Here is a 60,948-nt window from a genome sequence, read left to right as displayed (position 1 = left end):
ATATATGAATGGATAATAATATTCCATATATATAACATATATGATAATAATATATAATATTCCATATATACAAAATAATAATTGAGGCATCTGAGTGGCTCAGTTGTTAAGCATCTGCCTTCAACTCTGGTCAGGATCCCAGAGTTTTGAGATGGAACCTGCATCCAGCTCCCTGCTCAGCAAGGAGCCTGCTTCTCTCTCTCCCTCTGCTGTTCTCTTGCTTGCCCTGTCAAATAAATAAAATCTTAAAAAAAATTATAATGGATATATTCCATTACATTTATGAGTGAATAAAGATGATGTGATTGACATATATGCATCAATATACATATCAATTAACAATACTAATTCACAGACATGCTAAAGTTAGCCAATGAACCTCCTTCATGGATAACCCAAGTGCTTTTCAAACTGCTGCTTCTGTGCTGGGTCTCAGACAGGGTGATAGAGTGTGCTGGCCCTTTAAGAATCTCAATTTCCTATATCTCTCTGGCCCTACAGATTTTCAAAGCTCCTGGAGTTATGCCCTGCTGATTTTTTTTTTTAATTTTATTTATTTATTCATGAGATACACAGACAGAGGGAGAAGCAGGCTCCCTCCAGGGAGCCCAAGAAGGGACTGGATCCTCAGAACCTGGATTGCACCCAGAGCCAAAAGCAGAAGCTCAAGTTCTAAGCCACCCAGGAGTCCCTGCCCTGCTGATTTTTAAAGCCAGATGTTATTGTTGCCAGATTGCAGGGTTCTTATCTCATGGAGTTGAAGAATGAATCTCATGGACACCAAAGCGTGAAGTGAAGTGAAAGTTTAAGTGAAGATGAGAGCAGAAAAGAAAGGAAAAAGCTCTCTAGAGTGGGAGGGGATCTGAATGCTTTGCCATGGAGGGCTGTTAGTGGCAATCTTTTGTTGAAAACTGGGAGGCTCGTGGCCTTGAGGTTTTCCCCTTATCTCTTGTTTTGCTCCATCTCAGCGTCTCCACCTGCTATGTATTTTGGAGCCGGGTCAGCCTCCAGCCTCTCCTGCCTAGACATTAACCCCTTGCCTGCTCACAGGACAGAACCTGTGGGCAGAAGGAGCTGTATCGGGATTGTGTGAAGTGACTGTATTGTTTTTAATTAGTGGGGGTTAGGGATAGCTCAAGCCTCCAAAGAATCTGGAAGCAAGGCTTTCAGGACCTTGAGGGGCCATCTCCTGGCAAGATAAGGTTACTTTTAAATATTAAACCACTAAGGCACCCATGAGTTCCTGGAGGAAGGTCACACTGCATATTTCAGGGATCTATCAGTGGGCTGCAAAGTATAGGGAGATTCTAATTTAAGCTACAATTCTTTTTTTTTTTTTTTTAGATTTTATTTATTTATTCATGAGAGACATACAGAGAAAGAGGCAGAGACATAGGCAGAGGGAGAAGCAGGCTTCATGCAGGGAGCCCAACGTGGGACTCCATCCTGGGACTCTGGGATCACGCCCTGAGCCAAAGGCAGACGCTCAATCGCTGAGCCACCCAGGCGCCCCATGCTACAATTCTTTTGCCTTTGTTTCCCACATCATTATGAGGCTTCATCTTCCCTTCCCTGTATCATAGCCCGGGATGCCTGATTTGAGGCTTGGTCCCTTGCTCCTCGGGGACTACTCCCCACCTGTGATATCCTTTCCCGTGCTGGAAGTTTGGCTCCTGGCTGCATCTCTGCCCTTCCTACCCTTTTCAATGGGACTTCAGTTTATGTCTTTAGCTGTGAAAAATCTCTTCCACCAGAGGTCAAGTTATCTTTTATCACTAGCACTGATTAAGGTAAAGACATACTTGGGAACATGCCCTAAAAGAAATGAAAGCTACTTTTAGAAACTACTCATTAGGCCAGGTGATGTGGCTGTAAGTGAAAGAAGTACCATACACAGGCTCAGGACAATGAACCATCTGCAAGGGCTGGGGGGGCGGGGGGGGGGGGCACAAGCACTTCCAGTTTGAGTCAAAACCTTTAAGATTATGGAAATGAATCCTGAGAACAACCACAAGTCGTTGGCTACCTGGCAGGTACTTGCCCGTGGATCTGAGTAATCTTTCCTGTTCCATTGCTTGAATTCATACAAATAGGATACAGTCTTAGATTCATTAATAATAGTGAGAAACCAATATTTGCATGCTCGTGATGCATTTTTAGGCCCTTGAAGGGTTCCTGAAAAGATCCGCCCATTCTGTAGGCTGCCCTTTCAGTCTGTTGTTTCCTTTGCCTTGCAGTAGCTTTTTAGCTTGATATAGTTCCATTTGTCTGTTTGTGCCTTTGTTGTCTGTACTGTTTGTTGTTACAGCCATGAAATCATTGTCAAGACTAACCTCGTGAAACTTCTTCTCAATGTGTTCTTCTAGGAGTTTTATAGCTTCCGGTTTTATGTTTAAGTCTTTAATCTATTTTGAGTTAATTTTTCTGGTGTTGTAAAGGACGGGTCCAATTTCATGCTTTTGAATGTGGATATCTTGGTTTCTCCAAGATCATTTATTCAAGGGATGATGCTACCTCCATTATGTATTCTTGGCACCCTTGTAAAAATCAGTTGACCACATATGTGTGGATTTATTTATGAGCCCTCTAGTCTATTCCATAGATCCATAGGTCTGTCATTATGCCGGTTCTGCACTATTTTGATTACTGTAGCTTTGTACTGTATTCTGAAATCACAAAGTATGATGCCTCCAGCTTCATTATTCTTTTTCAAGATTGATTTAACTATTCATGTTTTTTTGTGTTCCATGGGAATTATATAGAATTGTAGTTTTTTTTTTTTTTATTTCTGTCAAAAATGCTATGGGAACTTTGATAGGCATTGCATAAGAAAACCCAACTCTATTCCTTAAGGAGCTAGGAAAAGAAGAAAAAAACTGATCTCAAAGATGGCAGAAGGAGATACCAAAGATTTGAGCAGTAACGAATGAATTAGGGAAAGGAAAGGTAGGAACGCCTGGGTGCCCAACGGTTGAGCACCTGCCGTTGGCTCAGGTCATGATCCTGGGGTTTGGGGATGGAGTCCCACATCGGGCTCCCCGCATGGAATCTGCTTCTCCCTCTACCTGTGTCTCTGCCTCTCTCTCTTCATCTCTGTGTGTGTCTCTCAGGAATAGATAAAACTTAAAAAAAAAAAAAAAAGTAGGATAGTGGGCAGAGCCAGGGGTGAGTGGCTGGTGGTGGTGGTGGTAGTGACAGGTTCTGGAGAGCTGGTAATGTGCAGCTTTTAATGTGCTTCTGGCTACGTAAGTATGTTTACTCAATGACACTTCAAGCTGTATACTTGTGATGTTTGCATACTCCTCTACAAATGATACATTTGATTAAAAAATTAAATATACTCATGTAGCAATGTTTATAAAAGTGGAAGTTATTTTTCTTCAATATGAAAATTAACGTATTGCGTCTTACACCTGGCGATGTCTTATGACAGTTAATGTCACTTTGATCCTCCTTCCTTTGTGTCTCTCTTCATTTTTGAAGTTTTTAGAATTTTCTCCTTGATTTTCTTAATTTGATCTTCTTAATGTCACTATACTATGTCTGTAAATCGATTTATGTTTATGCATCCTGTTGGGCAATCTGTAAGTCATTTAATCTTTTGATTAAATCTTCCTGATTACTTGTGTAGTCATGTTGATGACATTTTGGAACATAGGTGAGGTCCAGAGCCAATGACCAAGAAAAATTGTTTGGCAGTCTTTGGTGCAAAATGGTGGTTTTATTAAAGTATGGTGACAGGACCCGTGGGCAGGAAGAGCTGCTGCCCCCGGGGGTTGGGATTGTGGGGTTGGGATTGTGAGGGGTGGCTGATTATATACCTGCAGAGTTGGGGGAGGTAAAGAGAAGGGAGATTTCAAAAGGATTCTCACATGCTAAAGAGAACCTACAAGATACTGGAGGCCTTGCCATTGTCAAGTTAAAGATTGTTTTTCTCCCTAGCAAGGCATTAAGACAACTAGAAGCTTCCTGAGGAATGTCACACATATCCCATCCTGGGTGCGGGTTGTTTGTGGGCTATCAGCTGTGCTTTGTCCTCAGCTAGCCCTGTTCCCCCATCAGCTAGCCCTGTTCCCCCAACAGCTAGCCCTGTTCCCCCAGCTAGCCCTTTCTGTCTGGAAAGATCCAATCATTACACCATAATTTACAGCCCTCAGATTTATGGCTCCAAGGATGCCTAATTTAAAGCTCTTCCCCATCACCTTGTCCAAAGGTGGTGGTAGGAAAACAGAAAGACTTCAGGAGATGAACAATTCATATATCTGTTTCTTTTTTTCCTCTCTCTCTAAAAGCCAAAAATTCTGGAACTTGTTAAAATAAGAAGAATCATCTTCCTCAATGCAAGTGGAAGGAAACCCTTCCCAGCAAGGAAAAAATTCAAACCAAACCAGTCACCGTGAAATAAGAGATCGTTACAGAACCGATTGCTTGAGTACAAGAGTTGATTCTGGATAAGAATAAACGTACAGGGATCCCTGGGTGGCGCAGCGGTTTGGCGCCTGCCTTTGGCCCAGGGCGCGATCCTGGAGACCCGGGATCGAATCCCACGTCGGGCTCCCGGTGCATGGAGCCTGCTTCTCCCTCTGCCTGTGTCTCTGCCTCTCTCTCTCTCTCTCTCTCTGTGACTATCATAAATAAATTAAAAAAAAAAAAAAAAAAAGCCTCCGTTGGGTTTCAGCTCCTCCGGCCTAGACGCCCCCCGCCCTCGGCGCCCCCTGCCTCCCGGCGCAGGTGGCCCGACGGGGCGCTGATGCTCGGCCGCGCTCCCCCCGCCCGCGGCCCCCGCACCCCACCATTTCCTCCCTCAGTCCCGCCGAGTGGAAATGGAAAAACATGTATATATTTTCCTGCCAACGCGGTCTCAGTTTCTCTACGAGCTGCAGCTGTTTCGGGGTGCGAAAGTCAAGTGCGGAGCCCGCGGCCGGCTGCGGCGCGGCGGGGAGGCGGTCGGCGGGGCTGGGGCGGGGACAGGGGCCTCCTCCGCGCGCCCGGGCCGCCCCGTGAAATTCCCTCCGGCTCCCAGCCCCGGCCGCAGTGCGGCGCCGCCCGAGCCACCGCGGGGATGCGGGTGAGCGCGGCGCCGCGTGGACAGAGCGCGCGGGGGCGGGGGGGGCAACGGGGGTACAGGGGGCAGCGGGGGGCAGCGGGGGCTCAGGGAGGGCAGCGGGGGGCGCAGGGAGGGCAGACGGGGTACAGGGGGGACAGCGGGGGCGCAGGGAGGGCAGCGGGGGGCGCAGGGAGGGCAGACGGGGTGCAGGGGGGACAGCGGGGGCGCAGGGAGGGCTCAGGGAGTGCAGAGGGGGCGCAGGGAGGTCAGCGGGGGCGCAGGGGGGGCCGCAGGGAGGGCTCAGGGAGTGCAGAGGGGGCGCAGGGAGGTCAGCGGGGGCGCAGGGGGGGCCGCAGGGAGGGCTCAGGGAGTGCAGAGAGGGCGCAAGGGGGCGCAGGGGGGGCGCCGGGAGGCCGGCGGGGGGGCGGGGCGTGGTGGGAGCCGGCGGCGCGGGGCTCGCGGGGGTCCTGGGGCTGGGGGGGCGGGGGCGGGGGCGGCTGGCAGGTCCAGCGCCGGGTCCCCGCGGGCACCGCCGCGGAGGTGGGACCGCGGAATCCAGCGCTCCCTGGAGCCCGGAGAGCTCGCTCCGCCCGGGGGGCGCCGGCCTCCCCCATCCTCCGGGCCTTGGGCTCGGGGGGCCCAGAAAGGGACGAGAGGAGTCAGGGTTAAAGACCAGGGTATCCAGGCGACACAGGCACTTTGTGTGTTCGGGATCTGTTTACGCGCCGCGGACTGGACGAGGATCTGGGTCCACTGGGATGGTAGCAGGGAACGCTTAAGATCCAGATACGAGTAATACCTCGGGTTTGCTTTTGTTTTCTTTTTTCATATACGGTTTCTTGGCAAGACCGCTTGGCCAGTTATTTCAGTATCTTTCTTAACAAAGGAGAACGGTGGCCTCGGAGCTTGTGTTTACTCCGCGCCCTGGATGCTGCTAAATCTTGACAACCATCCTTCGGAGGAGGAATGCTTCTGTGATTTTACAAATAAGGAAAACAAGCAGAGAGGTTAATTTTTCCAAATCCATGCGACTACGCGCCATGGGATCAGGATTTGCTCCTAGAAACTCAGGGGAAGAGGCATGGATAGGAGCAGTTACCTGCCAGGGGGCCAGCCGCCAGGTAAGACCAGGCCTCTGGGAACTCTGGCCCTCTTGGCAAGGGGTAGAATTGGATTTCTCCATTTTCTCCATTTTGGACTCCCTATACGTGATTTGATTAATGGTATTTTTTTTTTTTTGAAAAATTTTTTTTTTTTTTAGGTTGCCTCACATATATCAATGTTCCTATATCTTAGGCACTGTATTAAGTGGGTTAAATGCTTGATTCTCATAGTAACCCAATGAAATAACAATAGTATTTATTTAGCGCTTACTTACATCACTCACTAGTCTTGGGTGCATATCATGTGCTGTCTTGTTTAGTCTTTTTTAACAGAAGGATTGGTGATTTTATTTTTGCCTGCATCTTGGAGAGGTGAAGTCGTTTGTCGGAGCCCACACATCTGGTATTTGTGCTAACTCCGGCTCATCAGCCACAATAATTATGTATATATTTAATAGCAAGGCTTTCCTTCTAATTCCCTTCCACCATCGTTGTGTTTTCCTTTTCTTTTTCTTTTTTTTTTTTTGGAACTGAGGGTATTTATTTTTTTATTTTTTTTGAGGTGCATATTTATTTTTTTAATTTATTTTTTATTGGTGTTCAATTTACTAACATACAGAATAACACCCAGTGCCCGTCACCCATTCACTCCCACCCCCCGCCCTCCTCCCCTTCTACCACCCCTAGTTCGTTTCCCAGAGTTAGCAGTCTTTACGTTCTGTCTCCCTTTCTGATATTTCCCACATATTTCTTCTCCCTTCCCTTATATTCCCTTTCACTATTATTTATATTCCCCAAATGAATGAGAACATATAATGTTTGTCCTTCTCCGACTGACTTACTTCACTCAGCATAATACCCTCAAAGATACAGATGCAATGAAACGCCGGGACACCTGCACCCCGATGTTTATAGCAGCAATGGCCACGATAGCCAAACTGTGGAAGGAGCCTCGGTGTTTTCCTTTTCTTTCTTAAAAATTCTTTGCTCCCAGCCTACCCAGCGTGTTTAGGTGTGCATCTGCTTTCTCTGTTATCCTAAAACACAGATTTTCACTATGAGAGCCAATCCGTTCTGCATTCCTCATCATCTTTGCTAGGATTTGGGTTTCCATGTGAGAGAGGGGCATATGGTTAAAAAAAAAAAATGGCATGGAGTTCGAGTGCCAAAGAAAGCTTTTTAGTTTCGGAAGCCAAGAGCCTGAGCACTTGAGCCTTAAAGCCTAAATGCTGGCAAACCCAAGGACATACATTATTCCAGAGGGGAAGAATGCAGGGAATGGAGAAACCAGCTTTCTTGATCCTAAGGGAAATAAGTATTTTCTAGGCTGGGAGAGCAAAGAGGGACTAAATAAAATCTGAATTCAGACACGATCTTGTGTTCTGAAAAGGCAGCCCTGTGCCCGGTCTCTGTGAATGGGGAGGGAGTTCAGGAGGCTGGTAAATAGAACGTACAAGGAGGTGTTGAAATCCAAGAAAACCAAGGGTTAGTAGCCCTGTGCCATGGCTTGGCAATGTGTGAGCCTCTAAGCCTGGAGATGCAGTGCCAGAGATTGGGACAATTATGAGGTGCTGAAGTGGTAGGGGCTCAACTGACAGAGATTATGAGATATTGGCTGAAATGAAGTCTCTACCTCTATAGCTGAAATGACAATATGAAATTCAGTTAAAGAAAAATACAGAGAAACCCACATTTCTTCCACATCTCTATCATAGAGAACTATAGGGAAAAGTTCTATTTCTTGCCTCTACCCTCATGAACACATGCACGAAGACCAAGTAAATGGATCCATGGGGGCCACTATAGAGAGAAGTTAATTTATCTGCTTCCCATCCTCTCATTTTGTAATAAATGATACCCAGAATAGCATTAAATGTTACCATGTGAGAATACCAAGGATTTCTGCCCAGACACGTGAAAATAAAGCAATGAAATAAATAAATAAATAAATAAATAAATAAATAAATAAATAAATAAATAAATGCTACTTTTTAAAAAGATTTATTTATTTACTTGAGAGAGAGAGAGAGAGAATGAATGAGCACAAGTGGGAGGGACAGAGGGAGAGGGAGAGAGAATCTCAAGCAGACTCTGTGCTAAGTGCGGAGCCTGAGACAGGGCTTGATCCCTGGACCTTGAGATCATGACCTGAGCTGAAAGCAAAGGTTGGATGCTTAACCAGCTGCGCCCCTGGACATTACTATTTTTTAAAAGGAGTGATTCACATAAAGTTTGCAGAACTTGCAGGAGAATCTACTTTGGCGAAGGTCAAGGCAGTCATTATCTTTCTGGAAAGTGGTTGCCCCTGAATTATGTCTTTAATGTTAACAGATGTGGATTATTTGGGAAGTGGGTGCTCTTTGGCATTTATAGCCTCTGTGTTTTCTCCGTGTTTTTAGGGCAATTTGTTCCCCCAGCCATCCCCCATCTTTGAGGCCTTGCCCTAGACAATAATGGCCCTAAATCAAGACCTCAAATTGCTAGGGATTGCCATTACAGAGGAGTCATGCTTTTCTCTTCCCACATCCTGAGCACACTCCTTTATTTCTTCCATTATAGTCTCTGGTTCTGCATCCACAAAACCAAAGTCATCTGGTGGTTAAAACGTCAGCTGCAGCATTTCCCTCAAGTAGCCCTGAGACCGAAGCTTCCTTAGCTTCTGATCCACATGCAAATGCCCATTTCTGTGCTTTGCTTTCTGTCTTCAGGTGTTCAGGAGGCTCTTCTGTCAACTGTCTACCTGTGGACTGATTTGGCTCTTGGCAAGAGTGATGCTATGCAGGGCGCAAGGTAAAAAGATACCAGTTCCCCTGCCTGGAGTCCAGAAAGCATAATTTCTGGAGAGGAGACAGACATCTGGCTACTGTTGTTTTGTGCTGTGCTAGTTCATTTGTCTGCGTGAATTATTTAAACATGTAATTTGCTTGGAGGAATGGGAGTGGTTCTTTCTGCTTTCCACATTTTTTGTTTTCAAAGTGGAAAAACACTTTGAATATTTAGAAACTGTTTCCATAGCTAAAACCAGACATGAAAAAATTCATTTCGATTAAGATATCTTTCTCGATTAAGATGTCTTTCACCTGTCAAATCAAATAAGTTTGAAATATTATTTAAGTTAAAAAAAAGAAATATTATCTAAATGTAATTCTCTATGTTTATAAAGATTTGGAAATGCTTGGGGAGGATGGATGAACATACCCTTCTTGGAAGATAAGCTGGCAGTAAACCTTTAAATTGGGTGTACCCCTCTTTTGCAGAAAACAATGGAAAATAATGAAATAGAGAGGTTACATAGGTTCACGGTCTATTATATAAAGCATATGCCTGTGCTGTCCACTTATCTGTTGAGTTTCCTAATTGTGCCAGGCCTTTCTCTGTTCCAGGGGAAGCCACCCCTCACTTTGCCACTGACCTTTTATCACCTTGCATGTGATGTTGCTCTCCGTCAGCCTTCACGGGTAGAGACAGGGCAGGCTTCACACCATCCACAGCAGAGCCTTTACCAACCGACTGGTGGGGAGCGAGGGGTGGGGGAGAATGGAATGGAATCTAAATGGAATTCCATAGAAGCATCCAAGAATTGTAAACTTTCCACTAAATTATTTCTTCCATTGTCAAGTAGGACAATCACCTAAGAAGTGAAAACCCTAGCTCTGGTTCCTTTTCTACTCTCCATTCTAAGAGCAGCAATTTCTTCAAATCTCTGCTCTGCAAAATCTCAACAAACCTTCAGAAAACCCCAACAACAGGTATAGACTCTAGAACTTTTCACATCTACCAAGAGTACACCTCCCGAAAACTATACTTCCGTGGCACTCGTGGCTTCAATTTGTATCTCTTGCTCTGCCTACCTTCTCATCCCTGACGTTGTGGAAGCGCCATTGAGAGGATATTGTTTATTTGTTTGTGCTTCTTTTTTTTTCTAATCACACTAGCTAACGTTTTCTCTATGTTATTCATTTAAAAAAAAAAACAGATTTTGGTATTTTTGATTAGGTCTACATGTTGTGTACCATTTCATTAATTTGTGCCTTTATCTATGTTAATTCACTCCTTTTATCTTTTGGGGGAGTGAGATGTTTGGATATATGTGTGCATTCATTTTTTCCATCATTCTTGCTTCCTTAGGATTGAATATTTTCCTCTGAAAATGGCTTTATTAATTTCTATGGATTTTAATACATTATATCTCCTTGTCTTTTATAGTAATTGATGGAATTGGTTATTCTTGCTATGGTATCTGGTATAGTTAGAGTTCAAAGAAGTATGCAAATTTTTTGTTGATTGCGTTGCGGACAGTGTTCAAGGTCATAGGGTAAGAGCTTTTCTTACACTATTTCAAGTTCAATCTAGGGGAATATTTATAAAGATTATATGTTCTCTTTGGGTAAAAGTTTATAAATACATTCCTATATACACACACATATATAAAACCTAAACATATATGTAATGATTTATGTATAAATCCTCACTTTTCAAATCTTCTCATTCTTATATTTGACTTTTTTGCTTTATATGTAGCATCTAATATACGGAATTGAAAATCCTGAGCAAACTATCGAAAAACTCTCCCATTATCATTGTGCATTTAAAATTTTTTCTTTGCAATTCTATGGCCTTTTATATTTTTCACTTAGGTTGTTAGACACATAAACCTTTGTTTGTTAGGGATTTATTTACTTATTTGAGAGAGAGAGTGAGAGAGAACATGGCAGGGAGAGGGAGAGGAAATCTCAAGCAGACTCCTCGCTGAGCCTGGAGCCCAACGTGGGGCTCAATCCCATGACCCTGAGGCCATGACTTGAGCTAAAATTAAGAGGTGGATGCTTAACTGACTGAGCCACCCAGGCTTCCCATCATAAAGGCTTATAATGAATATATCTTATTTTAGATTGCTCCTTTTATTATTTTGAAAAATACATTTTGTCCCTTACAGTGCTTTTGTCTCCCATTCTTCCTTTTGCCTTCTTGTAAGTCTCAACGGTCAGATGCCAGAACATCCCAGGTCTTTGAATTTTTCTTTAATTTTTTTTCCATATCTTTATCTCTTTGTGCTACATTCTGGAAGAATTCCATGACCTGCTTTTCCTACTTAGTTTACTCTTCAGTGACGTCCAGTCTACTAAGTCAGCCAAATCATTAAGATTTTATATTTGTCACTTTCTGCAACTCTACTTTCTACTATTTACAATGCTGGCTTCTTTTTACACTTGAGATATTGCATTTACTCGTATCAAAGTGTTTATCAATTTATGGTAACTTTATTCATTTGGTAGGAATTCTTGGGTTTGTAGAGGCTTTTTCTTCTTTCTTTGTGTCAGCTTTCTCAAATGTCTGCCTAATTATATTAAGATTTCCCACTGAATCATCTGTTGTATCAGTATGAACAGCCAGCATTGGAGGGGGAAGAAATTACGATCACGCCTTATATTCTTCACTGCATTAAGTAAAAATGTGGGAATGGGTAGACTGTTACTGGTTGTCAAAGCCATCTGGTCCTGTGCAAGGTTCCTAAAGCATATTATTTTCATATATATATATATATATATATATATATATATATATATTTAAAGATTTTATTTACTTATTCATGAGAGACACAGAGAGAGAGGCAGAGACACAGGCAGAGGGAGGAGCAGGCTCCATTCAGGGAGCCCGACATGGGACTCGATCCCAGGTCTCCAGACTCGATCCCAGGTCTCCAGGATCATGCCCTGAGCTGAAGGCAGATGCTCAACCGCTGAGCCACCTGGGTTGCCCATAGTTTTATATTTTATTGTTACATTTTTCTTCCTTATGTCCCTGTGTTCACCACTGCTCTCTGGAGGCAGACGCCCCCTCTGTAGAGTGTATGTGTAGAGTGTGAAGAGCTGCTACATCTGCACTTAAACTAATCACTCTGCCAATTGTCCATGGGCCCTTTCTTGCTTCTACCCCTCTGGGCATGAGCCCTCTTGGTGATGCTTCTGTTGTCTCTGGCAGTCTTCATCTCCAACCTCATTCTACCTACTTCCAGTTTACAGGGGTTCTTCACACAACTTCTAGTCACTGAGAGTTTACTTTCTTGTTTTTTTTCTTTGTTTGTTTTTGTTTTTTTACTTTGTTACTCTTAAAGACCGACTAAACATATTTGAACCTACATTTCTCTAGCAGCGTCAGGCATGTAGGTAAATGTTTTTTTTGCACTATCCACTATCTTTTCTATGTTGAACTTTGAACATGCATTTTTTTAATCAGAAAAGTACGTATTTCATGTATTAAATTTTAAAATATAAATGTTCTTTTATGATTCCATGTAAGTGGTGACCCAAGACGAAAAAAGGCTGCTGAATACACCCGCTTCCTTAAGATGCTCTCTGCAAAATCCCGAGGAAGTCTTGATAGTGACATGGCAAAAAGTCAAGCCTGTGAGCCTGGAAAACATGGTCACCTTCAGCAAGAACCATGGGGTCGTGGTCCAGCCTGCCTACAGGGACAAGATAAATGTCACCCAGCTGGAGCTCAAGAACTCAACCATTACCTTCTGGAATACCACCCTGGAGGATGAAGGGTGTTACAAGTGCCTCTTCAACACTTTTGGTTCTGGGAAGATCTCGGGAACAGCCTGCCTCACCCTCTCTGGTGAGGATCTCCGAGAATACATTGTCTCTGGCTAGACGTGTTATGCTCCACAATGTTCGGAACGTGGTGGTAGGCCTAGTTTTTCAGGATCCTAACCTCAGAAAGGTTCATGAGAAGATGCTTAGCCTTTCATGTCTGCTATGACCTTGCTTGTGGTTATTTTGGAAAGTCCACGGGGGCTACATTGAATCTCTGCGTGGAGGGACCTTTGCTCTGAGAAATCATGTTGTCAGCAAGAGTAAATTAAGTACCATGGTGAGGATGATGGGTTCTCCGTAAATGTGATGTGATTCAGACCTAGCGTTGCCATTAGCCATCACGTGGCCTTGGAAGAGTCCTGTCCGCTCTGAACCAGAGTTTATTTATCTGATAGATCATGTGTGGGATCTCTAACAGCTTCACCATTTTTGGATCTAACATGTTGGCCAGATTGGGCTCACCTGGAGCCAATTACAGTGGTCCCTCTCATTTTGTCTCACCAAAATTCTCTCGGGATTGATAAGGGGACATATGGCAGAGGCTCTTCATAACCTGATGCCAACTAGGGATTTAACTGGATAATAAGCATTCTTTTACAATCCAAGAGGCTTAGTTTGAGAAGATTTTTTTACTTTTAACTGACACATAGCTGAGATTGGGAACTGAGAAGTGGGAGTAAGGGGCAACTTTGGACCATGGCACAGCTGGTGAGTGTTTTAGAAGGGAAAGAGAAATGTAGACAGAGTTATCAGGAATGTGAAAGTGAGAGTGCGAGCCCACCAAGAATATTGGACATGGGTAAGAGGAGGCTCAGTAGACAAGAGTGCAGAGGGGGGGATGGCAACACTGGAAAAAGGTTTCTCTTGCTTATTTTGCCTATGAAGAGTCCTCTCTGCAGGATATTACCTCAGGTTTTCTTCTTGACTCTAATTCTTTTGTTTTCTTTGTCTCTTTGAAGACAAAGAGACTTTGTCTCTCTTTGTCTTTCCCCATCTTCCCTTCCAGTCTTCCCTTCTTTCCTTTCATCCTTCCTCCTACCTCTTCACTTTTCTTTTTTCTTCTTATGTCATGTCTTACTCATTTCTGTTACTTTTTAAAAATTTTTGAGATTTTATTTACTTATTCATGAGAGACACACAGAGAGAGTCAGAGACATAGGCAGAGGGAGAAGCAGGACTCCATTCTAGGACCCCTGAGCCACAGGCAGGTGCTCAACCACTTAGCCCCCCTAGCTTCCCATCTGTTACCTTTTCTTTTCTCCTTTCTTCTTTTTTTTCTCATCTTTCTCTTTTCTACTGCCCCTCCTTTACTTATAACCTTTTGTATTATTTTTTGCCTGAAAACCAGGTTCCCCTGCGTCTTCTGGCTAGTAACCCAGTTCTTTTCCACACTGAGCCTTTCCAGCCACACCTTAGAGCTTTCATGGAAGTCATCTCTTGATATACCAGAGAGCCCTGACACCCAGTCTCCATGCCAACCATACTCGCCTTTCTTCACTTTTATCTGTCTTCCCCTCAAGCCCAGTGACTTTAGTAATCTCATGGAAAAAAGCCACAGTCCTTTGGCTCTGTATTTCCTCCAGCCCACTGCCACCTACCTGCCTCTTGAACCTCTAAGCACAGACCAGGCTTTCATTTAGCTCCTGCCCTTTAGTTATCTTGTAGGCTCCAGAGCAACCACAGGAAAGCTGGCTTGCATTTGCTTAGCAGAGATAAACTACACATTGAAAGTACACACTGATAATGACTTCGCTAGTCAAGGGACTTTTGAAAGGGAACAGGGTTGCAGCTGAACTAACGTAATATCCTTTTCTCATAAGCTCGTTATTTTCCTCTTAACTCCATAAGGTGATCCCCAAGGTCCTTCCAGCTGTCATTCTGTGACTTTCTGGTTATCAGCAGTGAATTTCTAATTTACATTTTCTATAGATAATTCTGAGTGGGGACTTTTCAAGTCTCCTCCATTGCATCTCATTCCCTGGTCCAGCTCCAAGCAGACCAAGGCCCACTTCTGAGCAGCAGCCCATCCACGGGCTCTGTTCTGAAGCTGCCCTGGGGCTTCCGAGAAGCACAGGCTACCTGTCTGGAAGCGCTGACCATTGTCAGACTATGAGAGGGATACCCAGAAGAAGTCAGAGATGGCTGCCTTGCCCATGGAAAAGGAGAACAGAATAAGTAGGCTCTAGACTGTTTGGGAAAGAAGACCCCCTCTGTCCATTGAGCTAATTCCCCTGCAGACAAACTACAGAGAGGATTTTTCTTGTTACAGGGTTGTACTAGGCCAGTTTCCATCCCTCTGGCCAGGCGATTGCTTTGACACAGGAAGAACCGAGAAGGCCCAGTTCAAGTTGGATGGGCCACCTTATCCCTTGAGGCCTCCCCCTCACCAGTGTCTTTCTGTAAAGATCTTCCTTCAGCCTCTGAGGAGCATGTGGTGCTTAATTCATGGTAGACCATCATTTTTTTTTTGTCCCAGTACAGCCCACAGTGTTTCTTCACTACAACTTCTTCGAAGATCAGCTAAATATCACGTGCTTTGCCAATGCCCGCCCAGCACCTGTGATCTCCTGGAAGGTCGCTGGGTCAGGGATTGAAAACAGTACTGAGGTTCTCTTGCACCCCAATGGGACCACATCAGTCACAAGCGTCCTCCACGTCAAAGATCCCAAGAGACAAGTGGGGAAGGAAGTGGTTTGCCAGGTTCTGCACCTGGGGACAGTGACCAGCCTCAGGCAGACTGTGGATAAAGGTAAGAGAAGGTGGGCAAAGATGGCTGTGGGTGCATCTGCCATCAGCACCTGGAAGGTGCTGAATGTTCTGCAAAGCCTCTTGGCCACTTAGCAGAGGAGCTCGAGGGAGAGAATGGAGTAAGTAAGGAAAGAAAAACAGAGTTGAGAAAGTTTTACTTAGTAAGTGTGGTAGGTTGGCCACATACCAAATACTTCTGCTGAGATCCACCCATGCATTTTTGTCGTTGTTGTTGTTTCCCATGCTGCTGACACTTCCAGAGTGTCTGCTGTCGCAAGCTTTGGGACTCTTGAACTGGCACAGTAAGCGAGACTCAGGCCCTAGGCTCACAAAGCTCCTATCCCAGAATGGGAGCACAGAATGGGCAGTTATACCACTGTGTGCGATAAGAAAGCTACGGTGCACACCGGTGCACCCCCGGGACGACTGAGGGTTTGGGAGGAGAGCATCAGCTCAGTCTAGAGGGATCCACGAGCATTTCCTGGAAGAGGTGACATCTATGAGGAAGGCTTTGCATAATCTACACTGTGGGAGAGGGGCCACTGAGCTTTTAAGAAAGGGATTGACCTGACAATGTCTTCCGCATCCCTTTGAAACAGACTGCCTCCTGCGCAAGACCCCTTTTGCTTTCTTGTGTTTCTCTTTAAGCTGCTGTCTCTGGGCCTCATGGATACAAGAAATGAGTGTTGTGGGCAGGAAACTAAAGGGAGTGGCAGTTTTAGGCAGGATGCTTTTGGAATAGCCACAGTTTTGATCTGTGTGATTTGGAAGCACTAGGTCTGGGTGAGGCTCTCCGTAATAAGCCTCCTAAAAAGATATTGGTGCTTTTTTTTTTTTTTTTTTCCCCAGGGAGCATTTTAAGCAGTGAAGCCTAGAAAAAGTTTCCCCTGCATGCCTTATTGGTGTGTAGCTTCTAGGGAACATTTCCGGTTGTCATTTGGGGGGGGGGGTCCTTGAAAAAAAACAGACTAATCAAAAAGTCGACATTTAGGTAAATTTAGTCAAGAGATTTGCAGGGTTAGATTTGGACATCTGTGAAGAGATCCTCATTTTCAGCCAAGGCAGAGGGTAAATCTCCCCAGAAAACAAACACCTGAAAAGGCACATGGCTTCTTTTCCAAGAATGCCAAACTCAACTTCCATAGTTTGTAAATTCTTTTTAAAGTTTTTATTTATTTATTTATTTATTTATTTATTTATTTATTTATTCATTCATTCATTCATGAGAGACACAAAGAAAGAGGCAGAGACACAGGCAGAGGGAGAAGCAGGCTCCCTCTGGAGAGCCCAATGCGGGACTCGATCCCAGGACCCTGGGATCACACCCAGAGCTGAAGGCAGATGTTCAACCGCTGAGCCACCCAGGTGTCCCATGTTTGTTCTGTGAACATCGCTGAAAGTCTTCGATGCTTCAAGCATATTAAGCACTGGAAGTATGGAAGTTAGACACGTCTCTCTGTCTGAAGGTGCTCCATTGAATTGTGATGTGCAAATCCCTTTATAGAAGTATGGGGAAGATGCTGGAAACTCCTGAATCAGGAAACTCTCCCCCTGCCTTAGTAGTGCAGAGTGACACTGAGGAGCCGCATTTATTGACTGTTGGAAAGAGATTTAATAACAAAGACATAGGTTAGAAGAAATACAATAAAAACATTGAGATGAGTTACTCCTGGGGTTGGAATCCTGAAATTAACGGTTTTTTTCCTTCATATTTCTCTATATTTTCCACAGCTTCCTCAATAAATATATTACTTTAATGGACTGTATGGCAAAGAATGTGTGCTTTGGAGGCAAACTGATCCCTGAGCAAGCCTTGGTTCTAACACTTAAGATGCTGATTTGGGGCTTTTAGCTTCTCTGAGCCTCAGTTTTTTTGTTCTGTTGTTGTTTTTTTTATGTGAGGTGATAATACCTAACTCTTGGGCTGTCTTGAGTATTAAATGAAGTTACATGTTCAAAACTCTTATGAGATAGTAACCACATAAAACATGTAGTTAGACTATTATTAACTGGTTGTTATTGAAATAATGTGGAACCACTAACAGAGATCTCAGTTGGTATATATTCAAGGATAATTTTCATTGAAAGCTCAATTTAAGGAAAAACTCATCACAAGAGTTGCTTTATCACTTTTTGCCTCACAGTTTCCACTTATGACTTTGTTTCTCCTTTCTCCCCCCTTCACCATCTATAGGTTTTTGGTTTTCTGTTCCGCTGTTGTTAAGTATTGTTTCCCTGGTAATTCTTCTGGTCTTAATCTCAATCTTATTATACTGGAAACGTCGTCGGAACCAGGACAGAGGTGAGTTATTATAGGACATACAGACAAGGAAACAAATGATTTTTTAATAGCAATTTGGGAGGGACACAGGAAGATGGTAAGTAAGGATGGCAACAATGTGTTTTGTTTGTTGTGTGCTGGTATTTTAGGACACTTCAGGATGTGTGTCATTTTCTTGTAGTTGGACATTAAGCTGGATGCTTCTGCTTTTCATTTGCTAAGATCATTTCATGGCTAATTATGTCTAAATTAAGAGGAAGGGTTGATGAGAGGAAATGTGGAAAATGTTTATGCACTCACTGCAGCTGATGGCAAAACTAGAGAAAGAAGTCTCAAGTACACACACTTGTTCCAATCCGTGTTAACGAGGACAATCTCTTTTCTATTGATAGCACTCCTCAGGCCAGCTACTGCAGTAAGAGACTCTGAGATAGTCCAGTATATTCACTAATTAGATAGTATTTTCTTTGTTATACTCTTGCTATGTCTCAAACACTATAGGTAGCATACGGGTGATCTGTACTTATAAATATGTCATGTCGGGCAGCCCGGATGGCTCAGTGGTTTAGCGCCGCCTTCAGCCCAGGGTGTGATCCTGGAGGCCCGGGATCGAGTCCCACGTCGGGCTCCCTGCATGGAGCCTGCTTCTGCCTCTGCCTGTGTCTCTGCCTCTCTCTCTCTCTCTCTCTCTTTCTCTCTCTCTCTCTCTGTGTGTGTGTGTGTGTACGTGTCTTTCATGAATAAATAAAATGTTTTTAAAAAAATAAAAAATAAAATAAAATAAATAAATATGTCATGTCATTCTGTCCTTATAGACTATAGATTTTCTCTGTCTCTACAATGTCTGTCACAGTGTCTTATGTATGTTAGATGTTCAAGAAGGTTTAATTAAAATAGTGAATGAATCATGGGATGAATGGATAGATTTTCAAACTGATGCTTTCAATTCTTTTATTTTTTTTTTTTTAAAGATTTTATTTATTCATGCAGAGACACAGGCAGAGGGAGAAGCAGGCTCCATGCAGGGAGCCCGATGTGGGACTCGATCCCAGGACTCCAGGATCACACCCTGGGCTGAAGGTGGCGCTAAACCGCTGAGCCACCCAGGTGTCCCTCAATTCTTTTCTTTTTGTAATTTCAGAATCTCATAAATGCAGAGTCTGAAACATTGGGAGATAGTATAAAATGAGACACTCTAAAACAAGAGGAGTCAGCGAGAGAGAGAGAATTAATGTTTTTGTTTTCATAAGGCAGTGCATAATTTATTAAAGTTAATGGAAACCTGCAGTTTATGGTGTTTGTGGTGGGGATTTCCAAGGGTGAAAGGCTGATAAGAGAGTTTTTTCCTGTAGAGAAGAAAAAAAAAAAAAAAACCTGTTGGTTTAGAGTGTTATTTTAAGTTTCTATGAAAAATTTCACTCAACCGCTACCCTTTTTCCCTTTTTATTTTGTGTCTCTTCAACTATCTTTCATGTTCTAGGTTTTTTGAACACTTAATTTTGCCTTATATAAGCCTTATATAAACACCAGATTAATTCTTGTGATTTTATAAAAAAAAAAAAAAGGCGACAAATCTTCAGTTTCAACAACCCTTTTGTAAAAGTAGATAAAAGTATCTGTTCTGTGGGAAGAGAAGATTACAGATCAGATCATTTTATTGCATATAAACATAAGCCCTAGAATTCATTAGTGCTCTGCAGAATGTCAAAGGCAGAAGGCTCTTTGATTCTACTTTATCCAAACATTTCATTTTTTCCAAGTAGGATTCGAATCCAGAGAGGGAAATGGACTTCCTTCCCTAAGGTCACACAGCTAGTTAACAAGAGGCTTAGGACTAGAACCCCGGTTTTGGTCTGCTGGCCTCTGCCAGAATGTTCTTCCAGCTATGATGCCCTGGAGTCCTGACTTGAAAGGCATTATTGGGCTGCATTGATTTTAGTCCTTGCTTGCTGCTACTGCTATACTCTTTTGAAAAGTAAAGCACGAAGTGTTCAAATTCATCTTAAAAAGTCCCTGTTGGAGGAGAATCTAATAATACAATCTATTCAAGTCCAAGGTAAATTCCACTAGAGTGGGGCATTTGCAAAATAATTGTCCTTTGTTCATTAAGTAAGTCTTGGGTTCCTGGGAAATATAATTGTTCAAGGTCTTTTCCAGTTCCTGAAGCAAAGGGAGTCAGCTCTCTTTATTCTCAGGCTTTTCTCATTTATGAAATAAGCACTTGAACCTCTATAGAATTTTGCAAGCACTGGGATTGCCATTTATTGGTGATATCTTCATGACATACGACTAACCTAGTTAATCACATTGGATGTTCAATGGCATATTTTGGGTGACTGAAGTTTTTTGCTAGTTTCAAAAATTTGCTAATTAAAAAAAAAAACAAAAAACAGCCAGATCATTTGGTCCCATATACTTAAATAGTTAGTAAAACTAAGTGCCAGTAATACTGGAGACTTAAACACTCAAGAACAAAACTTAAATTATACAAAAAAGTAGGAGAAAGGGAAGGAAACCCTTCCCTAGAAGATATTGACACCTTAAGGTTCTTTAAGTACCAAATTCTGATTATCGATTTGTGATGAAAGTGGGTGGTCCTATGACATTTGCTTCCTATCTTTCCTAACCTTACTTTGGGTTTTCTTTTTTTCCTCTCTTTTTCTTTCCATCATCACCCAAACACATAAAACTTTTGAATGGACAGGAAAACATGATAAAAAAAAATGACACCAAGTTTCTGAGCCTGGTGACTGGGAAAATGGCACTGTGTTTAGAAATAAGGAAGTGAAGAAGGGGAACTGAATGTGTGTGAACGTGTATGTGCCTGTGTTCAAAATTCATGGAGAGACATGAGGAGAGGGAGGCTGAATTAAGTCTTGAATTTACTGAAGTAGAAAAGAATCATCTCCAGAAAGCCAGCCAGTGGGAAGACAAATCTAGTTAAATAAGGTTCGACTCTTTGTTAAATAAATAAGAACAGCAACAACAAAGTCTATTTTAGAACAAAATCCCTTAGTCATTGCTCACAAAAGCACAAGCAAGTTTGTAGTTTTGGGATAGAGGAGTGATCTGTAATGGTGATGTTATTTTTGTAGAAACAGTAGACTCTCTTTTTATTGTGATTCTATTTAATGCCAGAGAGAATGGTGGTGTTCTTTTCACCAGTAAAGGTACATGCTGGAGGAAGGTTATGATGAGATAGAGGCAGTTTCTCTCTGTGCCATTCCTGATGGGATCATCATGGTTACTGCCCATGAGACAACAACAGTAAGATAATAGGTTGATACGTCTTCAAAGAACATCCTATTTTCTTTTTCTTTCATGAATCTAGTTCTTTATTACTAAAATAGAAAGTGAAAAAATAAAATAAAATTTCCTAGGGAAATTTTCCACCATTCTATAATAATAGTTCTTTCTATTAAAACCCAGTTGATGTCATAAATTTGTCCCTTCCACATAGACTACAATGAAGTTAAGTTTGGAATTGAGAATAGCCTTTGATTTCTCATTAATCAACCCACCAGTGATCACTTGCTTCTCAGAAACTAACCTCACTTTGGGGGCAGATCTTAGTAGATGGTTAACCACCTCAATTTTTGAAATTTTTATTTTGAGTACCAGTTTTCTTTTGTTTGATTGAGTCAAGGCAGCATTGGCAAACAATAGAAAATTTAGACTCTCATATGAAATGCATATGCCAAACTTCACTTTTTCTTCAAGTGTCTAGAGGGGTTTTTTTTCCTCATCCTCATCATCTGTGTAATTACCCTAAATTCATTAATTTCCCTTTGTAATAATGTAATCTGGAAATGGGCTCTTTTGGAGGTAACAGTGGCGGTGTTACTAAAACTCTATGTCCTGGTTGGAATCGTGTCACTTTCTTCTATTTTAAGCTTAGTGCTATAACAAAGAACAGAAGTGCCCAATAAATAGCTTGTGATGGTGAAATTGGTAATAGTTGGAAGGACAATACAAAGACTATTTGTTTCGAAAATAATAAGAATCTTTGCGTAATAAGTGTACTTATGTCTCCCTGACGCAAGCTGCATGGGTGGCAGCCCGCACCCCTAACCCAGTTTCCTCATAGCTCCAAGCAGAAGAAATGTGGCGCTTTACTTATTTATTTATTTTTTTTTAATTTTTATTTACTTATGATAGTCACACAGAGAGAGGAGAGAGGCTGAGACACAGGCAGAGGGAGAAGCAGGCTCCATGCACCGGGAGCCCGACGTGGGATTCGATCCCGGGTCTCCAGGATCGCGCCCTTGGCCAAAGGCAGGCGCCAAACCGCTGCGCCACCCAGGGATCCCTGCTTTACTTATTTAATGTATTTTTTAAAAGATTTTATTTATTTATTCATGAGAGACACAGAAGGAGAGAGGCAGAGACTTAGGCAGAGGGAGAAGCAGGCTCCTTGCAGGGAGCCCAATATGGGACTCGATCCCGGAGCTCCAGGATCACACCCTGAGCCGAAGGTCGTTCAACTGCTGAGCCACCTAGGTGTCCTGAAATGTGGTGCTTTAGATGAGAAAAGTGTGAGGCAATCTTTATTGAACTGCTTAGGCCAAAATTGCTGGAAGAAATCTTGCGTTCCAACATATTTTTCTACAAGAGTTTACCCTTGGATGGGTGCAGATGCCATCCGTCATATCCTGTCATGACCTGATTACAAAGTCACTTACTAGCAGAACCTTAGGCCTGGGCAATCTTGCCTGAGCTGTTCTGGGTCTTTTACCACAATTAGTGGATACTGGAATTTTGGGAGGTTTAAAACATTACAGTTTCTGGTAAAGAATTACTTAAGGTTACACCGAGAATGAGAGGTGGCACCAAGATAAAAATCCCGGGTCTTTTCCTTCATTGACTACATGCCTTGTGGGGAGGTCTACATCCTTTCAGTTTATGTGCTAGAAATCTGGTAGCCCTGAAAGGCCCTCCATATGTCCACTATGTGACCACTCCCAGCCCAATGTCCAGCAAGTTCGTATCTACAGGAAACAAAGCTCAAGGTCTTATAAATGAGACACGTGTAGATTATTTGGAATATTTTTGACTTTTTTTTTTTTTTTTTTTTTGCTTGTAGTCTTGATTCTCCAAAACATTATTTCCTAGAATTACCTATGTCCTTAGAAACAGTCACAGTCTCCCATATCACATTGGGTCAGGAATGTCCTTATCTTTGCCCAGGTATATTCTATGCTTACTGACCTTTCTGTTATTTATCCTCAAATGTATTAGGATAGGCATTATAAATGTTTGAAGTTAATATCTTGATCTTTCTTTTATCCAGAGCCCTAGAGGAATCACACCCTGAAAGTTTTCAGAACCCAGAAAGTTATGCCCTGGTCTACTTGAATCTGACTCAGGAGGAAGGCAGGAGGAAAAGGGTCTTCTCTAAGGGACCTAAAGAACAGAAGAGGTAGGGGTAAAAGACCTAAGAATTTCAAGATTTTCTACTGCCATCTAAGCTACCCAGCGCTTCTGGGAGTTCCAAAAGGAAGTCATTTTACCTCTCAAGTCTGTTGTAGGACTTGATTATGTGAAGCAATGCAGCGTTGTGCTGTCGAAAGGATACTGGATTTTGAATCAGTAGCCACAACTCAGAGGCTGACTCGGGCTCTACCTGATGGCCCTTTGTTCATCGTTGTAGCTCAATGAGCTTCACAGCTGCATCCAGAAAATTAGAAATCTGGACCTGATAGTTTGCCATTCTGCTCTAAAAACTGATGTAACACCAGGAAAAAAAGAAATAAAGAAATGGAAAAAAAAAAAAAAGAACGGAGAACACAGGAAGGTGTTAAGGACCAGAGAACTTTTCTGAAACCACCTTTTACCTTTCTGTTGCTGTTCCATCTCTTCTTCCATATTGTTCTTAGGTCCAGGAGTCTTGTTTCCTCATCACCTGGTGATGGTAGTCACTCTATGAGGTAACTCATTGCCTGGTTAGTCACAGGTCTTTCTAGAACCCTTGGTTTCACTGCTGTTCTTCATGTTCTTCTGTGATGTTGACCACAATGACTATGGAACTGAATTCATTACTTACTAGTCAGAATAACGCTGACAACCTTAACTTGACTTATCTACTTATATAGAAGAAGAAGTATTCTTGGTCCAGCAGCTCACATTTTAAAAAAAGCATTTCCTGTCCCATTTGACTTATAATATGATCGAGTTCTATATTAGTCATTGTGAACTCAATTTAGTATAATGAAAATATATAATAAAACAAAAACAAGCATTTAGGAAGTTTCCTGAATAACAGTCCATTCAAACGCTTTTCCCTCCTAGCTTCTTTTCCCATGAGTTAACTTCTCATAATAGCAGAGAAAATATGTATGGGTTTACAAATGCCTTTGTCCTAAATATATTGTTCTAACTAGTGAAACAATTTTGAACTCTTTTTTTTTTTTTTTTTACAATTTTGAACTCTTAATCACAAGACCAAATTAGTGACTTTTTCAGTACCTTTTGTCTCTACTCAGTGACCTAGGAACTAAAACGCAAGTTGTGTTCACTGTTGAATTGGATATTTGTATATTTAATTTAGTAAGCTTTTCATATGTTATTTAATTCTGTATTATTATATTTGTATTAAGATACTGAATGATTATAAATGTCAAATCTAAATACTTGGTTCGTGATACTTTTTTGGGAAATGTGGACATTAATGATAATCTTTATATTTTCCCGCTGTATGTGAAACCCTCCCCTCCCCTCTATCTCTCACCTGCTAAAAGATGCCACTAACATTTCTGATAAATCACAAAGTCACAAATCAGATGGGATTTGAGTCAGGCCAGTGGGAGCTCCATAAAGTTGGTAACTGTGTCCTTTTGACGTAACCTGGTCATTTGGGGGGCACTTCCTTGTATATAGTCTTTTGATTTTGCTTTTAGATACCAACCTTTGAAAAACTGATTAGGTTACACAGTTTCAAATCTAATAGGAGCTTCCTTCCACCCTGCCTGGTATCTCAGCTGCCAGATCAGGCGGGATAACTAAAGCAGCAGTTCTCAAAAACTTAGAACATGCTCAAACACATTATTGAGGACCCCAAGGAGCTTTCTTGTAAAGAGAAGTAAATCTACAAATTTACCACATTTGTAATTAAAGCTTATAAATTTTAAAAACAAAACTATACAAGCATGTGTCCTGTTAGCATCACCATCAGCGTGATGTCAACATTACCCATCACGTAGCATCTGGCAAGTTCCACAGCACACTTCTGAGAAGATGAGAGTGAAAAGGGCAAATGATGTATTGGCATGATGACAACAATAGTTTTGACTTTGTAGACCCTCTGAAACAGCCTCAGGGACAATATTAAAGACGGATGATTTAAAGTATATGCAAGGAAGGAGACCACCTTATGAGGAGATTTTGTGAGTCTCCCAAAGAAACTCCTTATTAAACAGATATCTTTTCAGTGCCTAAGCATTCCATTATTTCATCAGAACAGTGCAGGGAGCTAGGACTAGTCCTTCTTCATCACTAATACAGGTGTGTCTCAGAGATATTGTGGGTTTGGTTCCAGACCTCTGCAAAAAGGCAAATATCACAACAAAATGACTCAGATGAATTTCTTGGCCTCCTAGTGCATATAAAGTGTTAAGTTGACAGTATACTATAGTCTATTAAGTGTGCATTAATGTTATGTCTAAAAAAAAAAAAAACCTATGTACATACCTTAGTTTTAAAATACTCTATTGTGGGGTATGTGGGTGGCCCAGTCAGTTAAGCATCTGCCTTCAGCTCACTCAGGTCATGACCCTGGGGTCCCAGGCTCAGGATCAGGTTCCCCACTCAGCTGGGAGTCTGCTTCTCCCTCCACCCTCCCCCATCTCATGCTCTCTCTTTCTCACTCTCTCTCAAATAAATAAAATCTTAAAAAAAAAAAATACTTCATTGCTAAAAAATCCTAACCATCATCTGAGCTTTCAGTGACTCGTAATCACTGATCACAGGTCACCTAACAAATAGAATAGTAATGAAGAAGTTTGAAAAATTGTGACAATTACCAACATATGACACAGAGACATGCGGTGAGCAAATGCTTTTGGAAAAATGGCACCAATAGGCTTGTTAGGGGCAGGATTGCCACAAACCTGCAATTTATTAAAAAAAAACACAGTTTCTGTGAGATACACTTGAAATTCAATTAAATTGGCTTAAGAAATGGCTTATCAGTTACCTTGGAGAATATCAAGATACTTGGAATTAGAATAGTAGGTTGTGATGGAAAAAATTGGGGAGGGTATTAGCCAATGAAGGTAGGAGGAGGAAGGGGTAACCCAGAAACCTGTCTTGCTCTAACTCCTGCCCCTTCACCCCTAGGAGGAGCTCACCAACTGCTCCACGCTTATCCAGAATGTTACAATTAGGGGTGCTTTCTCTGAATTTGTGAATTGGAAAGAGGCAGCTTGGGCTTTGCGTGTTTACATAAGATTGGGGAAGTTGTAAGCATTTAAGTCACTTAGAATAATTCAATCATACAGCTCTCTTGCTGGTAAAAATTTAGAAAAATTCCAAGGTGGTAATAAACCTGCCTCAGAGTCAAGGGAAACCAAAAGAAGCCTTTTTCACACAAAACTAAAACTGAAGATAATTTTGAGAGTGTGTCAAAATGTATTAATCTCCAACTAGGTAACATATTATAAATACAGGTTCAAAGAGTACAAAATACATATTGTACCTAGAGATCATAAAGCTTTGGCAAAAACAGTTTTCTTTTTTACAAACAAATTTTCTTCTGTGGCTATTCATTCTTAGCCTACCAAGAACGAGATTGAACTTTTTTTTGAGAAAGAAACCTCCCTAAATTAATTTCTCACAGCTATAATGCTCCTTTCTGGGTTTTGGTTTTTATATTTGCTCCCAAAACATTCCAGATTTGACCTCGGTCTCCCTGCCACGATTGCTCAGGCTGATGAATTTGCATGAGGTCACACAAAACTGATTCATTTCTGAGCAAATGAACTTGGGCACAGACATCACATTCATCTGAGGCTGTGTGATCAGGAATGTGTGAAAAAAGAGGCCCCAATTTTTCAGTGATTTTCCTCAGGTAACTGTAAACATGAGATGGGTTGAAACTCCCAACTGAGAATCACAGGCTTCTGGCCCAGTGCCCTCTGTCCCTTCCACTTGTCCTGTGATTCAGCTCACACCCTACTTATCTGCATATCTTGTTTGTTCTTATCTATACTTTCAGAATCCAACTCCTCCCCCCCATCCTTCCACCCGGCCCAAACCATCGCTATCTTTCTCCTTGGCTGTTGCCATAGCTTTCTTTTTATTTAGCCTCCCTGCTGTTTCTCCTTTGTTTGGTCTATTTTCACAACTTTAAAAATCTAAGTCAATACAAATCATGTCATTCTGCACAAAATATCCAAACGCTTCCCATCTTGTTTTAGAAGCCAAGGTCTTTACACGGGCTATAAGGCTGCCCATGATCAGGCTATGCCTGACAACTCCCTGAATTCATCTGCCCCTCTTTCTCCAGATCAAGCTCTGCCAACCACACCAGCCTCCTTCATTTTGCCACCATTTGGACATGCTTCCACCCCAGGGTCTTGGCACCTACTCTTCTCTGCCTGGAATATGCTTCCACATAGCCACATAAGCCCTTTCCCCAACAAATACTCTCTCCTGCTTTATTTTTCTCCACTGCACCCGCTGCCATCTAGCATACTCTATGCTTTATTTATTTCATTTATTAGGTGTCTTCTCCCATTAGATAGTAAGCAGAGATTCTTATCTGCTTGCTTCCTTGCTTTTTCCCAGCAACCAGTATAGGTGGCCAATAAATATTTTTTTTGGACAAATTAATGTTATGGTAATACATTCTGGGAAGGAGGACTGGTTCAAATAACTTGGCACTGGAACATCTTCCTGTTCTATGAGAAAGTGTGATTGACCTAGAATGTAGAAAGAAGACTCTTAGAAATTGGTGGTCATGAGGCATAGGGACAAACATAATAGATTTAGAGCCAAAAGGGGGGTTTTAAACTCCACTCCTGGGAGCACCTGGGGGGCTCAGTGGTTGAGTATCTGCTTTCAGTTCAGGTCATGATCCTGGGGTCCTGGGATCGAGTCCCGCATTGGACTCCCCACAGGGAACCTGCTTCTCCCTCTGCCTATGTCTCTGTCTCTCTCTGTGTCTCTCATGAATAAATAAAATATTTAAAATAATAATAAACTTCACTCCTGGCACTTAATAATGTGTGATCTTGGGCCAGTCACTTCATCTCTCTGAATTTACATTTCCTCAGTTATAAACGGAGTGTGTACCGAGTCTCTAACAGAGGGGCTGTAGGGTTCAAGAAGCCATGTGTCTCTCAGCAGGCCCAAGTGCTGGGGCATGTCTGCCCCCGGTGAGCTCAGAACTCCCATCGAAATAGCACGGCCTCATGTCTGTCCTCAATTGTTCTTCAATCCCTCCTCATCTGCACAGCCAGCCCGACCTTTGTCCAGAAGTGGACGTGGGGGGCTGAGGGCGATGGAGGACTGCTGGCAGTGGGAGCCGTCCTCTTGCTGGGCAAAGAAAAATCCAGCTGGGCTTGTCTCCAACAGAAGCAGAGGCCCCAGTGTGCCATCCAGGATGACTTGGCCTCTCCTTGTTCTGAGGCTGAGACAAAGGGAATAAACCATACAAAAGTTAAAGTCTTTTCTGTTTAGCATTGGCTTTCTCTTTCTTTCTTTTTTTTCTTTACCAAGTTTATTTAAACAAGACACTTGACTTGAGGGGGAAACCATGTAGGATTCATTTCTTTTAGAGTAGTTTAGCTCTACTTACAGACAGATTGCCCTACATGTAACAAAAAAAAAAGCCATAAAATTGTCCTTGGTTTTACAGTGATAAATGAAAAACAATAAAAGTCTCCAATTGAACAAGGTACGCAAAAACCTTCATGTTGTTCTCTTTTTTGTTGTTGTTGTTGTTAAACAGTGAGAGCGAAATAACTCATTGAAATGTAAGCAGCAGGAGGTGGCAGTGGTGGTGGAGGGAAAGTAGCATTGGCTTCCCAAATGTGGTTTTGCCATCTTGCTCTATAGTATTAACAACCACGACCCGCCATCAGAGATGGCAAAGAGCCCTCCGAAACCCTTAAAAACGATGCCAGAATTGACATCCTTGAATTCCTGGATTCTCTCCCTAGACTTAATGTTGTTTTGGCAGATCTGATACTATGTCATGACCCAAGGACCTTGCCAGAACTTGAAACGTTCCAGAGAATTCCTTTGGCTTAAAGAGATCCTAGAATTTTATCTTCCTTTTCCATTTGTCCTTTCTGAGAAGCCAAGGCAATCCTACAGCTGTCTAGACATAGCTGGAACCAGCTGGGCAGAGAAGATAATTCTCTCTCCTCTGTCTTAGAACTAACTTTAATCTACAAATCCCGTGGAACGACAGAATGTATTGCCCAAGGCAACTCTAGGTCTGTCAAGATGTATTTGATTTGACCAGGTTCTATCTCCAAAGTGTTACCAGCAGCCACCATCTTGTATAAACCATGGACAACAACAGTTTGAGACCTAATGTGTCAAGAGCTGATTGGTATGATGCTTCTGGGTGAGCTGAAACTTCCTGTTGTATGCCAAGGGAACAGCACCCTTTGAGTCTCTATGCAAGGGACCGAGTAGGAATCACAGAAAGTCAGCATTAGTAGTAATCTCAGATGGGGAAACTGAGTCCTAGAGATGTCAAGTGACTCTCTGAAACCATACAAGCCTCATTCCTTTACCAGGAGAGACAAAAGTAGGGAGTAGCAATTTCCAACGTAGCTCAAAGACTCTTCTGCGGCCTGATAGAAGTGGTTAGGGGCATTGACTCAGCCAAGAAAAACCATTTCCTAAGTTTAAATATAGCCTCAGGAGGTCAGAGCTTTACTGGAACCCCAAATTTTCCTGAACTCCTCCCTCTGCATGAGGATCAAAGCTATTCCCATCACTGGTTTTTGATGTACTTCCAGCTCCTCTCACAGTGAACAGGTAAACATCTGGTTTGATACATATGTGAGGTTACATTCTGGAGAATTCTTTTCTTTGGCTGTCGTAATTTTGACTATCTTCAGCAAACATGTTTTTTGCCTTGGATCTTGACTATGGCGGGACGGAAACACATTCTTGGGTAGGGAGAGGAAAGTTTCTCCAAGTAGATTTAAAAACAAAAACAAAGAAAACCAAGAATCACCCTATGAAGTGAACACTTATGAAGCCAGACTTGAATGAGTTTCCATTCACCCTCATCAGGTTCCAAAACCTAAACATATCAGAGAACATTTCAACAGTGGCAAAAGATGAATAGAAAGAAATGATTTCACAAGTTGGAGCTCATGTTTGGCTTCGTTTATTGAACAAAGGGATGGACGAGAGTGATGATGTCATTCAATGAAGTTTGTAATGATTGGTTTTTACAAGTAAGTATATAATAATTTTCTTACCATACGATTATTAGAGAGAGACATGACATTTCTTTTTACCATCTTACATCTTTCTGTGAGTTGCATTTATGGTGATCAGCATGTGTCTCATGGAGAGTAGCATCTATAGCAAGCACTGTTCTAGCTGCCCCACTGTACTGGGTCCTGAGAGATAGTTGCAGAGGGAGGCACTAGTAAAAACATTTTCCTGGAGAAATCTGACACTTAATGACAGGCAAATTAACCTATCTGCATGTTTTGTTTTGTTTTTTTTTTTTAGATTTTATTTATTTATTCATGAGAAACACAGAGAGAGGGAGAGAGAGGCAGAGACACAGGCAGAGGGAGAAGCAGGCTCCATGCAGGGAGCCCCACGTGGGACTCGACCCTGGGTCTCCAGGATCACACCCTGGGCTGAAGGCGGCGCTAAACCACTGAGTGACTGGGGCTGCCCCTATCTGCATGTATTTAAAAACAACTTGTGAAATATCATGAAGTGATGTCATGAATGGGAAATAAAATTTAGAAATATGCTGATTATAATTCAGTTTATACTTTGATGGCATGTGATGTCTTGAATATGGATGATAGGGAATGTGACACTGACATGTTGATCAGTGCTGACACTGAGGTTCCTTACCCTCTTCTTTCTAGTTTTCTGTAAATGTTTGAAAATCTCATAATCCAAAGTTTAAAGAACTGAGCTCCGACTTTGCTACTAACTGGGTGTTTGAGGGTGGCCTTTCTCTCAGCAAGAAAATTCTCTCCTCTATTTTCACTATCTATTCATCTCTCTTGCCTTTTCATGTGGTTTCCAAATAAAATCTGTCTTTAGTCAGTAACTTTGAATTCCTTACTCTAGACTTTTATCAATGAAAATCCAATATTATTATAAAACTTTAAACACATATTTTATTTCTCATCCTCAGATACTCCAAGCTACTATAGCCAGCTCTGAGCACATTTGCAAACCAGATCCAGGGAGCATGTGTATCTACTCACGCATGCGCTCATTTCACAGCAATCTTCCAGAGTAATGGACTAAGGATACATAATCCATTTAATGGACATCTGGTCCTAGCCTGTTATAGAATCACTTATGACTTCTGCTGTTTTTGAAAAGTGAAGAAGCATTTGTGGGTGCTGTCCATGCATTTGCTGAGAAATGATTCTCAGATCAGACTGCATTATATTGTTTAGGGCTTCAAGTAAAAGACAGTACTGTAAAAACTTACTTTCTTGAGGGAATTGACCTACTACCTCTTCTCTAATTCTAATTATCTAAATGACTGATTTACTCTTCTTACCTTGATTATCAAGAAGGCCAAGTCCAATTAAGAAGTTACTTTCCAATTATGAAGATAATAAATAATATATGCTCATTATAGAAAAGTTATAAAGGACCGAAAACAAGGGAAAGAGAGACATCAAAGAATTAACCCATTATCCCATCATCAGGAAAATTCATTAACATTTTTTTGTAAGAGCCCAAATATGACAGCCAGTTAATGGAATTGAACTTACCATCATGGTTGATGTGAGAGCTCACCTCTGACTCGGTTCTGATTTTCCCAATTTACTACTTTTTAAGTATATGTATTTTGAAAGTGTTTCAAATCACTTTGGGGAAGAAGAAGGGCAAATAAAAATTAATCCTTAAAATAATATGGTGGTAATACCGGGTAACGATTGCCAAGTTTGCATTTCCTGGCATAACACCTTTCTGACTGCAAGATTATGAGGATTATATCAGATGCATCTGGTTATACAATGAAAATTTCAAAGTACTATAAAATAATGATAATAAAAACAGCTAGTGCTTATTGAGTACATTGCTATTTTGCCAGGCACAACAACCCTATGCAAAGGCACCACCGCGGCATTTCAGCCTTTGGTGTTACTAAATAGTTCACTTGACTCTTTTGTGGGAGAATGAGGTCCATGCCTTAATCCAGAATGGCTGGAGCCGCCAAAAACTAGACAAGGTAAAGAACTGATTGCCCAGAGAGACGTCAGAAGGAGTGAGCCACGTGGCCAACCTTGATTTTGGACTTCTAGCTTCTAGAACTGGGAAAGAAGAAGTCTCTGTTGTTTTAAACCACCAGATCTGTGGTAATTTGTTATGGTAGCCCTAGGAAAGTAACACTTTGATCCCGAAAACAGAGCCAGAACAAGTTCAGAAAAAGTAAAAACTTGCTTTTCTTTTTTATAGATTTTATTTATTTATTTATTCATGAGAGATACACACAGAGAGGCAGAGACACAAGCAGAGGGAGAAGCAGGCCCCATGCAGGGAGCCCAACGTGGGACTCGATCCCGGGACTCGATCACACCCTGGGCCAAAGGCAGGCGCTCAACCACTGAGCCACCCAGGAGTCCCCAGAAAAAGTAAAAACTTGAACTGATTATTGGCATTGTTCAGGAATGCAAGGGGCATGACTTATGAAATCATGGGCCTCTGGCAATTGGAGTGGTGGTTTAGTGGTTGACTAGTCAGGAGGACCGGGTTCAGGGACTGGAATTGGGAGTCTTTTAAAATTGGTTATGCTTTTATTTTCTCTGATTTACATATTTCTGATGATAGTTTCTGGAATCACTCCTCAAAAATCCCCAGATTTTACTCACCTCATTTTTCCATGATCTCTGATTGGCTTAAAAATAATACAGTTAGATCCAAACAGGAAGATTAGTTTCCAGGGCCAGAGGAAGCCAATGTTGACCATAACTGGCAAATAGATTTAGGAATACCTGTCAGGGTTTTACATCCGTGCAGTCACATCCCTGAGGTGGATTCATCTGATGCTTTCCACGTTTGTAGAGAAGCAGACTTCCCCACAGGCTCCAGCATCGTCAAAATGATGAGCGAAGCTGGCCAAGCAGAGTAGGTCTCACGGGCTCAGTGGGTGCCTCTCCTGGCATATCCTACGGTATATTTCCAGAATGTTCTTTAATTTATCATTTCATTGGTCAAGTCTACTGTCTCCTGTGCTTCCCTTTGGAAGATTGCTTGTGGGGCTATGATTAGTTAGCCAAGAGCAAGCTAATTCTACATAAACAAAAGATTTCTTCCACAATTCCAAGACTTGGAAAAGTGGTGAAGTGCTGTTTACATAACCCCAAGCCCTGTAATATGGCTTTCTCTAAAAAACAACCATTTGGAACAGAATATACACCCCCACAGTATATTTTCCTTGTCTAAACAAATCCTGCTCTCCCCTTCAAGGTACAGTTTACTCCTCTGGAAGAATGTTCTCAGATTTTCCAGGTTAAGATCCCATGGTACGTTTACAGATTTATATTTTAGTGCTTAATATAGCACTTAATTTTTTCCTTCAGTGTCCTGAGAACAAAATCTATGTCTTATTTTTTCCTAAGTATCCCCTGTGGCCCTCAGAACCCGGGGCACATAGGAGGTGCTCAGTAAATGTTTGTAGAATACATTAAAGTTGCTTCAAATTTGGGATCATGAAATGAACTTACGCTGTTTCTATTTGTTTTTTGTTTGTTTGTTTGTTTTTTGTTTTTTGTTTCTATTTGAAACAATAGGTGGAAAAGGGAAATTGTTGAATGTATTACATGTAAAGGCACAACTATTGATTCCTGGGAGGCTCAGGAGCCTGAATTTCTGGGTCACAGCAGATGTCTTTCTTCTTGTGGGTTAATTGAAAATGTGAAAAGCATTGAATTAAATCATGACTGAGTACTTAATATCTGTAAAACTCAGTAGACATTTTAGCATGTATTTTGGTAATATTTTGGTTAAAAATCCAAGTGTGCCTGTCAATATTTGACCCACACAGCTATCCTTACCCGCAGGAAATTTCAGATAATGTGTTGAGAGCCTCCTGGGGCCCAGTGATTCTACAGACACAGTCACTTTCTGGGGGGTTAATATTGACAGATAAACATATGGTGGCTGAGATTAATGACAAAGACAAATGTCACCCCTCTTCCTTAGTAGCAGACCTGCGGTACAAACCCAGGTGAGCAGGTTCTAAAGTCCAAGCTCTTTTTTTTTTTTTTTCCTCTATCTTTCAATAGAAACCACCTCCCAGGAAAGCAGCAGCTTTTCTGAGAACTGCCAGTCAGATTATGAAAAACGATACTGAAAACCCAACCTTGGAGATCAAGAGGGAGTCTCAAACTTTTGCACACTCCTCACAAGACCTTGCCCCCCTCGATTTCTCAAACCACATCTTTGTCACCATTGCCTGGCATATCTTTACCCCTGTTTATGTCAATCACTGCAAGAAGCCCAGGAGTGACTCCTAGGAAAGTGCCCATTCCTCTAGGCACTGAGCTCCCCTTTCCTGACCCTGCCTCCCACCGATCCCCAGCTCCAGGAATCCTTCACCTCTGTTCCCTGGAACTCTTTCTATTTTTTGCATTGATGGACTGATTGGAGTATAATCTATATACCATTTTATATTAGTTTCAGGGGCACAACATATTGATTCAACAATTCTATATATTTCTCAATGCTCACCAAGGTAAGTGTAGTCACCCTATCACCTTATGTCAATGTTATTGACTATATTCTTTATGCTGTCCTTTTCACCTCTGTGACTTTCTGATTTTATAACTGGAAGTTTAGGGGCACCTGGGTGGCTCAGTCAGTTAAGTGTCTGTCTTCAGCTCAGATCAGGATCCCAGAGTCCTGGGATGGAGCCCCACATCGGGCTCCCCACTCATCAGGGAGTCTGCTGCTCCATGTCCCTCTGCCCCCTCCCCTGCTTGTGCTCTCTCTCTTTCTCTCTCTCTCTTTTTAAAGATTTTATTTATTTATTTATTCATGAGAGACACACAGAGAGAGGCAGAGACACAGGCAGAGGGAGAGGCAGGCTCCCTGCGAGGGGCCCCATGCAGGACCCAGTCCCAGGACTCCAGATCTCGCCCTGGGCCGAAGGCAGGCACTCAGCCACTGAGTCTCCAAGGCGCCCTCTCTCTCTCTCTCTCTCTCTCTCTCTCAAATAAATAAATAAAATCTTTGAAGGACAAAAAGGAAAAAGCTGGAAGTTTGTACCTCTTAATCCCCTTTATCTATTTCAACCAGTTTCCTAAATGTTTCCTTTCATCTTTTGCACTAACTGAACCCCATGCCCCCTCGAGAACAGAGTCCCCCAGAACCCCCTGCAGTGGGTTTTGCTGGACCTGGGAATGGTGTGGGGAGATGTGTTTTTTGTCTCCCTGACACTTTGAGGCCATTTTCCTTCCTGATTCCATATAAAGCCCTTTCTTTGAATCTCAAATGGTCAAATAATTTACTAACCCGTCCTCTTTCTTAGAGTCACCTACCTCCCCAGGTCCTTCTCCTTATCCCTTGACAACCTTAGTCCCTGGCTAACTGTTACTGTCTCCAAAATGACTTCGGTCATAATTATTGGTTATATGTACATAGACGGTTCTTTTCAATTCCCATCCCTCTTCTCCTCCACTAAACGAGCCCCAGTCTTTATCCTACCTCAGGCACTTACCCTTTTTTTTTTAAGATTTATTTATTTATTTATTAGAGGAGGGGAGGGGCAGAGGGAGAGGGAGAGAGTCTCAAGCGTCTCAAGAGTCTCAAGAGTCTCCCTGGGGACCATGGAGCTGGAAGTGGGGCTCTATCCCACTACCTGAGCTGAAACCAAGAGTCAGATGCTCAACTGACTGAGCCCCCCCGCGCCCTTCAGGCACTCACTCCTATGTTCATGTCCTAATCTTGTTTCTTACAGACACTGCTACTCATTCATGACCCCATTTTCACACCTCCTACTGCTGTAGGCCACACCCTATTTTTTCCCATTTACTTCCTCAGGTACCCCAACTCCAGCTAAACTTTGTAGTTTTCTTGTCTTTTTTAAAGATTTTATGTATTTATTCATGAGAGACACAGAGATAGAGAGAGAGACAGAGAGAGAGAGAGAGAGAGAGAGGGCAGAGACAGAGGCAGAAGGAGAAGCAGGTTCTTATGGGAAGCCTGATGCGGGACTTGATCCCAGGACATCAGGATCATGCCCTGAGCTGAAGGCAGATGCTTAACCACTGAGCCACCGAGGCATCCCTGTCTGTGGTTTTCTTTATTCTTTATCTGTTGTTCTCAGTGGAAGACAATTTCGACCCCCAACCCCAACCCCAGGAGACACTTGGAAATGTCTGGAGACATGGATGGTTGTCATAGCTGGATGCTAAGAAGATGCCTTTGGCATCTAGAAGGAGAAGCCAGAGATGCAGCTAGACATTCTACAGTGCACAAGACAGCCCTCCGCAGCAAAACATTATCCAGTCCCGACTGTCAATAGTGCCAAGGTTGAGGTATTCTGCTTAATATGACCAGGATCCTCAATATATTGATTCTTCTAGGGCTTGTGGATTGCATTGTGTCCTTGAAAAAGAAATATTGAAGTCCTAATCCCTGATTCCTCATAACCTAAACTTATTTGGAGACTAAGTCATTGCAGATATAATTAGTTAAGATGGGCTCATGCTGGAGCAGGCTGGGCCTCTCACCCAATGACTGGTATCTTTATAAAAAGAATGCCATGTGGAGATCTAGAGACACAGGGGAAAAGGCCACATGAACATGGAGTGATGCACCTACAAGTCGGGGAATGCCAGAGATAGCGAGGAAATTACCAGAAGCCAGGAAGAGGCGCGGGAGGAATCGCCAGGAAGAGAGAGTATGGCTCTGCTGACACCTTGATTTGGAACTTCTAGCCTTTGGGACACAAAAAGCAACCCAGGTTGTGATACTTTGTTATGGTGGCCCCGGGAAGCTATACTTGTGGTTTCACTAAACTTTACTCCATTTGTGGCCTCTCTTGCTGCCTTGCGCAGCTGAAATAATGGTGATCGCTGATACAATAGAATATACAATCTCGCTCCAATCAAGAGGCAGAGAGATTGAAATCTGAGTATATGTTACAGTATTTATCTATCCAAATCAAGAGATAAAAGATTGTAAGCAAATATGATAAAAGTTTGGGTAAGGATGAAACTGGGAAGAAGGCAAAGACTTATGTGATTCACCAAATTGACATACCAGTAGGTTCTCCAGTGACATAGAAGAACCCTTAAACAAGGCCTTACTCTCTACACCCAAACTGACTCTTTTTGGGGTGTGCTTTGTATTGGTTAACATCTTCCAGGTTTTACAAATCCTTGATCAATGACACAGAACCCCAAGTCCTTGGCATTGGTGTCAAATTTCTGACCAACGACTCCAAGTGTGTAATCTCAGTTACTGCACTGGGTCTGAAATAATGGTCTTGTTCCACTGTTGATTAAATAACTTTGACAACCTGAGAAAGAGATGATAAATAATAGATATGGTGCTTTTTTTTGGTATAAATTTATTTTTATGCAAAGATAGCAAGTTTAAAAATAATTTTACTGCTTTGTGCATTCTTTATATTAAAGACATTTAAGAGAAACTAACACAGTTAACAAAGTATTTTAACTGAAATATTTGGGAGGGTTACCCATTTTTGCCCATTTGCAGTTTAATACTTAATATAATCTGATTTTCTAAATTTATGAGTTTAGGGGGTTTTAAAATTCATTTTAAAAATTATTATTGGGACCCTGGGTGGTTCAGTGGTTGAGCGGCTGCCTTTGGCCCAGGACGTGATCCTGGAGTCCAGGGATCGAGTCCCACATCGGGCTCCCTGCATGGAGCCTGTTTCTCCCTCTCCATGTGTCTCTGCCTCTCTCCCTGTGTCTCTCATGATTAATAAGTAAAATCTTTTTTAAAAATTAAAAAATAAAAATTATTACTGAGGTATAATTGATACACCATCGTTTTGGTGTCAAGTATGCAACAAGTTGATTTGACAAGTCTGTGCATTACTCAATGCTCCCTATGATCATAAGTGTAGTCACCATCTGCCACTATTATGTTATTGCAATATTATTGACTATATTCCCTATGCTGTACTTTTCCATCTTTCTGACCTGTTTACTTGGTAAATGGAAATTTGTACCTCTTCTTTTTCTTAAGATTGTATTTATGTATTCATGAGACACAGAGTCAAACAGAGTCAGACACTTAACTGATTGAGCCAACCAGGTGCCCCCATTTGTTCTGTTTCTTAGATTGTACAGATAAGTGAAATCATATGCTATTTGTCTTCCTCTGTCTGAATTGTTCCACTTAGCATAATACCCGCTAGGCCCATCCATGTTGTTGTTTAGGAAAGATCTCTTTCTTTTTTGTGGCTAAGTAATATTCCACTGTATATAAATACCATATCCTCGTCATTCATTCTTGTATGGATAGATAATCCATATCTTGGCTATTGTAAATAATGATGCAATTAATGTAGAAGTGCATATATGTTGTCAAATTAGTGTTTTTGCTTTCTTTGGGGAAATACCCAATAGTGGATTTATTGGATCATATGGTATTTCTTTTTTTTTTTCATATGGTATTTCCATTTTTAATTTTTTAAGGAATCTCTAACCCACAATAGTTGCACAAGTCTCCATTCCCACCAACAATGCACAAGTTTTATTCTGTTCTTTATTCTGTTCCATTGATCTATGTGTTTATTTTTGTGCCAGTACCTTACTGTTTTGATTACCACAACTCTGTTGTAGATTTTGAGCTCTGGGATTGTTATACCTCCAGCTTTGGTTGTCTTTCTCAAGACTACTTAGGTGAATTTAGTTTTTATGATGCTTAAGAGAGTCATAGGTAAATGTATATGTTTTCTTTTGAGCTTTATTAAAGTTGCTTATATGTTTAGGAAGGTTTGTTTATGGGGTTTGTATGTCTGTTTTCTTAAGTGCTTGGGATTCTTGGGGAAATCCATTATATGAAATATGACAGTAGCTGTAATATTCATGGGAATGAAAGTAACCAAGTCTGTAAATGTGCTTAAATATATAGGAATATTCAAATTATCAGGTTTATATATTCATTTGTTGAATTATACAGATTCAAAATATAAAATAATTTTATGTGTTGTATCTAAAGGATTATGCAAATTTCACTTGTCAAATATATAAGCTAACCTAACAATAAGTACAAACTGCATTTGATTTCAAACTAAAAATTCTTAATTTACTAGAATTTTGCAATTTAAAGGTTTAGAAAAAGTACATTTTAAATTTATAACTGTAGACTATTGAATATCAGTGATAACACAGGCTACTGTAAGTATTGTTTTCTGTACACAAAAGCCTCTATGAGATTTAAAAAAAAAAAAAAAAGCCCAATTGATGTCAGCCTCTGATGGTTCTAAGAAGTCTTTCTGATGAGAATGACTCTGAGACTGGAAATAATTGAAAAAGTTAGCCAGGACAGAAAGCCTGAGCAGGAGAGAGGAATGACAGTGTGAAAGGAACACAGAATTTCAGTCATCCTGGAAGTAAAGGATGAAATAGGAATCCCTAGGGAGCTAAATGTCACAACTCCTTATTTGGAAAACTATTCAAGAGGCAGCTAAACAAAGCTCTCCAATATGCCTCCCACTTCCAAAGCACATACTTGTTAGGATAAAAATGAATCTAACTGCCTTCCTCCAGAACTTTTTTCCATGAAGAGGCCTTGGTGGGCAGCACCAACTGGGAAACAAGGCTTTGGTTTGTGCTTCGTTCAACAGAATCTGGTGCCAGCTCTGTGGCTCAGGAAACAAAGCTCAATTGTATCTTCCACTCCTCTCTCTTTTTAATCTAATAAACTTTTCTGATGGGCAATGGTACCAGTCAGGCCTCCCCCCTGGTAGCCACAGGATCTCCATCTGCATTGAGGTCAACACACAGGCATCAATGGTAGGAAGCAGAAATCAGATCAGTAGGAAACATGTGAACAGAATAAAATGTGAACTAGACCTCTGCTCTGCTGCTGGCCCCTCCAGGTTCCCTGGGCTCCTCCTCCTGCCTGACCATTCCCACAGAGCCTCCCAGATTCACTAGGGTTCGACACAGGTATCTTTGGCTGTTTCCATGCATCTGCATTCTCAACTCAGGGCCTTCATTGGCATTTGCTGTTTCCTCTACTGGAATATGAACCTTCCCTGCTTTGTCCACTCCTATATTTCCAGTATCCAGACAGCATTTTCACATAACGCCTCTCAGAGAACCTGTGTGAGTGAGGACATGAATGGAGACTAGGAAGTATAAGAATACTCTTTCAATGGCCTCTTCAGCATTTTCTGGTTTTATTCACCAAAAAAGGAGATAGGGCCCTTCTGGTCAGCACCAGATTTGTTCTCTGCTCTCCATACAGGAGATGCCCAGCACCCTTCAGAAAGCTTTCTGGAAAACTCACAAAGCAAAGTCTTTTAAAGGTACAGATGGACTGTGTGTACTCAGTCTTTTTTTTCCCCCCCTTCCTACTGGCAGTTCTTTTGTTTTAAAGATTTTATTTATTTATTTGACAGAGAGAAATAGAGAAAGCACAAGCAGAGGGGAAGAGGGAGAAGCAGGCTCCCCACTGAGCAGGAAGCCTGAGCAGAGCCCTGGGATGCTGACCCGAGTTGAAGGCAGATGCTCGAACAACAGAGCCACCCTGGGATCCCTCATACTGGCTGTTTTAAGTCCTGCTCAACCACATGGAATAAGAGACCAGAATAAAGTATAACCCAATCAGAGTCCTTCTGTCCAATGTGCAGCAAATCCGATCATTGAGACATCAGGTTTGCAGCAAGGAAAGAGTTTATTTGGGAGGCAGCCAAAACAAGAAAAGACTGGGGGATTTCTTAGAGACACTTCATGTTCTGCAGATTTTTAATTTTTAATTCTATTTTTAATAGGCTTTTTTTTGTTTGTTTGTTTTTTACTTTAGAGTTGTGCATGTGTGTTTTTTTCAAATAGACTTTGGTTTTAGGTTCAAAGAAAAATTGAGCAGATGGTATGAGGTATCCCATATATCCCTTGCTTTCCTCCCATGTACAGCCTCCTTCACTATCAACATCCTGCACAGAGTGGTACATTTGTACCCACATTGATACATCATTTTCACCCAAAGTTCACACTATATATTAAGGTTCACTTAGCGTTATATATTTTATGAGTTTCAACAAATATATGATGACATATATCTATCATTAGAGAGCATATAGAATAGTTTTATACTCTAAAAACCCTGTGTATTCCCTTCATCCTTCTCCCACCCCTCTCCCTGTAGGCTCTGGCAATCACTGGTCCTTGATTATTTTGTTTTTTCCAGAATGTCCCATAGTGGGAATCATCCAATATGTTGTCTTGTCAGATCTGCTTCTTTTACTTAGTGACACGTATTTAAGTTTCTTTCATATTCTTTTCATGGCTTGATAGCTTTTTTTTTCTTTTTTATAAACATTACACGATAGTCCGTTGGCTGGATGGAGCACAGTTTATTTTTCCATTCACCAAGGACGTCATGGTTACTTTCAAGTTCTGGCGATTGTAAATAAAGCTGCTGAAATCATCCCCATGCAAGTTTTTTTGTGGACATACATTTTCAACTCTTTTGGGTAAATACTAAGAAGTGGGATTGCTAGATTGCAGAGTTAAAAATTTGTTTAGTTTTGCAAGAAACTGCCAAATTGTCTTCCAAAGTGTACCATTTTATGTTTTCATGAGAAATGAATGAGAGTTCCTATTGTTCCATATCTTCCCGGCATTTGGTAGGGTTAGTATTTGGGGTTTGGGTCATTCTAATAAGCGTGAAGTAGTAGCTCATTGTTGTTTATACAGGTGCTTATTTGTCACTAGTATACCTTCTTTGGTGAGGTGTCTGTTCAGGTCTTCAGTCTTTTGGAAAATAGGTTATTCATATACTTATTCTTGAGTTTTAAGAGTACTTTGCATATTTTATTTTATTTTATTTTAAGGATTTTATTTATTTTTTTATTTATTTGACAGATAGAGAGAGCACAAGCAGGGGGAGCAGGAGAGGAGAGGGAGAAGCAGATTCCCTGCGGAGAAGGGAGCCCATTGTGGGCTGGATCCCAGGATCCTGCAATCATGACTTGAGCCGAAGGCAGACGTTTAGTGACTGAGTCACCCAGGCGCCTCTCTTTGTATATTTTAGATAACAGTCCTTTATCAAATATGTATTTTGCAAATATTTTCTCCCCATCTGTGGCTTGTCCTTTCATTCTCTTGACTGTGTGTCCCATGAAGAGCAAAAGTTTTTAATTTTAGTAAAGACCAGCTTATCAATTAATTATTTAGTAGACTGTGTCTTTGGTATTGTATCTAAAGAGACATCACCAGCTGCCTCCCTCGTTGGCTGCTCCTGGTCCTGCTGTGTGCTCGTTCAGTGTGGACCTGGTACCTCTTTTGTGAAGGGGCTGCTGAGGAGACTCTGGCCCTCACCATGGCCAACCAAAAGCCCAAGGAGGGAGTCAGGACTGAGAACCACAATCATATTAATTTGAAGGTACTGGGGCAGGATGGTTCAGCCTGCTTTTCCCTCTGCCTCTGCCTCTGCCTCTCTCTCTCTCTCTGAGTCTCCTATGAATAAATAAATAAAATCTTAAAAAAAAAGAAAACCATAATTTGCTTTTATCACATCCTGACTACTATAGTAGAGTTTTCTCAATTCTTTCGTTTTCCCCTTCCCAATTTCTTTATTGCACATAACTGTGTATGTGCACAAGCATATTGTATTTTTTTAACTAAATGGCCAGTGATATGTTTTGATTGACATCAAATGGACATGAGATGGGGAAAAGGGGGTCCTGTGAAAATACCCCTTTCTCCATTCTTGGCATTCAGCTCCTGTCTTTCTATGTCACAATTTAACAAAAAAAGAACAACATAAAAGTCCTTGCATGTCTTGTTTGATTGGAGAATTTTAATGGTTTTCATTTATTGTTGCAAAATCAAGGACAATTTTATAACTTTTTTTGTATACAGTTGTTACATGTAGGGCAATCTGCCTTTTTAATTTTTTTAAAGATTTTTTATTTATTTATTCATGAAAGACACACAGAGAGAGGCAGAGACAAAGGGAGAATCAGGCTCCTCACAGGGAGCCCAATGTGGGACCCAATCCCCAGACTGGGATCACGCCCTGAGCTAAAGGCAGAGGCTCAACCGCTGAGCCACCCAGGCGTCCCGAATCTGACTTTAAGTAGGTGTAAATTGCTCTAAAAGAAATGAATCCTACATGTTTTCCCTTCAAGTGAAGTGTCTTGTTGTTTAAATAAACTTCTTATTAAAAATGAGAAAAAAAGTCATCATGCTCAAGTTCACCTGTATTTTTCTCCTACATTATCTTCTTGGACGTTGACAGTTTTGCACTTTCTATATTTAGGACTATGATCTATTTTGAGTTACTTTTTATGAAGGGTATAAGGTCAGCGTTTAGATTCATTTTATTACGTGTGAATGTAATAAAAGTTCTTCCACCATGAATAGTTGAAGAGACTGTCTTTGCTCCACTGTTTTGCCTTTGCTCCTTTGTCAAAAATCAGCTGACTATATTTTAGGGATCTATTTCTGGGCTCTCTATTCTGTCCCATTGATCTATTTGTCTTCTTTTTCACCAATACTACACTATATTGATTACTGTAGCTTTATAGCAAGTCTTAAAGAGGATAGAGCTGGTCTTCTGACTTTGTTTTTCTTCAATATTGTGTTGGCTATACTTGGCTATTCTTTTGCCAATTAATATAAACTTTTGAATCAGTTCATTGATACCCACAAAATAGTTTATTGAAAAAATTTTTAAAAGATTTTATTTATTTATTCATTAGAGACAGAGAGAGAGGAAGGCAGAGAGATAGGCTGAGAGAGAAGCAGTCTCCTCACAGGGAGCCGGATGCCAGACTTGATCCCAGGATCCCAGGATCATGCCGTGAGCCAAAGGCAGACACTCAACCGCTGAACCCCCAGGTGTCCCAATTTGTTGAAATTTTGACTGGAATTATGTTGAGTAGAGAATAAATACCATCTGGACAATAATGAGTCTCCCTATCCATGACCATGGGATAGCTTCCCATTTAGTTCTTCTTCACACTCTTTCATAAGACTTTTGTAGTTCTCCTCATCTAGATTTTTTTTTAAGATTTTATTTATTTATATATGAAAGACACAGAGAGAGAGAGGCAAAGACATAGGCAGAGGGAGGAGAAGCAGGCAGAGGAGAAGCAGGCTCCATGCAGGGAGCCTGACATTGGACTCGATCCCTGGTCTCCAGGATCACGCCCTGGGCTGAAGGCGACGCTAAACCGCTGAGCCACCGGGGCTGCCCTCATATGGATCTTATACATATTTTGTTACATTTATACCTAGGTATTTTTTTGGGGGGGAAGTAATAACATAAATACGATTGTGTTTTGAAATTCAAATTTCACTTGTTTGTTGCTGGTATATAGAAAAATGACTGACTTTCATATATTAATCTTGAATCCTGTAATTCTGCTATAATCACTTCTTTTTTCAGATTTTTTTGTCAATTCTATCAGATTTTTTACATAGATAATTATGTTATCTGTGAACAAAGACAGTTTATTTCTTCCATCTTAATCTGTATACGTTCTGTTTTCTTTACATGTCTATTGCATTAGCTAGGACTTCCAGTACAATAGTGAAAAGAAATGGACATTCTTGCTTTGTTCCCAATCTTAGCAGGGAAGTTCTAGTTTTTCACCATTAAGTATCATGTTAGGTAAATTCTATTTTTAAAAGTACTTCTTACGCTGTTATAAATTTGAATACAAAATAACACTTAAGTATCTTTTTATGCCTAATTTTAAATAAGTGCAGCCAATTAAGGTACCATATTTTTCTTCCAGGGTGACTTCTGGGAAATCTTGGAAGGAAGCCCACTCACAGAACTGAAATTCTGATAAATTTGCCATTGATAAAGAACATTTTAGGTCTGGAGTAGTTTTCACTTGGTTGGAAGACAATGCTGAGAGCTTCCTCAGGAGCCTCCCTGGAGAAACGTCCAGCAGATTAATGGATGATCACTGACTCAACCAAATTTTGATCAACCTATAGGAAACTTGGGCTTGGAATTCAGACCCAGTTTACTAATGGCTTGCTTAAACATTGAGAAAGGCACATTTCCTTAGTGTAAACCCTGTGCTTTTCAATACTAAATTCAATGGCAGATATAAACCAAGTTAAAGGGGCTCCATGACATCTTCTGGAGTCATTTTAGTGTCTTGGTCCTAAAGGGCATTCTAAAGAAAGTATTTTATCATATATTCAGACGTTTTACAAACCTTACTATGGATAGAAAAACAGAAATAAGTTGGTTAGTAAAATCCTCCCAAATGCCAGCAGAATGGACCCCATAATGCTCCTAGACCCTCTGCATAAGAGGAGTTGAAGATGTTTGTCTGTTCACCTCCCTTTAACTTCAGCTTCAGCTACAATCTTTCCTTAACTCTATAGATAAGCAGGGGGCAAAGCAATGAGTTTTTGGTCTTTCGTGTGTGCGTGTTTTTTTTTTTAACTCATAAAGCTTATTTTATTTTATTTTTTAAAAGATTTTATTCATCTATTCATGAGAGAGAGAGAGACAGAGAGAGAGAGAGAGAGAGGAGAGAGAGGCAGATACACAGGCAGAGGGAGAAGCAGGCTCCATGCAGGGAGCCCAAAGTGGAACTCGATCCCAGGTCTCCAGGATCACGCTCCAGGCCAAAGGTAAACGCTACACCGCTGAAGCCACCCCATAGGGATCTCCATAAAGCTTATTTTAAATTAATTTATTAAGAAAGGATTTATAAGGAATACAGGGTAATATAATAAACGTGTAATGCAATTACACAAAGTTTAAGAAATAGATTATTGCCAACTACTAACACTGTTTAAACTCAAAGGAGAAAAAAAATAAAAAAAAAAATAAACTCAAAGGAGGGCAATCTTAGTATTCATTTCTTTTTCTAAGTTATTAGAGTCGTGTTTTTTCTTAATTGCCTTTGAAAATGATAAATAATACGTAGGAACCAGATGCCTGCTTATTGTGCCATTAAGCATTATATTTATTGCCAAACAAGGACACCTGTCCTAATGACTTCACTTCATTTACTCATTCATTCAACAAACATTTCTTCTATTATATGACAGGTGCTCGTGTTTTACTTGGCATCCTATGATGATGTTCTTAATTTAAGAGGAGATGATTCCCATAACTTATTCCTTATGCCATATTGTCAGTCTTAGGGTTCTTTCAAATCTCACCTATGGGCAAGGCTTTTGCAGCTTTGTTCCTCTCCAAGGAAAATGGACCTGCCTTGTTCTTGCCTATAAGTATACACTTGTTATAATTACTAACCATCTTCCCTGGATTTTCAGGGGTCAGTTCTGTGTTCAAATTTTTGGCTCATAAAATATGCTAATTACAGTTATGTGTAAATGACTTCCTTGTACTTGTCTTCGTTGAGAATATAGCCTGTATGTTTGTCACATGAGGGAAGGTACTCTATAAATATTTGTTGGATAAATTGATGAAAATGTTTTCATTGGAGGCAGAATTTATTAAAAGGAAAAAATATATCACATTTACTTTTCAGCTAGATTAGGGTACTTTTAAGGAGAAAATAAGATCTTTCTCACCTCAACCTTGTACTTCTGCCCATCTCTGCCTCAAAAATCTCTGTTACAATCTTTCATATTACTGTGTTTGTGCTCATATGCACACCTTTCTGACTAAGGTGAACTGTCCCTCCACTTCTGCTCCACTTATGTAAATCTTTCCCACCCTTCAACGGTGATTCATCCAGGAAATTTCCCCAGGATCTGTCTCTATGCTTCCACTGACTAGTCACTAGACATATAAAGACCTAGGGATAAAAAGAAAAAAATTCAGATAATTTTTTCTAAGCTTTTGATTACTGTTACTTCCTAACTTCTTTTAAAAAGAAAAATAAGGGGGTAAGAGTAAATAGACTCCATGCCTCCATATTTTTTTCAAAAAGACAAGTATATATTATATCTTAAATATAACAAACTGAATTATTTACATAAGTAAACCAAGTGTTACATAATGGACTTTCATGCCCCCAAATACTGTAATTTCACATTTGCTCAAGTTACAAAAGGGAAATAGGTCTCTATATTTTCCTTAAAAACATCATTCTAACCTCATTCTCCTAAATTATAGCTTTTGACGGACATTTGGAAATTAATCATATAATGCCTCATGACATGATCTACATCATGTTATTTGATATTTATAGGGTTGTTTAATAGTTAATTATTTAAACAACATGGTAAGGGTACCAAGAAAAAAGTAGGTCCCCATAAATCTTGGAAGGAGGGGAATTACTTTGGGATTGATTGAAGTTTTGAGGCTCTGGACTTGAGAATTCTAAGTGAAAAAAAGGAGGGGAGGGGAAGGGAAGGAGTGGAAACAAAGTTTATGTATGTCTCTAGAATGGGACCTGCATTCTCAGATGCCTGGAGAAGTCAGGGGAGGTAAATTAAAATAAATGATTAATAAGAATGAGTGGTAGGCTCAGTGTCAAACTTGAACTCAAGCACTAAGTAATAAGAAATAGAATGGCTAAGAAGATAGGAAACTGCTCTTGTAACATTGAAATATTAGTTCATGGATCATGGAAATTAATATTTTAAGTATAAGTCTTGCTAGTCTTCTTCTATATCCCTGAATATGCCTTGACTGAGAGATAATTTTCCATTTCTCAATGGAGTATTCAACCTGCCTTGAAGCTTTTGAAACTGCCTTCCCCTTCATCCCACTTGAAACTGAGATTTTTAAGTGAAGAATAAAAAGATTAGAACAAAGCTGGTGCTCCTGGACTTCAAAAAAAGTATCTTCAATCCAGGGCACCTTAATAAAACTCCTCATGCTCTTTGTAGGCACTTCTAGGCTAGCCCTTGTCTTTCTCCTCAACTTGAACCTGGCCTCTTGGCTTTAGAGTTGGTTTTCTCCCATGACTCATCCTCTTGCTCTTTAGAAAAAAAAAAATCTGTATTTGGTCTGCTTGACTCCCATCTTCATTTTCCCCCAAGATTCTTGCCTCCAGGTTCCCCTTTGCCCTACAATCCATTCCCCTGTGAAACTTTATATTATTATCAAGCTCAGTGCAAATTTTCAGAACGCCAGGGAAGAGCAAAACCCTCAGGTCCCTACTTGCTAAGGAAAGGAATTCAGGTATGAATAAAGTTGCAAGGAAATTGAGAGAAAATGTTCCCCAAGCAGATTAAGAGCTGCCATATGAGTGGATAAGTGAACAGAGAGCCTTCTCCCCTTTGGCAGAGATGGCAGCCACAGGACTGGTTTTTGTCAACAGTTAAGCTCTCCAGGTAGTAGCAAGGTTCTTGTATCCACAATGCAACCAGTTTGATTGTGTTTGAACTTCTTAGTAAATAAGGTAATCGCAAGAGAGGGGAGAGGAGTAGTAGCATATCTCCAGGATGAGAAAGCTCTCAGTGGAGAAAGGAAGGAAATGGAGGAAGGACAACTATTGAAATTGTTAGTGTAAGGAAACTGTGGGAAAAGATAACTGAGAAAGCATGCAGACTCTTTGCTGCCCTTCTCCTGACCGTCAGCCCCCAGGAACGAAAAAATACAGATGTTTCCTCAATAAAACACTCTGAACACAGCAGAGTAATGCAGCTATTCTGGACTCGGAACCAGAAGATTCAGGTTCATTCTGGTACAAATATCACCTTGTCATCTCCCACAAGTCTGTTACTTCTCTAAACCTTGACTTTTCCATTTTTTAAAAGAGAGATGACATAAGAATATCCATCTTATACTGTCAAGAGAAATGCAAGAGGTAATGTACCTAAAAGAACTTTCAAATAATAAAATACCCCATTAATTTGAAATTGCATTATAATTTGCTAATGTTTTAGCAAGTATAGTGTTCATACTAAATCTTTGTGATTTAAATGATACAGGTTAAAAATAAAATTTGAGAGGTGCCTGGATGGGTCAGTGGGTTAAACATCTGCCTTCAGCTCAGCTCATGATCCCAGGGTGCTGGGATTGAGCCCTGCATCAGGCTCCCTCCTCAACAGGGAGTCTGCTTCTCCCTCTGCCCCTCTCTGTCCCCATGCTTGCTCGCTCTCTCTCTCTCTCTCTCTCTGTCCCTCCTTCTCAAATAAATAAATAAAACCAATAAAATAAAATAAAATAAAATAAAATAAATTTGGATTTTTAATCCAAAAAAGTGTATTAAAAGAGACCTCTAGCAGTAATATAATAGCATGATGAGTTTTGAGTCACATTCAGTGCAAATCCAAGATCTGCAACAGGCTAACTACATGATCATAGGTATCACTTTTCAAGCCGCCTGTCCTCATCCGTAAATAATTCTTTGCAGGGACGCTTGGGTGGCTCAGTGGTTGAGTGTCTGCCTTTGGCTCAGGGTGTGATCCTAGAGTCCCAGGATTGAGTTCCACGTCAGGCTCCTTGCATGGAGCCTGCTTCTCTGCTTGCTTCTCCTCCCTCTGCCTGTGTCTCTGCCTCTCTCTCTGTGTGTGTCTCTCATGAATAAATAAATAAAATCTTAAAATATTAATAATTCTTTGCATTGTTTTCCAGAGTTAAATAAGAAAGCACAGCAGAGCATAGTGTTTGTTTTCTTTCCTTTCCTTCTTTTTTTTTTTCCTTTCCTTCTTTCTACTGCTTGATATACCCTCTTAGTTTCTCAAGGTTATTAAAACCCGAAAAAGAAAATTACCTTAGTGGATCCGAGCGAGAGATACTGGCATGGGAATATCCTAGAGTCAGGTGGGGAATAAATGTTTCATGGATGGCAGACAGTACTAGAATCAGCTTCTGCACCTGCAGTCTGGTATCATTTGTACTCTCATAAACCTATAATAATTAGTTTAAAGAATTTCGGGTGATGCAAGGTTGACTTGACAGCATGCAGTTGTTATTATGAAAAGGGATGCAGGGCTACATAGGAAAACTATGTGTTCATGACTGTCACTAATTTTAAAGATTTCTTTTTTTCCTGAGCTGACACAAAATTGTACCTCCTGAATGCATGCCCTACAGTTTGAAGAATTTATTATCAGGTCAATGGGTTGTCTTCTTTGTGCTTATTTATGGTTATGATACCTTAGTTATGAGTCTGTGGAATGAATAGTTAAGCTTCCATCAAGGATACAGTAAGCTGAGAGATTCAAGCAATGACACATTTACTTAACACATCCAAACACGTGCTACAATATTTTAGCAGTGGGAGGATGCTTGGGCAGGCAGACCTAGAACATTTCTAAGTCACACAGTTGTGTTGAAGGAACAAATTCCTTGGAACCCAGGCCAATTTTGCCATGTAAAAGTCACTGGGTGTAACTCTCCCAAGGAAGGGTGGGTTATTATTTTTTTCCTTCTAATGTGTACTTTGAGAAACTATTACAAGACAAATAGGTTGGCAAGAAACAATGAATGCAACCGGCTCTGTGGGAACAATAAGGTAGGGTATCCTAATCATCCCTGAAGAAGATCTTGGCATTGGGACACCTGGGTGGCTCAGTGGTTGAGCAACTGCCTTTGGCTCAGGTTGTGATCCCAGGGTTCTGGGAATTGAATCCCAAATTGGGATCCTTGCAGGGAGCCTGGTTCTCCCTCTGCCTATGTCTCTGCCTCTCTGTATCTCATGAATAAATATATAAATAAAATTTAAAAAAAAAAAACAAGGAAGATCTTGGCATCAAGGCTGATACCTGGAAATGAATGGAAACAAACTGCTTTAAGGGCAGCAGTATCAGTGCCAGGAGGAAGACAGGACCAACTCAAATTATCTCCCACACATAGCCAGCATCATTGCATAGCAGCTGGGGCAACATCAGCGAGGGAAGAATTTCTTTGGAAATAACCTTTACTTTAGGTCATAAAGCATGACTCAGTGGAGTGAGTTTATGGAAGCAGGTTTGACACGCTCCAGCTTCAAGATGAAGTGCTTCCTGACATGCTTATGATGAATATGTGTAAACCGTTTAGGCTTTTGGGATTACCACAAAGAAGATGACTACAAAGGAGGAGAGAAGCTTATTATCATGAAGAGCAGATCTATACAAGGTTTAACCTGCTTTTGATTTGAATAATAAAATATGACCTCACTTATCCTACTAGGTATGATTAAGAATATAGTGAGATGGGACGCCTGGGTGGCTCAGCGGTGGAGCATTGCCTTTGGCTCAGGGTGCGATCCCAGTTGAGGGATCGAGTCCCACATCAGGCCCCCCCCACAGGGAGCCAGCTTCTCCCTCTGCCTATGCCTCTGCCTCTCTCTCTGTCTCTCATGAATAGATAAAATTAAAAAGAAAAAAAGAATATAGTGAGATGAATTTCAGACTGAAGCTCAGATGTAAAGATACCACATTTCTTTTATTTAAGAAAACCCAACTTATCCTACTTTCTAAAAAAAAAAAATTATTTTTATTTCACATGGGAAAAAAGCATGCTTTGGAGAGAAGATTGAGCTTGGGTCTCCTTGAACTCTAAGAAAATATGATTATGATTCTACAAAGAAGTAAAAACACCACATATATGCTAAATTGTAATTACTCTTGTTATTCTGTATAGTAGCCTTTAATAATAATATTGAAGGACACATACAAGGTAGACAACTGACTTTTTAAAAAATAATCATACTGATTAAGGCCACTGCTTGAGCAACTGGAAATTAATTGATTTTAGTAGTAGTGTAACATGGTAAGAAAATTGCCAAAACTGACCAAGGGAAACAAATACTGTGAAAGATACAACCGCAAAGCAGAACGTAGGAAAATTAATGCTATCAAGTTAGCAGAGTAGTTTCAAGTATGTTTTGGTATTTCTTTTTTTTTTTTTTTAAGATATTATTTATTTATTCATGAGAGACACACACACACAGAGAGGCAGAGACACAGGCAGAGGGAGAAGCAGGCTCCATGCAGGGAGCCCAATATGGGACTCGATCCCAGGTCTCCAGGATCACGCCCTGGGCTGAAGGCAGCGCTAAACCGCTAAGCCCACCGGGACTGCCCTGTTTTGGTATTTCTTAAAAAAAAATAAATAAATAAAAATAAATAAAAAAAAATTAAAAAAAAATAAATAAAAAAACTGGAGCCTGCATATTTTGGAGACACAGAACATGCATTCATGAGTCTGTTCCTATCAGTTTAATAGTAACATTCTTGATTGAGGCCCTTGCTACAGCACGGAAATTGTATCAGATTTATTCACATTATTGAGCAGGAATAATGAATCACAAAGGCTGGAGATTTGCAAGTTAAATATAGTGTCTGTATGGAGAAAGATTGCATTTCCTGATGGGAATCTTCAGTGACATAAGAACCGATATTCCAGAAAGTTATTTTAAAAATTAATCCGGAGAGTTATTTCCAACCACTATTTTGCGAGAAACAGCAAAATTTCTTGGGGTAAAAATCATTTGAAGGAATTCCATTGTCACTTATATCATGGTGAATCATGAGTATTTCAGCAAGTAATATCGGGGTGCCACTTCTCCTGCAGGCTTTTCCCCATTTTGCACTGCTGAAGCCCAGTCACTTGAATATAGTGGTTTTCAATTACTATTTATTGGATGGATGAATGATAAATACAGAATAGTTTAGAACTTTCCAATTCGAGTAAACTTGTTACCACTAAACTTTGACTTAATCATTTCCTTTCTTCTTGGCAAGCATCGCAGAAGAAATAGTTCTAGTCTTTCAAATTGCTGTACAAATCTGTGAGGCCTGAATTCCCTTAAAGGAATTGTAGTAGAAAAGCAGACAAATTATAAGGTATTAGAAATAAATCCTAATCCATGTTTTGACAGAGCAGTTTTACTTATTAAATTAGAAAATTTCTCAACTCAAACTAAATTTCTACATTCTGAAATTAATCATATCATACCAAACTATGTTATTTTGCTTTTGTTATGAAAAATAATAGGAAAATCCAATGTGTGCAAATGAGTAAGGGACAGGCAGGCCTAGGTAGGGAGAGATAGGAAGGGGGCTACAGGATCAGGCTCACAGAAATTCCCAAAATGCTGAGGTGTAAGGAAACCAGAAATAAGGGAACAAACCAGATCACCTTGCCCTAGGTGTGGGTGGGGAGGGTGTCTTTGTTTATGACAGTCACCTGTGACCAACAAATAACCAGGCCTTAAAAAGAAGTAAGCCATCAAAGATGTTATTGATGGGGGAACAGAGGACGGATGAGCGGAGGACAAAGCACACTGACAAGTCCTTGAAACAGGGAGAGTGACAGTCCTTTACAGACTCAACTGCCTCCATGTTCATACTTCGTTAAGGGCCAAAGGCTATATTACCCTGACCCCTAGGATCCTGTAAGTCTACTTTAACATATAAAAACTCCTTTAGAAACTTCCCTTTATCTCTAAACCCCCAAGATACATGTTGGCAATCATCCTCCAAGCACATGGCCCACCGATATTCTTCTGAAGGGTCTCATGACTCAGGTTTTATTAGACAGTAATAAGTGACCTTTTCCCAAAAATAGCCAGCCCCCTCAAGGTGCTGTAAACCTTGCTTCCAAAATTCCTTAGACAGTACGCTATCCTCAAACCCCTCCCAACTGCCAGGCATTAATCAGCCACCCCTCACAGGCCTGGGGCAGCAGCTCTTACTGTCCATGGTTCCTGTCCCCAGGTTTTAATAAAACCACCATTTTGCACCAAACACATCTCAAGAATTTTTTCTTGGTCGTCGGCTCTGGACCTCACCCATAATTCCAAAACTTCATCAGTATCCCCAGTCCTTACAATCCAAGACATCACAAGAATGGTAAGGCCACAAAGCTCCCTGGCCAGTGTATCCTGCCTGAAAGACCATCAGATAAATAACAAAATTAAATTGCATTCTTTTTCACTTTAGTATGGAGAGAGAAATCCTGGCTCAATGAATCGATAGAAAAGAGAGTGACTTTAATCCAAGGCAAATGGGCTGATTGTGGAGCCCAAACAGAAAAGTCTTTCATTTTAGGCATCTTTCTATTGCTTTGTCTTTGCTCATTTACTTGTCATCCTTTCCAAAGATGAAGAAAGGGCAAGGAACTGCTAAAATAAGAAATATATAAAGGGAACTATTTTTATAACACGTGCCCAAGCTGATTAAACAACATCAGACTACACATCTGTCACTTACTTCATCTATTTAATGTCTAAACTTTGTGTCAAACCCACTTGACACTCGAAAATAAGGAATTATGGACTTGTCATTTATCTCATCTCTATACAATTTAAATGTTAGAAATTATTCTCTCAAATATGGACACAGGCTGTATTTTTATTATTTTATTTATTATTTTTTAAATATTTTATTTATTTATTCATGAGAGACACACAGAAAGAAGCAGGGACATAGGCAGAGGGAGAAGCAGGCTCCATGCGGGGAGCCCGATGTGGGACTCGATCCCTGGACTCCAGGATCATGCCCTGAGCCAAAGACAGACGCTTAACTGCTGAGCCACCCAGGTGTCCCCAGGTTGTATTTGTCAATTCTGGGATCCCCAGCACGTAGAACAGACACTGACATATACTTGATATTTAATAAAAGTTTGTTGAATGAATGAATGACCTATGCATTGGTGATAGGAGACTGAGAGAAATAATGAAACAAAGGAAGAAAAATCATATGTCACAGACATGGTCTTCTTTCTGTTATCTGCCTGGGCAGTGGCAACAAAATATTACCCAATATTTGCAACAGTGGAAACCTGATTTTGAAGTTTTTTGGACTTTCAGAAATGGGATGCTGTTCCAAGGAAATCAAAGAATGAAGTTTACTGAACTTAGTTTTCCTGTGTATTCAAGTGTCATTAACAATGGAACTCATAAAGACATTTCTATTGCATATCAAAAGCAAAAACTGCAAGGAAATGACTACTTTCTACAATCATTTTTCTTGAGTTATTTGAATGTAGAGCTTCTCAAACTCTAATATGCCCGTTAATCACCTGGAGGACTTACCAAAATGTGGGGCTTACCAAAATGTGTGGCTTACAGGTTATGATTCACTGAGTCTGCCCTGGGGCCTGAGATTGTGCATTGCTAACAGCTCCCAAAAGAAAGCAACACCGCTGATCTGTAGGTCACACTTGAGTAATGTGTGTTTTGTTTACTTTTGGAAAGGATTCCCGTATTTTCCTTTATCTTCACTCAAAGCCTGACCATATATTCAATGTTAAATATGAAGGTCTAGGTGAATCCCTAGGTGAATCCTCAGAGTGATTCTTTATTCTTCCTGTATCACTGGTTATTCTGAGGTCACCACATCAGGCTGTTGATGTGACATATTCTGATGAATCAATCTTATTATTAAGACATTCTTTTCATTATTGAGACATCCAAATTAACCACTTAGGGAAACTGCCCCTGAGTATGACTGATCATCTTACAATAAGTATAGCATCATTAACAGATTGTTCAGTCATCAGAAAAATTCCCTTTCTTTCCCATTTTTTCAGTTTTTTTTTTCTATTACCTGAAGCTATGAGTTGAACCACTTCTCTCTGAAAAGGCTGAGCAACTACTCTCAATCATTATCCTTTTAAGTTGTGAAGTATTTAAAAATATTTATACTGTTAAATTGAATATAACAAAGCAGTGAGGTTGGCAAACAATTTGCATTATTTAAAAATTATAGTCCATTCAAGGTTATTGCTCTACCAATAGTTCTCAGACTTGAGAATCACTAAGAATCATCTGGAGGACTTAAACCACAAATGCTGAGGCTCACTCTTAGTTTCTTGCTTCATTAAGTGTGGGTGATTTGTATCTCTAACAAATACCCAGGTGAGATTCTATGCCATAGTTCCTTAAGCTCAGCACTACTGACATTTCAGAACGGATAATTCTTTATTGTGGGGGCTGTCCATGACCTTATAGGATGTTTATTAATATCCCTGGCCTCTTTCCACTAAATGTCAGTAGTACTTCCACTCCCTACAGTTATGACAATCAAAAATGTCTTTAGACATTGACAAATGCCCCTTGAAGATGAATTTACCTTGGGCTGAGAATCACTGTTCTAAGCTATGTTATTCTCATTAATGCACATTTTAACATGCTTTATGAAGTGGAAGACTAAGGATGTGCCAACTCTGATGTAACAGAGGCCTGTGTGGCAAGTGTGCACAGCATTCCCCATGAGTGTTTCTGTGAAGAAACTGGTTATTACTGATACTTGAGGTCAGTACTATCCTAACAAAACTGTTCCTACACCTAAGCAAAAGGACATAAATTAACATCCTTATGCCTGGGGAATCTCTAGATATCAAGTAGGATGTCTAGAAAATACATGTGATTAGTATAAGATCACATCCTGTCTGTCTGTCTTCCTCTCTTTTTCTCTGTCTCTCTTCCACAGAACTGTGCTTTCTCCATGTTTAGTAGTATTTTTCCAATATCCCTTTGGATCTCACATTAAAATCTTACCTCTGTATCCAAGAAGTATTGTGTAATCTTTCTGTATTCATTGATTGTGTAGTTCCTTCATTTAATTCATTGAGCTACTCCTTAAAAGAAAAATGTTACAAAGACTCATGGAAAACCCAATGAATAATAATGCTATTGATATCAATAGAGGTTAACTTATTTCTGTTAAACTCTAGTTCTCATATTGACCTGGAATTCTTACTAAGAGAGATTTCTCAAAACCTGTTTTTGTTCATTTGCTGAAAGAAATCCATTGATCTTGGATTCAGATTTCCATTGAAACAGAAAAAAGAAATGTTAATTTAGAAACTGTGGTTCAAAAAAACAAAATGAATTCCAGAAGTCTCAAATAGTAAAAACTAATAGAAGGCTGAAGAAAAGAAGAGGGTGGATTTTCTTCAGCTATATTCTCTACCCCCTTCCTCTTGCCCCCATCTTGAACATCCCTACAACAAGCCGTACCAGGCCCTCCTGACTATACAGTCCCAATATCCCCATACCCACTCCTGTAGCCTCCTTTTGCTCTCTCTACCCCATCCCAACTAAAGAAAAAAGACCCAGTAACAATGCTGAAAGAAGACAAGTAAATTCCTGCAATACTAGATGAGAACAAAGAAGAGCTCTAGAAACTAAGCCCAAGACAATAATACTCATGTTCAAGGGAATCCGCTCCTTCGGAGGCAGATCTCAGAAGATGCTCTGGGACTAAAAGAATTGATGCTGAAAGAAGTGGAAGAGCTCTGAAGGTTAATAATTTACATTAGAATGATAAGGTATATTTAACACTTATAAGTTCACATTTTATTTGATACTGTTTAATGTGTATATAAATTTTTGCATTTTAAAAAAAGATTTTATTTATTTATTCATGAGAGACAGAGAGAGAGAGAGAGAGAGAGAGAGAGAGAGAGAGAGGCAGAGACATAGGCAGAGGGAGAAGTAGGTTCCATATGGGGCCAGATGTGGGACTTGGTCCTGGGACTCCAGGATCACGCCCTGGACCGAAGGCAGACACTTCACCGCTGAGCCACCCAGGCATCCCAATTTTTGCATTTGAAATGCGTTATATATTTAGCCATGTGGGTTTTTTTACTTTATGAATTCTGATCAGGATTTCAAATAAAACTCTGAAATTTGGAAACACTGGAACAAATCCTTAATACTGGCATTATATTTTTTCCAGTGTTGTGCTTACTTATTCAACATGTCTAAAACTGAAGTCATACCCATTCCCCAAATACTTCCTTTCTATTGGAATCTTCAATAAAAGGAATTCCCTTTCAAGCATTCAAACCCTGGGTTTGATGCCTCCTTCTTATTCGGTCCTACACTCCAACCTGTTAACAAGTCTCAAAAGTTCTGTCTGTTAAATATATATTGAATCACATGGACAAGAAAGAGATTGGAGAAATCCAGTCTTCCTAAGCAAAGATTATAGCACAACATTGAAGCAAAAGAAAAATATGAGTTTGGATGCATAGGGGAGACTAAGAGAAACCTTGCCAGTGCCACCCCTCCCTCAAAGGTTACACAGGATGGGGCTGAACCACTAGTCAGTAGTGACTTCCCTACAAGGGAAAAAGCCAAGTAGATACCTGGCTACCCTAGCTGTGCATGGCATTGGAGAAATCCATTTCCCTCCCGCAACACTCACAGTACTGATGCAGGATCTCTGTGACTGGGAGAAGGGAGAGGATTGGGAAAGAAGCATGCAAGAATATCAAAGGCATTAAGGAGACTTGGTTCCTCCTGACTGCCCTCAGGACTTCTACAGGAGGTCTGCTCACAAATCCTTGGGGGAACCTCACCCAAAGGTTGTCCTAACAGTTTGCAGTCAACCCAAGGCTCCGAGTGTCAAGCCCCTATCTCTACCCACTCTGTGACCAGCTCCTCTGCACACTCCCAAATGTGGTAGCTAGTGAGCTCTAGTTAACAGAATGCTTTCAGAAAATCAGACCTGGGTCTTTGGACAAGGGGATATATGTGGTCTACAAGAACTCTCCACAAACTTGAACTATAGCACCATCTGCTGGAAAGCAAAAGAGAGATGGGGGTTTTGGGGTTTTTTTTTTGCTTTTTTGTTTTTGTAATAACCACAGAAGACTTAAGAATTTTGTCATGAGAAAAATCAAGAAGTGTGGAGCAGGTGTATCCATACAAAGTTGTAGAGAACACCAGATATAACAGGACCAATGAACAGAACATCCCAACTGAAGGCAACTAGTAAAGATTTGAGAAGATGTCTGCTACTTTAATTGTGAAAGCTGCAATGCAAAATTCCAAGAGACATGAAGAATCAAGAAAACACATTATTACCAAAAAATAACATTATTCCTCCAATAACTGAACTCAAAGGCATGGAATTTTGTGACTTAGCTCATTATTCAATATACCTTTTCCTCTTTTGAGGAAACTCAACAAGCTACAGGACATAGAGACAAATCAATGAAATGAGGAAAATAATACATACATAAAATGAGAAATTAAGCAAAGAAATAGCAATCATAGAAATGAACAAACAGAAATTCTGGAGTTAAAAAATTCAGTGAATTAAATGAAAAATGCAGTAGCATCTATAGCAGAGTAGACCCAATGGGAGATAGAATCAGTGATCTAGAGGATAAGAACTCTGAAATAACACAATTGGAGGAGAACAAAGAAAAAATAATGAAAAACCACAAAGAAAATCTATGAGATCTTTAAAAATATACCAAATATTAGAATAACTGGGTTTCCAGAAGGACAAGAGAAGGAGAAGGGGGCAGAAATTTTATTTAAAGAAATAATAGCTAATAATTTCCCAAGCTTGAGGAAAGTCATGAACATTCAAGTTTATGCAGCTAATAGGAGCACCCTATCATCTTTTTTTTTTAAAAGATTTTATTTATTTATTCCTGGAAGACACAGAGAGAAGCAGAGACACAGGCAGAGGGAGAAGCAGGCTGCTCATAGGGAGCCCAATGTGGGACTTGATCCCCAGACCTGGATCATGCCTGAGCCAAAGGCAGCAGCTCAACCGCTGAGCCACCAAGGCGTCCCTGATCACCCTTTTATCTTAATGTAAAAAGAACTTCCGTATGACACATTATAATGAAGCTGTCAAAAAATCAAAGACAAAGAGAAAAATGCTAAAAGCAGCCAGATGAAAAAACCTACAAAGGACCTTCCCCCCTTGGGTGATAAGCAGATTTCTCAGTAGAAACCTTATAGTCTTGGGAGGAGTGGAATTGCATATTACAAGTGTTGACAGAAAGAAAAATTACCAAACAAGAATAGTTTATTTAGCAAAGTCGTCATTTAAGTAGGAGGCAGAAATAAAGGCTTCCCCAGACAAACAAAAGCTGAGGGAGTTCATTCCACTATATGTGAATTGCAAGAAATGCTGAAAGAAATTCTTTAAGCAAAAATGAAAAGATGCTAACTAGTGATATGAAAAAATGTGAAGGCATACAATACACTGGTAAAGATAAATACATACTCAGATTTAGAAAACTATTCTATAATAGTATGGTGTGTTAACCACTTGCCTATAGTATAAAAGTTAAAGGAACAGTATTAAAAATAACCATATCTACTATAATTTGTTAATAAATACACAATATAAAAAGAGATAAATTTTGAGATAAAAAATATAAATGGGGTGAGAGCAAAAGGGTGGAGCTTTCATATATTATCAAAGTTAAGTTGTTCTCAGCTTAAAATTCGACTGCTTCATCTGTGGGTTTTTTTTTTTAAGATTTTATTAATTTATTCATGAGAGACACAGAGACATAGACAGAGAGAGAAGCAGGCTCCCTATGGGGAGGCTGACACAGGACTCAGTCCCAGGACCCTGGGATGACAACCCAAGCCGAAGGCAGACACTCAACCACTGAGCCACCCAGGTACCCCATGTATTATCTGTGTTTTATGTGAACCTCATGGTAGTCATAAAGCAAAAGCCTAGATTAGATTAAGAAAATAATTTTTAAAGGATAAACAAAGCATACCACTACAGAAAATCACCTATTTACAGAAGTAGGCAGAAAGAGAGGAAAGTAGAAATAATGGCACTACCAAACAGTGGGAGAGCAAGAATGTGGCATTAGTAAATCCTTACTTATCAGTAATTACTCTAAATGTAAATGGATTGAATTCACCAATCAAAAGGCACAGAGTGGCTAGATAGATTAAAGACACAAGACCCAATAATATGCTGTATACAAGAACTCATTTCAGATTTAAGGATACACATAGGACCAAAATGAAGAAATAGAAAAAGATATTACAAGGAAATGGAAACCAAAAGAAAGAAAGAGTACCTGTATTTATATCAAACGAAATAACCTTTAAGGCAAAAATAGTAACAGGAGATGAAGAAGGTCATTATATAATCATAAAAGGGTCAATTCATCATGAGGATATAATGAACATAAATATATACACGCCCAACATTGGATCTCTTAAAT

At 40.5% G+C, this 60,948-nt stretch overlaps 1 protein-coding gene across 8 annotated transcripts; it reads left to right on the top strand.

The window, feature by feature from the left end:
- Positions 1-4,911: 4,911 nt before the first annotated feature.
- Positions 4,912-30,743, top strand: CD200 (CD200 molecule). 8 transcript variants are annotated; one of them, XM_077884275.1, is made up of 8 exons: positions 4,915-5,068; positions 5,895-6,168; positions 8,859-8,940; positions 9,773-9,899; positions 12,451-12,771; positions 15,226-15,498; positions 17,692-17,799; positions 30,481-30,743. In XM_077884275.1, exons 5-8 carry the CDS (start codon positions 12,573-12,575, stop codon positions 30,636-30,638), a joined length of 738 nt encoding a protein of 245 aa, XP_077740401.1. In that variant the 5' UTR covers positions 4,915-5,068; positions 5,895-6,168; positions 8,859-8,940; positions 9,773-9,899; positions 12,451-12,572; the 3' UTR covers positions 30,639-30,743. The 8 variants fall into 8 exon arrangements, with proteins under 8 accessions (XP_077740397.1, XP_077740401.1, XP_077740395.1 ...); XM_077884271.1 differs by lacking the exon at positions 9,773-9,899 and having other exon boundaries at positions 4,912-5,068; positions 5,934-6,168; XM_077884269.1 differs by lacking the exon at positions 9,773-9,899.
- The last annotated feature ends 30,205 nt before the right edge of the window (positions 30,744-60,948 follow it).

The sequence above is a fragment of the Canis aureus genome, chromosome 35 (assembly GCF_053574225.1).
Source record: "Canis aureus isolate CA01 chromosome 35, VMU_Caureus_v.1.0, whole genome shotgun sequence".
Taxonomy (NCBI): domain Eukaryota; kingdom Metazoa; phylum Chordata; class Mammalia; order Carnivora; family Canidae; genus Canis; species Canis aureus.
The sequence above is the reverse complement of the archived record's forward strand: the minus strand, read 5'-3'. Positions and strand labels throughout refer to the sequence as shown.

Coding starts and splice junctions, on each gene's coding strand:
- CD200 (XM_077884271.1), top strand. CDS start 6,073: ATGCGACTACGCGCCATGGGATCAGGATTTGCTCCTAGAAACTCAGGG. Junction 15,499..17,691: donor CAGGCAGACTGTGGATAAAG/GTAAGAGAAGGT, acceptor CACCATCTATAG/GTTTTTGGTTTTCTGTTCCG. Junction 17,800..30,480: donor TCGTCGGAACCAGGACAGAG/GTGAGTTATTAT, acceptor TTTTTTTTTTAG/ATTTTATTTATTTATTCATG.